General features: G+C 36.0%; 1 protein-coding gene and 1 long non-coding RNA gene across 6 annotated transcripts; both read left to right on the top strand.

Moving 5' to 3' along the window:
- Nucleotides 1-50,781: 50,781 nt before the first annotated feature.
- Nucleotides 50,782-52,805, top strand: LOC122302213. Its single transcript, XR_006240406.1, has 2 exons — nt 50,782-50,941; nt 51,262-52,805. It is a non-coding gene; the product is annotated as an uncharacterized LOC122302213 (long non-coding RNA).
- Nucleotides 52,806-53,309: 504 nt separating this feature from the next.
- LOC122313804 lies at nt 53,310-56,364 on the top strand. 5 transcript variants are annotated; one of them, XM_043129061.1, is made up of 5 exons: nt 53,310-53,606; nt 53,825-53,920; nt 54,054-54,657; nt 54,794-54,978; nt 55,640-56,364. In XM_043129061.1, the coding sequence occupies exons 1-3, from the start codon at nt 53,496-53,498 to the stop codon at nt 54,402-54,404; spliced, it is 558 nt and encodes a 185-aa protein (XP_042984995.1). In that variant the 5' UTR covers nt 53,310-53,495; the 3' UTR covers nt 54,405-54,657; nt 54,794-54,978; nt 55,640-56,364. The 5 variants fall into 5 exon arrangements, 3 of the variants coding, with proteins under 3 accessions (XP_042984995.1, XP_042984989.1, XP_042984983.1); XM_043129055.1 differs by having other exon boundaries at nt 55,582-56,364; XR_006243518.1 differs by having other exon boundaries at nt 53,365-53,425; nt 53,514-53,606; nt 53,822-53,920; nt 54,794-56,364.
- The last annotated feature ends 15,725 nt before the right edge of the window (nt 56,365-72,089 follow it).

The raw sequence follows: 72,089 nt of genomic DNA, 5'->3' as shown, positions 1-72,089 counted from the left end.
ATTTATTTTAATCCTTAAGTTAAATATTTCATGTAAAGATTTTTATTATTTTATTAATTCATTTTATTTTATTTTAAGATGTGTGTGTTTTTATTTTATGTGAATTATTAAAATGAGATGAGAGCATATTTTTATTTCCTTAATATACTTTCTTTTAAGTCCATCACTTTGAATTAATTATGAATTGACCCCTTTGAACTTACTTACACCCTTGGATTGAGGTAGGTGTAAGATTTATCTTCTTAGGCTTAATCTAGGACGTCCAACATAAACCTCATGAAGATAAGCTTTGACCACTTTTCATTTCCTAAGGGACGACCGTCGGTTAAAGGGCCAAAAGACTTGTAAGCTTCTCACTTCTTCAAGCCATCGTATAACATAATTTCCTCTCCTTCTTCCTTCACCTCCTACTTCAAGAGAAGAACCAAGACTTCTTCCATCACCTAAACCGTGTGAGCTCCCAAAAGAAAGAAAGAAAGTTAAAATTTTTCCAAGCCATGCACTATATTTCTTTCCTTACCACTTTGAGGTTTCTTATAGTTGGAATTTCCAAGTGTTTTCATCTTTCAATAAGTGAAGAAATTTGGGGTAAGGGTTCCTAACTCATTTCTTAGTGTAAGTGATATATGGATTTTGAAATACATCAACCATCTTATATATATATGTACATGGTTTTGAGGTGTTGTTAGGGTCAACCAAACCATGTGTTGTATTGTGTCAGTTTTTGTTTTATTTTCATCTCTTTATGTTGTGGTTTGGTATGTATATATGTGCATGTGTTTTGTTTTGCTAACCAAGTGTATACAAAGCTGTTTTGAGGTGGTGTTTCAGGTATATAAATATATAAGGCTATTTGAGAGGTTGCTTTCCGTGTAAATAGATTTGAAAAGCTGTTTTAATGTTCTGTTTTACATATATACATATTTATGTTTTGTTTTAAGCGTAAATAGATATGAGAATCTATTTTAATGTTCTGTTTTGTATATATGCATATTTATGTTCTGTTTTAAGTGTAAATATATATGAGAGGCTGTTTTAATGTTCTGTTTTATATATATATATATATATTTATGTTATGTTTTAAGTGGTTAAATGCATAAATAGGGCTGTTTTGATATTTTGTTTTGTACATACATATATAAACTCTGTTTTAAGTGATTAAATGCATATGTGGAGCTATTTTGATGTTGTGTTTTATAGATATATGTCCTGTTTTGGGTAACCAACTATATAAGAATTGTTGATGTGTTGCTTTTATGTATATTTGAAATAAAGGAGAGTTTTAATAAATGAACTTATTTAAAGTCTTAAATGATTCTTGGAATAAATTGGTATGAGTATTTGTGTAGAGGGTTTATTTTGAAAGTGATGTTATGTTCTCTTCCCTAGGAGATTAAAAGTGTTAGATTATTTGGATTATACGTAATCTTATAAACTTGTTTTAAAAGGGGTGTTAAATGATCTATTTATAAACTTTGAGGTTAAGGATTTGAATTACTTAATGGGTTATTTTAGTTATTTCCTATGTTATGTCTTACTAGATACTATGTGTTAACTAAGTTAATTATCTTCTTATGTTACTCTTGTAAGGATTAGTTGAGAGGGTAGTTATTTGCAATAACGTTAATGGTAGAAAACGACGTTAGATTTATAATATTTTAGTTATCGTTAAAAGGAGGTCTAAAGGATGTCAGATGAGTATTAACACACTTGTTATTTATTGGATTAGGATTTCTGAAGTTAAAGGGATTGCAGCGGATCGAGGTAAGTAGCTATGACCATGCACCCACGCCCAGTTCTCTTGTGGAAGAATATATCTCTATCTCTTTCCAAATGTTCCTGTAATTAAAGAATAAATAAATTTATATTATGTACAAGCCTTTCTTGCTAGTCCCTGTTAAGTATCCTATCGATTATAATTGGTTGTATGTGTATATGGTAATGCATGCATGTAGATTCTAAGTCATGGAATTTTCATACATGCTTCTTGAAATAACTAAGGTTCTATTTATATGTAAGCATGAGATGAAATGCTATTTTCCAAAATAAATGCATATGCATCGGACTAAGGAAGATACTGAAAATGTTTTATTTCAAAGAAAGAAAAGGAATAAATTAATGTATGAAAATATGTAATGGCCATATGAAGGGAAAGGGTACCAAAGAAATGGGCAGATTGCAATGCCGGGTAAGTAGTACTGGTAGTGCACCCAGGGCTGCTCCCTGAGAGAAAGGGGTTCCTAACCTGTGGCCACTGGTGGAATCCAAGTCCAATAGGACCGCTAACCCCAACACACGGGGCGTAATAGTGTGCTGGCCAAAAGAAAATGAAAGATTAAATTAAGTATATGCATGAAGATATGATATATAAGTATGTATGAAAATAAGAAATAAAGATTATGTATGAAAGTATGAAATAAGTATATGCATGGTAGTAAGAAGTAAGTGTATGCATGAAGTTATAAAGAAAGCATAAGCATGGAAGTATTGTTAGAATTAGTATTGGTTTATGGATGCATGTTTTCAAAAGAAAATACTATATGCTTATTAAGTTAACAGCAGTAGACTCATTTTGTGTTTATGTTTTAAACGTCTAGGTACAGACGAATCTGTTGAGGAGCTGAGCAATGCTGAGGAGGGAGGGGCCGACGTTAGTAGTCCCTGGGTAGTTTGGTTTCTTTCTGATGACGATATATGTTTCTTACGTTTTGATACTGGACCCCATGCGGGGATGTTTTATTGAGTTAACTTCTAGATAAGATACCTTCAGGTATAATGTATATTTTATGGTGGGGTGATCGAAACCCTTCCTGCTTTAAGTTAGTTTTCTTGTGTAAGGACTGTAGGGACTGAGTCCCTTCTTGTTTAAAGTAGTTACGTTAAATGAATGGATGATGGACTCTGAGAGTCTTTTATAAATGAATGTAAATGTATGTCTATTAGGTGTTTCTTTTAGTTAGAAATTAGAATTTATGCCTGATGCGTTCGAACCCATCACGCATTATCTTTAAAAAAAAAAAATACTAATAACAATATGGGCATTTATTTATAATATACCAAGATTTGTCACAACCCCACCCTATCAAGAGCGAGACCGTGATCCCGTACCTATTCTTTTTCCTATTAGAACTGTAAATTTTATTATAAATAAATGCCCATATTGTTACTAGTATTTTTTTTTTAAAAGATAATGCGTGACGTCGAACGCATCACGCATAAATTCTAATTTCTAACTAAAAGAAACACCTAATAGACATACATTTACATTCATTTATAAAGGTCTCTCAGAGTCCGTCATCCATTCATTTAACGTAACTACTTTAAACAAAAAGGGACTTTGTCCCTACAGTCCTTACACAAGAAAACTAACTTAAAGCAGGAGGGGTTTCCATCACCTCACCATAAAATATACATTATACCCGAAGGTATCTTGTCTAGAATTTAACTCAATAAAACATCCCTGCATGGGGTCCAATATCAAAATGTAAGAAACATATATCGTCATCAGAAAGAAACCAAACTACCTAGGGACTACTAAATGTCGGCCCCTCCCTCCTCAGCAGTACTCAGCTTTTTAGCAGATTCGTCTGTACCTTGACGTTTAAAACATAAACACAAAGTCAGTCTAATACTCAATAAGCAGTACACCATGCTGTTAATTTAATAAGCATATAGTATTTTATTTTGAAAACATGCATCCATAAACCAATACTAATTCTGACAATACTTCCATGCATACGCTTTCTTTATAACTTCATGCATACGCTTACTTCTTACTACCATGCATATACTTACTTCATACTTTCATGCATAATCTTTATTTCTTATTTTCATACATACTTATAGATCATATCTTCATGCATACACTTAATTTAATCTTTCACTTTCTTTTGGCCAGCACACTATTACGCCTCGTGTATTGGGGTTAGCGGTCCTATTGGACCTGGATTCCACCCGTGGCCATAGGTTAGGAACCCCTTTCTGTCAGGGAGCAGCCTTGGGTGCACTACCAGTACTACTTACCCGGCATTGCAATCTGCCCATTTCTTTGGTAGCCTTTCCCTTCATATGGCCATTACATATTTTCATACATTAATTCATTCCTTTTCTTTCTTTGAAATAAAACATTTTCAGTATCTTCTTTAGTCCGATGCATATGCATTTATTTTGGAAAATAGCATTTCATCTCAAGCTTACATATAAATGGAACCTTAGTTATTTCAAGAAGCATGTATGAAAATTCCATGACTTAGAATCTACATGCATGCATTACCATATACACATACAACCAATTATCGGTAGGATACTTAATAGGGGCTACCAAGAAAGGCTTGTACATAATATAAATTTATTTATTCTTTAATTACAGGAACATTTGGAAAGAGATTAGAGATATATTCTTCCACAAGAGAACTTGGCGTGGGTGCATGGTCATAGCTACTTACCTCGATCCGCTGCAATCCCTTTAACTTTAGAAATCCTAATCCAATAAATAACAAGTGTGTTAATACTCATCCGACATCCTTTAGACCTCCTTTTAACGATAACTAAAATATTATAAATCTAACGTCGTTTTCTACCATTAACGTTATTCCAAATAACTACCCTCTCGACTAATCCTTACAAGAGTAACATAAGAAGATAATTAACTTAGTTAACACATAGTATTTAGTAAGACATAACATAGGAAATAACTAAAATAACCCACTAAGTAATTCAAATCCTTAACCTCAAAGTTTATAAATAGATCATTTAACACCCCTTTTAAAACAAGTTTATAAGATTATGTATAATCCAAATAATCTAACACTTTTAATCTCCTAGGGAAGAGAACATAACATCACTTTCAAAATAAACCCTCTACACAAATACTCATACCAATTTATTCCAAGAATCATTTAAGACTTTAAATAAGTTCATTTATTAAAACTCTCCTTTATTTCAAATATACATAAAAGCAACACATCAACAATTCTTATATAGTTGGTTACCCAAAACAGGACATATATATATAAAACACAACATCAAAATAGCTCCACATATGCATTTAATCACTTAAAACAGAGTTTATATATGTATGTACAAAACAAAATATCAAAACAGCCCTATTTATGCATTTAACCACTTAAAACATAACATAAATATATATATATATATATATAACAGAACATTAAAACAGCCTCTTATATATATTTACACTTAAAACAGAACATAAATATGCATATATACAAAACAGAACATTAAAATAGCCTCTCAAATCTATTTACGCTTAAAACAAAACATAAATATGTATATATGTAAAACAGAACATTAAAACAGCCTTTCAAATCTATTTACACGGAAAGCAACATCTCAAATAGCCTTATATATTTATATACCTGAAACACCACCTCAAAATAGCTTTGTATACACTTGGTTAGCAAAACAGAACACATGCACATATATACATACCAAACCACAACATAAAGAGATGAAAATAAAACAAAAACTGACACAATACAATACATGGTTCGGTTGACCCTAACAACACCTCAAAACCATGTACATATATATATATATATATATAAGATGGTTGATGTATTTCAAAATCCATATATCACTTACACTAAGAAATGAGTTAGGAACCCTTACCCCAAATTTCTCCACTTCTTGAAAGATGAAAACACTTGGAAATTCCAACTATAAGAAACCTCAAAGCGGTAAGGAAAGAAATATAGTGCACGGCTTGGAAAAATTTTAACTTTCTTTCTTTCTTTTGGGAGCTCACACGGTTTAGGTGATGGGAAGTAGTCTTGGTTCTTCTCTTGAACTAGGAGGTGAAGGAAGAAGGAGAGGAAATGATGTTATACGATGGCTTGAAGAAGTGAGAAGACTTACAAGTCTTTTGGCCCTTTAACCGACGGGAGTCCCTTATGAAATGAAAAGTGGTCAAAGCTTATCTTCATGAGGTTTATGTTGGACGTCCTAGATTAAGCCTAAGAAGATAAATCTTACACCTATCTCAATCCAAGGGTGTAAGTTCAAAGGGGCCAATTCATAATTAATTCAAAGTGAAGGATATAAAAATATGCTCTCATCTCATTTTAATAATTCACATAAAATAAAAACACACACATCTTAAAATAAAATAAAATGAATTAATAAAATAATAAAAATCTTTACATGAAATATTTAACTTAAGGATTAAAATAAATTGACGTAAAGACTCACGTAGTAAGACTCGGGTATTACAAGAGTAGACTTCTGTCTATGCTGGAATCTTATGAAACAGCTTCAGGCCAGCGCTTAAACAAAGAGAAAACATCCATTTATTTTAGCAAGAACACCAGGGAGGAAGCTAAAGACTTTATCACAAGCATAGCAGGAATAAGAGGAACCAACTCCTATGAGAAATACTTAGGACTACCAGCCCTTATTGGTAGGTCTCGAACTCAATCTCTCAGAAGTGTAGACCAGAATAAGCAATTGGAAGACCAAGTTTCTTTCCCAAGCAGGGAAGGAGATACTCATTAAAGCTGTCATACAGTCCATCCCCACTTACAGCATGGGCACCTTCAAACTTCCTAATTAAGCAACTCGTCCAAGAGCTCAACAAAATTATGAGGAATTTCTGGTGGGGGCAACAGTCTCAAGAAAACAAAATTCACTGGGTGCACTGGGACAAGATGAAGAGAGCCAAGTGCAATGGTGGCCTGGGACTCAGAGATTTTGAGAATTTTAATTTGGCCATTTTAGCTAAGCAATGTTGGAGGGTTGTGTCTAACCCAAACTCCTTTGCTGCTCAGGTATTAAAGGAAAAGTACTTCCACAGCAATTCTTTCCTCTCAGCTAAAGTAGGACAGAACATCTCCTTCTTATGGCAAAGCTTCATGGCAGCTAGACCACATCTACAAGAGGGCCTGATTTGGAGAGTAGGAGATGGGGAATCAGCAGAAATATGGAATGATAGGTGGCTACCTATGTAATCGACCTTCAAACCCCAAAGCTCTATCAGATTCATGCATGCTGACACAAAGGTCTCATTCCTCATGGACAAAAACACTAAGGAGTAGAACAAAGATCTGATTGAGGCCATTTTCACTAAGGAGGAGGCAGCTATAATACTGAAAATTCCTCTGAGCCCTTATGCCAAACCAGACAGGTTGATATGGAGATGCACAACCTTAGGTGACTTTAGTGTCAAAAGTGCTTTTCACTTGATCACTGAACTAGAAAACCAAAAACTAGGTCAATCCTCTGTACAAGCAAACACGACAAACTCCTGGACTAAAATCTGGAGCTTTGGAATACCAAATGCCTCAAAAACCTTCCTCTGGAGAGCATGCCTAAATGCTCTACCTACTAGAGCTAACCTTGTGCAAAGGAAGGTGTTTGAAGACCCTACCTGCCTAATCTGCAAGCAGCAACCAGAAACAGCAGAGCACATTCTTTGGACATGCCCATCAGCTAGGGACGTGTGGGGACAAAGCACAAGGAAACTGCAAAAGGCCAACCCTCTTTTCAACAGCTTTAAAGATCTAGTAGAAATTATGTTTGACCTACTGGAACAGGATGACATGGTGTCCTTTGCAACCACCTCTTAGTTAATCTGGAAGAGGAGGAATGAGATGATCTTCAAAAAGTCTTTCCTTCACCCAAGCATCATTGTTCAAAACTCAAAACAACTCGTGGAGGAACTGCAACAAATTAAGCAGCAAGGCAAGAGCCTTACAGACAAAGTGTAGCAACAGACTGCCTGGGCTACACCCCCTAGAGGTGGACTTAAATTGAATTGGGATGCTTTGCTTGACAAAACCAGATGCAAGGTGGGTGTGGGTGTTGTCATTAGGGATCATGAAGGATAGGTGTTAGCTACTCTAAGGATGCAACATGACCTTTTCCCAGAACCTCTATTGGCAGAAGCCTATGCGACACTACAAGCCTCCATTTTCTACAAATCCTTTGGCTATCAAGAGATCATAATGGAAGGGGATTCTCTACAAGTGGTTAAGGGCTTAAATTCAGTTTTAGACTCACACACCTACGCAGGCCAACTGATCTCTGATACTAAAACCACACTCAACTCTCTCACCACATGGTCAACTAGGCATACTGTAAAAGCTAACAATTGTGTTGCTCACGCCTTAAGCAAAGATGCCCTTGGCATTAGTGGTTATACCACAACTTTTGATTCTATCCCTCTATGTATTCATGCTTTGATTCCAAACAATGATGAATGAAGTTTACAGTGTTTCTTATAAAAAAGAAAAAAGAAAAAAAGTATTGCGGGTATATATGCATGATTGATCATGTGATATATATATATATATATAATAGCTAGGTGCATGTTAAAGGACTAATTTGTTATATAGCAGTTGACTTTGGGAGCTAGGCAGTGTTAAGTACTGCTATTAGTGCTAATTAGACAAATTAATTTAATTAGTTTCAAATTAGTTTACTGTAGTTGATCAAACTGATATATATATATATATATATGAATGGGCACATTGGCTAGTTTAGACGTTGTGGTCTCCATATATATATATGCATGAGGGTGCACACACATACACAGTTTATTTAAAATGTTAAACGAGATAATTCTATCATGTAGTTTATGATCATCTATCTTTAACTAGACAGAGATCATGTAATCAGCCACTACTTTAGTTAATTTTTTCTATGGGATAGGTTAGATAATATTTTTTTCACATGCCATTAGAAAATGTAGATATATAATCTGTGAGTGTGATCTAATTTTCTTGCTATGTTGGCATCATTCTGAAGCTTGATGTTGGTATATGTAATTTGCTTTATCTCTAATTCCATCTATAATATTCCATGTTCCTAGGCTTCTGAATGGAAACAAATTAATAGGTCCATTACCTAAAGAGCTTGGTCATCTTCCAAACTTGGATAGAATACAAATTGATCAGAATAACATATCAGAACCAATACTAGTATCATTTGCAAATTTGTACAAAACGAAACATTTGTAAGTGTTTTTCAGGTGCTATATCATCTAAAACAGTTCTACAGTAATAACCCTTGTGAGCAGTCACATGAACAACAATTCAATTAGTGGGCAAATATCCTTTCTTCGATCTAATTCAAATGGCATTATTTTTTTTTATAAATAATTCGAGGACAAGTATGTACAGACGAAGAAGGAGGAGGGTGTCTTCCACCTTTACGAGAATATATCGAGAGTGCTATGACTCGGCGGAAGTCTTTACTATTATAACGGACTAGAAGATTCAAAACTCTAATCCTCTCAAAAAGAGCCCCCGGTTGGATTTTATGGCGATGAAAGTGGACTAATCGGTTTTGCTTTGATATTTTCTCTAGGTGTATACAGATACTCATGGTCAAGTCATCAAACATTGAGTGACACTTACAAATAACATAATTGTATTGTTTTCTCGAGAGAAAAAAAAGAAATAATAAATATATAGATTTTAGATGAGGAGTTCAGAGTTTGTTTTGCCGAGAAATTTATTGTTGGCCAAGAAAAATTTTACTTGCTGTAATGAAATCAATAAAATTTCAATTAATTCTTGAGTGATTGTGAGAAAGAAACACATTGTATTTGCTATGAAGAAGAAAAAAAAGCTCATTTGATATGAATGGATAAAAACTAATATAATTAAAAAAATATCGTAAAATAAAATTATGAATTGCGGTCGAGGTGGTTGTGGCTGAGTTTCAATTTTTTTGTGACGACTAAATGTCGCCGGAATTAGTAAATATTTTCCACCTATAGTAAATATTTGTTTTGCCAAGAAATTTTTTGGGGCTAAAAATTGTTGCCCGCTGGTCGCGACAAATTTTGAGTCAATAAAGGTTTTTTCCGGATATTGTTGGGAGAAATATTTTACTATTTGTAGTGACATTTAGTCGCAGAAATAGTATAAGAATTTGCCACAAATATTTGTGGCCACCTCAATTCCGCGTTTTTTGTTTTTTGTTTTTTTGTTTTTTTCTATTTCCAATTATATTGGTTTTTATCCACTTATATCAAATGAACTTCTTTTCCTTCTTCATAGAAAATAAAATGTGTCTTTTTCTCATAAGCACTTAAGAATTAATTAAAATTTAATGGATTTCATTCACAGCAAGTAAAATGTTTCTTGGCCAACAGTAAATTTTTCAGCAAATCAAATGTTGAACTCTTCATTTAAAATTTATATGCACTTCATTTTTTAAGTTTATTAAATTTATAAACGATAAGTACTACTGTTGAAGTTTGCTATTGTCATTAAGAAAAGTAAAAGGCCCAAAAGAACCCACCAAACTATTTCTTTCAATTGTATCTAAGGTACATAATGCCTCATATTTCTGGAAGGTGTTAATTTAACTTCCTTTGCGTTTGCAAAACCAAGACTATTTGATGAATCCAAACCACTATTGTCGCCATTTCCCCATTTGCTAGACCGCAAGCAAATCCTTCACATCCCGAAGCGAAAAATGAACCACATGTACAAGAAAATCTAGGCAAATCCAACAGCTCCACAAACATAAGCATTCCACCACCATGACCACAAACTACAAATAAGAAACATCAATCAAATAAGAGCCGGTAGAGATCCCTTTAAGATATTGATAGACCATGCAATAATCAAAGCATGCTTAAAAGATTATAAAAAAAAAAAAATCTAAATAAAACCAGAGGAGCATCAACCTAGAAGAAACAAGTATACACTTGAACACCATAGCAACAAATTATTGTTGAAATCTCAAGTAGCAGCACCCAACTTACTCATGCCTAAAGAAGCCCTTCACTTCATTCGGAACATTGCAGGGATCAAAATAATGACATGACGCTCCTCTAGCTTCTCCTTTGCCAAAAGAATCAGCAATACTATTGACTTTTCAAAATACATGGTAAACCCAAATAGAAAAGAATGCCACAAAACTTATTATGTCCTCCCAAACATCTAGAATAGACAAATATAAGCCCCTTTTGAAGGTTAGCCAATTCACAATCAGTAAGGAATCAGTTAAAAATAAAGCAGTCATGATCTATTGAAGCAATCATGTCCTAAAAAATAAATGTTACCTAAATTATTAAGCATGCATGTTACCTTACACGTCTGATCTTAGAGCGGCTGCAAATAGTATTGTGTTCACAACCCAACAATACATACAATAAAAAATTAACTAATTTGGTTGAAACAATAGCCTGTATAATTTGATAATTTTTTCAATTCATATCAAATTAATAAAAAATAATATCTACAATCAAAGGAAACGTGTACAAACAAACAATATTCTGTATAATTTTGTCAAATTTGGTTTATCACATGACTTTTTTTTAAGTTAGTTTTTTATTTTGTAATGACATGGAACCCAAATACTGTAGACACAACATCTTTTTTACACAAGAATTGGGTAAATAATTGGCTTTTCAACAATGATAAATTATCATCTTTTTATTGATGAAACGTGAGCTATATAAATTGTTTGCATTCAATGGTTCAAACCTTTGACTTTTTTTTTTTTTAAAAGATCAATACTCTATTGATATCAGATAACAAAGGAGGAAAACAAGATTACAAAACTGGACTGACGCCCAATTCAACCACATCCTCAGCCAGCTCAAGGGATTCCCTGGCTAGACAGTGAGCAACATTTTTGCCACTTCTTCTTACAAAACTCACCGTACATTTATCAAACTCAGCCAATAAAATTCTAATGTCCTATAATATCATACCTACACTATCCCATCTTTCAGTGTGTTTTTGAAGGCTATGGATTACAGTCTGAGAGTCACCTTCCACTATAATTGATTGCCACCCTCTTTCCTTTGCCAATACCACTGCATGAAGGCCACCAAGAGCTTTAGCTAGAAGGGGATCCAATACACTAACTAATGACAGCTTCTTTGTAGACACAATGGAGCCCTTATGATTCTGAGCCACCAGACCAAATCCAGTTCTGTTTTTAGCTGCACTCAAGGCTGCATCCCAATTTATTTTGATGGTATCCATAGGAGGAGGAATCCATATAGAGAATTGATCTTGGAAGTGCTGGGTCCTGTTCTTAGACTCACCCTGTGCAGCTTTAAAGGTTTCCAAAGAGTTGACTGCCTGCCTAGCTACCTAGGAGGGATGTGTGAAGAATTCTCAAAGAGCATACGATTCCTTCTCTGCCATATACCTTTAGTTGTCACAGAGAATAAGGCCAACAAATCCTGGTTGGAAGAAGCATTGAACTTCTCCACCAAGCTTTTAAAATCACCTGCATTATTAGAGCTTTTTTGAAAAACTGTAGGGCCTTGATTCCACACATCCATAGCTGATGGACAGCTCCATAATGCATGGGTGGTTGACTCTTCCGCCTTATCACATATAGGACACAGTGGGGAGTCCACAATATTCTTCTTATATAAATTCAACCTAGTAGGGAGTGACTCTAGGCAAGCTCACCAAATGAAAACTTTTGTGGCATTTGGAATTTGAAGCTTCCAACAGCAGGTCCAGTTCTTAGTACGTACAAGGTGCCTGATGTGAGGATTGCCCCTTCTGTGAATCCACAAGCTCTTTCTGTTTATAGTAAGCACTCCTTACTGAGAACTGCCCATCCTTTGTATCTATCCATATCAGTTTGTCTCTGGCATCAATCACACTTATAGGGATTTTAAAGACAGTTTCAGCTATTTCAAGACCAAGAGTAGAATGAACCAAAGCTCGGTTCATTTGTTTAGTCTCCACATTTACAAGTTCAGCAACTCGAGCTTCTGCACTCAAAACCTGGACTGGAGATTGGACCATGAAGATTGAAGGTCGAGGCAGCCACCTGCAGTTCCAAATTTTGGTATCCTGACCATTGCCTATCCTCCAGATTGACCCTTTTTCTAGGAGACCCCTTGCTGCACAAAGGCTTCTCCATATAAAGGAAGGTCTCCTATTTTGGCCTGAAAGAACTCAGACTTAGAATAGTACTTTGTTTTGAAAACTTTGGCAGCTAGGGAGTTGGGATATTGGATGAGTCTCCAGCCTTGCTTTGCTAACAAGGCTATATTGAAACTTTCAAAGTCTCTAAACCCCAAGCCTCCTGCTCCTTTTGCTTTTCCCATTTGATTCCATGAGACCCAATGCACCTTCTTTTCATGGTTCATATGGCCCCACCAGAACTGATGCATAACTCGATTAAATTCATTAAGCAAGGACTTGGGCAATTTGAATACTCCCATGCAGTATGTTGGCAAGGCTTTTATGACAGCTTTTAATAGGATTTCCTTCCCTGCTTGTGATAAGAGTTTAGTTTTCGAGTTGCTGATCCTACTCCTCATCCTATCCAGAATTCCCTTGAAAGCAGCATGTCTTGATCTTCCTATGAGAGCAGGAAGTCCAAGATACTTCTCATAGGAGGAAGTGGAACGGGTACCAGCCAAGCTCAGAATGTATTCTTTAGTAGCCTTTCTAGAATTGGCACTAAAGAAAGTATAAGTCTTGGCTTTGTTGAGTTGCTGTCTAGAAGCATGTTCATAGATGCCAATAATCCTATTAAGGGCTGTCCACTCCTTAGCATTGGCTCTACAAAAAAGAAGACTATCATCTGCAAAAAATAGGTGGTTAATGCTTAGTTTGCCACATGAGATAGGGAAGCCATGTATGTCCTTAACAGTTTCAGCCTGAAATAGCAAGCTACTGAGCATTTCAGAGACCAGGATAAAAAGGTATGGAGAGAGGGGATCCCCCTGTCGAATACACCTATATGGAAGAAAACTTTCTTGAGGGACTCCATTAATAAGTATAGAGTATGATACTGAGGATATACACTTCATAATCAAAGAGATCCATCTTTGGTGGAACCCCATCTTCTCCATGGCCTGCTTCAAAAAACCCCATTCCACCCTATCATATGCCTTACTCATATCTAACTTGACAGCCATGTAACCTTGCTGCCCCTTCCCTTTTATTTTCATAGAATGCAAGGTCTCGAAGGCAACCATAACATTATCCATGATCATCCTGCCAGGCACAAAGGCACTTTGTGTGGAAGAGATGATGTGGGGGAGGATGGACTTAAGCTTGTTAGACAGCACTTTTGAAACAATCTTATAAAGCACATTACATAGAGAGATGGGCCTAAAATCCAGTACAGTTTGGGAGTTCTTCAGTTTAGGGATTAAAACCACATATGTGTCATTGATTGGCTCTAGGTCCCCTCCATGATTCAGGACCTCTAGGACAGCCTTAGTGACTTCTCCACCTACCACATCCCAATGGGATTGGTAAAAGATGGCTGGAAAACCATCTGGGCCAGGAGAGCCCAGAGGGTTCATCTGAAATAAAGCTTGCTTGACCTCCTCAGGAGTAAAAGGCCTCATAAGGTCCCTGTTCATTTCCTCTGTAACTCTAGGTAGAAGGTGACTTAAGCATCCATCAATACCCATGGGGTTAGAGGAAGTGAAGAGGGTTTGATAGTGCTGACTGAATGCCTCAGCTATACCATCCCTATCTTTAATAATTCTTCCATCCTCCAGTGCTAGCTTAGTAATCTCATTATTGAGTTTTCTTTGATTAGCACATCTGTGGAAAAACTTGGAATTCTTGTCCACATCTCTCAGCCACTTCTGTTTAGCTCTTTGCTGCCATTTAAGACTTTCCTCTTCCAATAGCCTGTCAATATCCTTCTATAGGTTCTTGATCTCTGTGGTGTTTGAGCCAATGTTTGAGTTCTGTAGAGAGGATAGTTGGTTCAACTTAGACTGAGTGTCCTTTATGGTTTTATGAAAAGATAGTTGGCTCCATTGTTTAAGAGACTCCTTGCACTTGCCTAAGTTTTCCTGGACTGAGTTCAACCGAGACCTCTGCTGAGTAGACTCAGAAAGCCAACTGGACTAGATGATAGTCCTGCACTCCTCATGCAGGTTCCAGCTGGCTTCAAATCTGAAAAAATTCTTCCTACCCCCTTCCTCATGAACCAAACCCCTCCACCCACTCTGCCAGTGTATCATGATAGGTCTGTGGTCTGAGGTTTAGGCTGCAAGGCCTTGGGTTCTGCACTGAGCAAATAACTCTATCCCTAACAGGTTACCAAAAACACGATCAAGCCTTTCCTTGGTGAACTGACTTCCCTCACGGTTGTTACTCCAAGTAAATTTAGGCCCTACAAAGCCTAAATCACTTAAGCCACAGCACTCCACAGCCTATCTAAACTGTTCCATCTGGTGATAAGGTCTACAGGCAGCCCCATATTTCTCATGTTGATGTAGAACTTCATTGAAGTCTCTAAAGCAAAACCACGCCTGTTCATTCTTTGGTTGCAGCAGCCTCAAAAGCTTCCAACTATCTGGCCTATTAGCAGTAAAAGGAGAACCATAAAAACTAGAAAACAACACCTCTTTTCCTGAGGCTTCTTGTTTCAAGACCATCGAAATATGGTGCTGTGAATAAGACTCCAGATTGAACTCAGATGTGCCATTCCATAAAAAAGCAAGGCCCCCAGCTAAACCTTTACTATCCACTACAAAACTAGAATCAAAGCCCAACTTATTCCTCACTTCCTCGACCCTTCTCCTACCACACTTTTTTTCCATCAAGAAAACAAACTTGGGCCACTTAGTCTTCACTAGTAAGTGAAGTTCTCGAACTGTACGGGGGTTCCCAAGCCCCCTACAGTTCCAACTAAGGCCTATCATTGTTGTTGGTGGGGCTGCACAGTAGCCTCCACCAACTTTGGGTTAATGCCTTTTGTACCAAGGCCAAGATTGGCTCTCTTTTTCTTGTTGGGTGCCACTTCATCACCCTGGCTTGTTGGGCCTCTTTTCCTTCTGTTTCTAGTTAACATGCCCAAAATAATGGGCTCCTCTTGGTGTGCCTCCCTGGCCCTTCTTTTCCACGTGGCCCTCTTCTTTAGGGGCTCATCAGTCCTTTTCTTTACCATCTCAGAGCCAGCACACACATGCTGCTCTTGTGGGGAAGACTTTAGGGGGAAATTGATATGTTTGGGGATACTAACTGAGGTCGATATGCCAAGATCATGTTTCTTCTGATGCTGGTCCACTATCTCTGCCCTCTTCTCAGGTATATTAGCATGGAACTCTGAATGCATCTCATAGTCTGACAAGACATCTTCTAAAGGTGCTGTCGGGTCCTCCCCCTTTTGGAAATTTCCAAAAGTAAAGTAGGTAGGTTGAGCTTTTGGTTCCTTAGGTTCTGCCTCATCCTTCTTTGGGAAGTCTGTGAAGAGCTCCTGAGCAGACACCTTTCCATGGTTAGGTGCCTCATCCCAGGTCCCTCCATGAACCACCGTATGCTGCTACTGTGGTTGTTGAGAGTCCCCCGTATCTCCACCATACTTCCTAACTTCAAAAATCCTAGAGTTCATCGGTTGAGCTCTCAACCATGGGCCAAACTGGGAAGGTTTGACCTCACCCCCATGATAAACCCCTCGCTGAGCTTGACAACCCTTTGCCTTATGATATAGGATTCCACAATGAAAGCAGAAAGACTGCAATCTTTCATACTTCATGGAAACCCAATGCTTCTGATTATCAAGCTGCAACCATTTTCCTCGAAGCAATGGTTTGGTCAAGTCCACTGCTACACGGACCCTTAGGCACTTGCCCCATGCTCTTCCTTCTGAGTCAGCTTCCACATGGATCACATGACCAATCGATGATGCAAACTTGCTTCCAAAGTCTGCATTCATAACAGCCAGAGGAAGGCCATGCAGTTGGACCCAGAAAGGTTCAAAATGGAATTGCACCGCATTGAGTGGGGTAGATTCTTCTAGTTCTTGAAGGGAGACTAGGTTCCTGTCGAAGAACCACATACGACCACCCAAGACACATTCCTTATCTGCAAGAAACTGGAATTCTATTAAGAAACGGTAGTCTCCAAGTCCTTGAACTTTACCCATCCCTCTAGTCTCCATATTTGGGACATTGTCATTCAGAAAGCTTCAGTGTTGAATCCCTTCTCAGTCAATACACCTCCTACTATGCATAGTTTTCCATGTAAACCTCCCTTCATTGCTTCATCAGGAGAAACCACAAAGACTACATTTTCCTCTTTCGACAGTGAGAGGTTCTCCCAACGTTGTGCTAGCTCCTCTTCCTCCATCTTCATGAACACCACGACCTCTCACTGTACGTGACTCTTACTAGAAGAGACTAACACCCTTGCACCGGCAGGGTACTCTAACCTTACTCTTTCTCTAGAGAGAAAAGAGAAGGACTCGTTGGATGCCTTCAAACCTTTGACTTGGGGAGGATAACAATATTAGATGCATTATATTTGCAGAAGTCCAAAAGAAAAATGTATTCACCCAGGACAAAGAAAAAGAACTTCAAAATCCAAACATCTTTATAATTAGTCCATTTTAAGCAACTTACAATCTCTTCAAATTTTTCAACCCTCCGATATAATCTGGGATTGAAGAATTGATTAAGCAATTCCTAAGCACCCTTTTCATAGTTCCAATGAATAATTCCAGACTTTTCCAATGAAACACCTCCTAGTCTAAGAACAGGTAATGTCACATGTTTTATGAGTGTGACCCAAACATTCCTGAAAAATGGAAAGCACTATGTAAGCACATTTCCTGACATTTCAGGTCATCCTTAAATTCATAATTTTAGCAGATTTTTGGCCCAAAAAGATGGAGCTTGTTCTCTAAGGGAACTGTTTGTAGTCAATGAATTCCTGTATGCTATACAAGGAAACAGTTATGTTCCTACTTTCCTTTTGACAGTTTTGCCATCTTAACTATTTGAACCTTGAATGAATGGTTTGGTAGCAATTCTACTTTACTAAACCTAACTTTTAAATAACATGGTTAGCGATTGGACACTACATGGTGACGGGGTCCTTTTGAATGAACATTAGGTGGCTATCTCATCAACTCTGAAGCATTTATGGAAATAATATTAGAATAAGATTAAAAGTATTAGTTTATCACAATCCAACCCTCTAAAGCTATATATATAGCCACAATTATATTATTATTATTATATATATATATATATTTATATATATAAGTAGAAGCAGCCCTGCCCTCATCATTTACTGTTTTCTGTTTACAATGGTCAAATGGTCCATTATTGATTAAGTACAGCCTGGATACTGTTGGATTTATCCAAAAGAAAAAGAGATCACTCATACATTAAAGATTATTATGAGGGAACACCCATGTAATGAGGCATCATGAACATTTCTTTCATCTAATTTAACTTATATTTTAGTAAAGTTAAATTACTTTCTTTAACTTTCTTTGTTTTCCAAGTCTACTTTTTTTGTAACTACTTTCTATTTTAGTAATTTTATAAATTTTGCAGCTGTTTACAGCAAGATAAAGTAGATGGAGAATATATGAGTGTACAGTTGGAGAAGGAAAGGTTTGGGGTTCAAACCTAGGCTCAATGCAAGACAGGGGAGAGCTGATAGGAGTTGCTTCTCAAACCTTCCATGGAAGTAGCTTTCGGACATGCAAATACATGGCAGCAACCAAGAAGAATTCTAGCTCTACTATAGATATAAAGGAAAATGGTTTAAATGTGGATAAAATTGATCTTTAATTGCAGAGAGAGATTGTTTGCCACATGCAACATAGTTTAAAACCAAAAAATCAAAAAAAAAAAAAAAATCATCAGAGGAAATGGACTTAATTGTAGGTGGAAATTAATGTTACTTAAAAGTAACCACTGGTTAGTCTTCTAAGTAAACCCTTAAGACATCTCAATTTTTTCAAAAGTAAAAGAATATCACAAGAACATCAATAGTAGTTTTTTCCCAACTCTTCAACAATTGGTAGAGCATCAGTGTGGGGAGATGCTTGGTCAAAATCCAAGTTAAGAATTGCGATATGAAGCAAAAATAATTTTATTATGAATACCTATAAAGAAAGGTCAAATATTTAAGTGGATCTCTTTCAATCTAATTATTACAATTATAAATTTGCAGACAATAGCATATTGACTACTTACTAAGTTCCAAAATCTTACTAAGTCTTAAAGAGCTTGATTCACTACTTACTAACTTCCAAAGTCTTCAAATACACATCCAACTTAGCAGCTATTTACTGCATTCAATAAATTCACACACTATGTCAAATTCTAGAGGCAAAAATATAATTAGGATCGAGGATGAATACATTGATCATGAAGGACTATAAATATGATTAAGTTCACAATAAAACATATAATTTCTTGAGAAATATTAAAAGCTTGAATAAGATGAATGCAACATGAAGTTCAATTCAAATTTAGATCATAACTTAGCAGTTGTAAATATGAGTTAATGATGTATTAGACCAATCTTTCCATGATATTATATGTCACCTAAACAGGACATCTACAAGCATTTTGGATGAAGTAATTTAAGGTTTCAACCATTAATTACTTAGATTCGAGGAAGATAGAATATTTCAGAACCTTGTGGTCAAACTTGTACTAATCGCCAACAAGCAGTGTAAATTCTCAATCAGGTTCAGAAAAGATCACACATACCTTAATGCTCTTGAGTGCAGGTTTATTCAGAAGCTTCAGGTTTATTGAGTGCAAGTTAGCAGCTTCAACTTTCACAAGTTCACAAAAATGGCAGGAATTAAACTAATTTGCCAAAAAATTCCGTGAGATAAATCTACCTCTAGTTTACATATTTTAATCACAAGAACAAGACAAGAATACAGATCTAAGAAAAAATTAAAAAAAAAATGAAGGAAAATGGGACTACTCAAAAACAAAGAAAAAGAATAAACATCTAAGAAAAAAACTACACAAATCTAACACCAGATAAATACAAACAGAAAGTTGTAAGCTCACATATAGAGAGAGAACGAGAGAGTAACCTTGGTGATACCCAAGAGAGAGTAACCATTTCTCTCAGAATGTCTCAAATCCAAGCGAGAGAGAGAGAGAGAGAGAGAGAGAGAGAGAGAGAGAGAGAGAGAGAGAGCATGATTGATAAAGTTAGATAAACTGAACGGTGTCGACAAGAAGACGGTGTTGGTGGAACCGATCGGAAATCCCCTTGAGAATGTTAAATTCACAGAGAGAGAGAGAGAGTGGGGAAAGTGATGGAAAATTACGAGCGGGGTGGAAAATTAGTCAAGTTTAAGGGAGAGAGATATTGTGTCAAACTCGTGTCGCTGTAATAAGTTATTAAAGCGACCGTATTTTGGCAAGACTATTTAAGGCAACTAAAACTCGGGGGAAAAAGTCTTTAATTCTGGTCTACTCACAAGATCCCGTGTGAAATGAAAATATGTGTTATTTTCGGCTATATTAGTGTCACCGGAAATAAAAAGAGCCCAATCTGCTGTCTTTTTTTGTAGTGCCTACTCTATCGACACTAACCCAGTGGTAACCATTTTTCTTTGGCGGCTTCACTTATCTATCAATATTCAATAATTTAACACTAAGTCCATAAATAGTATCACGGCATTCTAATCCAACCTATAGGTCGCCCCTTTCATGACATTAATTATTGACGTGGTTCTTGCTGTAATACCAATTGTAGAAAGTATAGGTCGGACTCCAAAAGATAGTGCAACAGGCAGGAAGGAGAGAAAGACTCATTCTCAGCCCATTAAGACTATTCGGGCCTTGATCAGTGTTGTATAGAGGCCCTGGCGGTGGTTCAGTATGACTGTACGGTATATATCCATGCATCCATGATAGTGAACAATAAAAAAATGTAGAAAAAATAATGAGGCAGGGACATGCAGATTTATGTGGTTCGGCGTAATACCTAGGCCCATGGGGCTTTTAGGGAGGGGAGAATCCACTATAATATGATTATTTTATAGCTACTCATAGTCTCTTATCCTCACTGTATAATGGAGATTGCAGCTCTATCTTCTTGCGGAGATCTCATCCCTAAAGTCTCTATCGTGAGGTTGAAGAAGCTAAAGGAGAAGTCAGAGTCCCTCCTGAGAAAGTTGAAATCGGCCTCTTTATCCTCTGCCCCTCCCTTACTTATCTCTCATCTTCTCTTCTTTACCATCACATCTCCACTTTTCCTCCTAACACCATTTTCTTTCCTTAACTTTTTGCCTCCTCCTTCCATTTTTCTTTCTAATCACCTGAAGAGATCCTCCTGCTTGGGTTAGGCCTAGACCCCATTATGGGCATGGGATATTTTATACCCTTTCGTTGCCCGCGATTCTTAAGTTCAATTTTCTCCTAAAGAAGGCCATGAGAAAAGATAAAATATGCAAGAGAGATGCAAAAGTCAGTAGCAATTCGTAGCAAAATAAGCCTTAGAGCATGTCTCTGGTTGTTTGTTTCACTTGTGTTAAGCAATAAATATTTCCAAGCACAAAGCTAGGCAAGAGATTAGCTCTGCCGCATAAAGTGCGAGCGAGGAGCTCAGCTTTGGTGGGAGATGGGCTAGACTGCGTAAGATCCGAGCTCGGAGCTTGGCTACAGCCGGAGATGTACTCTACTGCGTAAGGTGCAAACACATAGCTTGGCTTTTTATGCGTGTGAGGGTGGCGGGTAGTCAAGTGACTCTCCCACCTATTCGGGGTCCAAGGAGGCTGAGCAGTCCCTAACCTTTCCCACTTGTTGACTTGTTATAAAAATGGTGATAAGCTAGGTAGCTAAAAGATTGGACCTGCTTCTTTGCCGTGACGAAGGTTGAGCAGTTCATAAGACTAAAATCCCCTTTTTTCCATGAGGAATGTTGAGCAGTGAGGAAGACTAGACTTGTCTCGTTAACCCTCACAGCCGTGTGGGTGGTCAAGTAGTGTGTAAGACCGAACTCGCATTTTTCTCCTGGCGAAGGTTAAGTAGTGCGTAAGAATGGACTCACCTTGTTGTCCTAGCGGAGATCAAGCAGTGCATAAGATTGGACTTGCCTTGTTGTCGTAGTAGAGGTTGAGCAGTGTGTAAGACTGAACTCACCTAGTTGTAGACATGAGGGAGGCCGAGCAATTCGTAAGACTGGACTCGCCTTATTGTCTTGGCAGAGGTCGAGTAATATGTAAAGCTAGACTTACCTCATTGACCCTCGTAGACTTAAAGGAGGCCGAGCAATTCATAAGACTAGACTTGCATGTCATTTTTGAAAAGCGTATATTTATCCGAAGTTTTTGTTTTCAATGGTGTTGGTGAATTTTTCTTCTCAGATGTAAATTGCTTTTAATGTTAGATTTTGCTTGTTGTAACCCACGCAAAGTGGTCAGGGTGCTTGTCGACCCCTTGGGTCCACCTTAGGTGATTACCGAGCCCCTCGACTCGTTCCTGTAGGTAACTTGCTCAAGGTGGTTGTAGAGCTCGAACGCACATTAGCTGTGAAGTCTCATTCTCAATGGTGACTTGCTGGCAGCGATTATGGCACGAATGTAGACACCTAGCATTTGCTCGTGGAGATGCCATCCTAGGAGTAACATCAGGTAGTACGTACAACTAAACCCACCTTGTTGTTTGTCCTAGTGGAGGTCCAGCAGTAAATTAGACTAAACTCGCCCCATTGACTTGATGGAGGTCCAACAGTGTGTTAGACTAATCTCGGCCCGTTGACCCTCACAAATATGAGGGAGGTAAGTACTTGGGGTGCTTGACCATGCTACAAAAGCCAAAGTGGTTAGAGTAGATAATTCACAATCACAAGTGTGGGATTTGTGAACCTGATCCGTCCTGTAGGAGTACAATGAAGGTTTGAAGCATGCCAGCAGGGCCCATGGGTAGCCTTTTTTCGGTAATGGCGAAGGTCTGGGGTGCCCGTGTGCATGTTAATGTCAAGAAAACCATCCTAATGGAGACATGTTAAGTCATTTGAGCAATACCCATGTGGGGCTATATAACTGGTATTTCACACTAAATGAGTCAATTTTGTTAGTGAAAATGAAATTCACATAAATTTAGAGCGAGACAAACCAAGGCGTTTTAGGAGTTGTAGACAATTTTTGCTTGACTAAAATTGATGGCTTCAGGTTGTTGTTTTCTTCTCTTCCTTGCTCTTCTTTTGTACTCCTTTTTTTCCCCATTCTTCTTCTTCTTCAACTTTTCTTTTCTTTTTTATTCCTTTTTTTGTGTGGTTGAGATGTAAGCCTACCCGCGACTTTTAACTGTGTGGTTGTGGGGGGCAGCTTTGGCAGTAGAAAATTTAGGTAGTGGCGTGGCTATGCCTATTAGCCGAGACGGGTTGGCTTAGTGCATGGCATGATGAAGTAGCAAAGGTGATGCCATGAAGCTACATAGCCATGGCGTTGGTGCATGCAGCTCAGGTAGCCATGATGTTCGTGATGCCCATGCAAGCAAGTGGCTTGGCTGGGACATGTACACCTATCTTCATGGTCGTGGTGCTAGATGAGCTGTGGAGCACCTCGCTGGCAGCAGATGTTGCCGATGGCCCTGGTGCTTACCTCCGATGGGGCCATGGGGCTCATAGTAGTTTGTTGTGAGCTTGCTGTAAGTATGCTACGTGTTCACGTCGTGCGAGGTTGGGGGCCATGGTTTGCCTACCGCAGTGGTCGGGTGGTCACTGCTAAGCCGACAGAAGACACCAGGAATCTAAGTGGTGACTGTAGACAGGAATAAGGGACTCACTATAGTTTGCTTTGAGCCTTCCACAAGGCCCCATGCATTGGACACGGGGCTATGGGCTACCATGGGCCAGCCCTTGAGTTGACAGACGGTCCAAGTGGTGATCGTTGGTGGGAACAAAGGGCCCACGGTGGTTGGCCGCAAGCTTATCGTGACAAGCTACGTGTTCATGTCATATGAGGCCGCAATCCACCATTTGCCAGTTGCAGTGGTTAGGGACCACACCGGTAGGGACAGACAATAATTGTGGGCCACAGGGTGGCAGACGGCGCCCTCCCCTGGTCGAGCCACAGTTGGGCCAAGCTGCTTTCTCGCTTGTAAGGCGAGGTGAACTGTTCACAGTCCCCATGGGGCTATGGCAACAGCCGTCAGAAACTGCCAATGGTCTCGTGGAGACCACCGATAGGTGCATGGTAACATGCAATTGTGGTGCACTTTGCATGCACAATGGGACAGGCATGGTAATGTTTATGCCATAGACGGCCACAACGTTTCACCAATTCATTGTTTGCACTTATTTTTTTTTTTTTATTTGCAATTTTTTTTTTATATACAATGTAAAATAATTCAGTCTTATACACAAAATAAATATTTATACGCCAATAAAAAATTAAAAATAAAATCAAAATATGAAAAAATTGGTTTAAAAATATTTTCAAGATAATTTTTAGAAGAAAATGAAATATATGTGTTTTAAATGATGAACAATAAAAAGAATTTGCTTACATGGTAAAAATCAAAATAAAAGAAAATAAAGAAATAAATTAAATATAAATAATAATAAAATCTTTAGAGGATGAACAGTACCTGCTACATATAGCGGATTACTCTGTCTAAATATATTTTACATAATCGAATGTAATTCTTTTTTAAAGCAATTCTTTAAATAATTTACATTTTTTTATAATACAAAAATCGTTGAGAGTGCTCTTAGTAAAACTCCTTAATCCACTTTCCATGTTGTTTTTTATTCATTTAATTCTTTTTCTTAGGACTAGACTTACCTCGTTAGCAATACAAGTGAACATTCCGGTATTTCAAACCACACATCAATAAAAATATGATGCATAAAAAATTATGCTCAATTTTTTCCTTCCATTTTGTCATGAATTCTTTTTTTTTTTTCTAATTTTTAAATTTGTGAATAAATGTACTGTTTTTTTGGATTACTGTATATATTATTTATATTCCATCTATATATAATTAATATATTTATTTTCTATACATTGGGCGAACGTCCCAACTTGGACGTTACCCAACTACTAGTGTATGTATATATATATATATATATCAATTACTCTTTGATGGTAACTTTTAAGGAACTTATAAATTACTCTGCGCCTATTTTCCTAACGACCCAACGCCGAATAACAAACATAAAAGTAACTATAAGCTGACATTTGGCATTTCATTCAACAATTATAAAAGTAAAATAAATTAAAAAACTATTAAAACATTTTAAAAAGACAAAAATGTAAAATAGAACCCAATCATGGTGCAATCAGGACTATGGGTTAATCGGCGGAATGGCTATAAAATAGAGGGCTGCTAAATCTAGCTTGAGTTCGAATTTGAATATGAATTCACCTTAAATTACTTATATTAACTGCAGCTTGAAAATTCGTTATTCTATAATTGGGTTAAACTTTGATTTGAGGGAGCTTCAGTCATGTCTTGGTCCTGATCATATCCGGTTTCCAGTAAATAGAGTGTTACCATGATCGCATGACAGCACCTGGAACGTCCACACCGCTACCGATGGCTTCAGGCACGCCTCCTATGATAACCACTCATCTACGCTCTTGCAACAAGCTCTTGCCCAGGTTGGGAAGCCACGTCCGGTTGACAACTTACAAAAAACAGTATAATGTATTACCATGTAAGGAGAGGAGTAGTCAAAGGCCTGGTTTTGATAGGGAGGTGCATCTCTCATCCCATTAATTTCATTTCATCTAATCTCATCTTAATATCTAAAAATGATAAATATAAATATTTTTTTAATTTCAAATATTCAACATTTTCATTTAATTATCATCTAATTATTACAATTTTTCCAAACTTCCAAACAAAACACAAAAACCAATTCAACTTTTCAAATCTCGAAACAAAAATATTTTTAAAATAATCTATTTTAACAATATTTTAACTTTAAAATATTTTTATTCAATTTTTTTCTCTCATTTCTTGAAATCCTATAAAATATTTTAACTCAAAATATTTCACTACTATTTACAAATCATCTCACTACTATTCATATACTATCTCAACTCATCTCATCTTAACTTACTATTTAAATCAAACGTAAGGGTGAAGTAGGTAATCTGTTGATAATATGAACTGTAGTGAGGAAAGCATTTGGCCAATGTCTGACTGATAAATGAGAATGGATTATTAGTGTCAAATACGAGTGTAATAAGTCAGGTTTTGAACATTTTTTAGAACCAAACCAATATACATTGATTTTAAAAATTTAAAAACCAATACTAGCCAGATTGATTACTATAGAAACCAGAACTTTCAATTCGTCCTGTTTCAGTCCGGTCCTGTCCGATTTTGCAAATCATCTATATAATTAGTAATAATATGATGTTTATATGTAATAAACTATTGGTCTATTTATATTATAGTATAAGTACATTAGTTTATAATAATTAACTCATATTAATGTTGTATTGAATTTAACTATAGTCTATATGAGTTCTATATTATTTATAGGAGTATATATGATCAAATGTGTAAAAAATGTATTATTTATAAAATATATATATACATATATTATAATTTATTATGCTAAAAATGTATTTATTCGTGATATAAAAATATATATATATATATATATATATGAAAATTAAGTTTATATTAATAACTTAATATTAATCTTATGCTATAAGCTGATTAATAAATTTGATAATAAGATTACAAGTTCATGTTATATTAATTAACAATTTACCATATATTATTTATAATATAATATAATATAAATAATTATAAATATATATATATATATATCGATTCCGTTTATTTAAATTAATTTTTAAACTATGAAAGTGGAAAATGAATCCTTTCATTTGAGCCCAGCTGGAAGAATCAGCTTAAATTACACTTTTATTATAATAAAAGCTAGAAACAGCTAGGGAGTAATTTATTACTGTATCAAAAGATGGATGCTCTAGTCTAATTAAAGTCCCACGTTTAGGAAGATGTTTTAATTCCCTTGGACTTGATTTAAATAATAGGAGGACCGGCCTACAAAATTCAAGAGATGATCAGTTTCGTTTTCATGGGACCTATGGAATTCAATTATGGGGTATGTCAGGAATCAATGACTTTTCAAGGACCATAGTGTCAGATATCAAGAACTCGATCGTAGTCCGTTGTGCATTAATTTTGACATACTCGGCATTGATCTGACGCCATAATACATTGATAATATTTCATAAGTCACGTTAGTTTGTATACACTTTTTTCCCATAAAATACAATTGACACACTACAAGTAAAATGGATACATGTGATCAAATTTTTGTGACGAAAATGACTATTTGTGACTAAAATAAATCTATTTTAATTGTAAATACTCATTTCTCTAAAAATAACTGGTTACAAATAAGTAATTTTCTTGTACTAATGTGAGCAAATTGACATAACCAACCTTTGATAGAAAAGCTAGCACATTTTTTAAGAGGACTCTTGTAATGGGATAACTTGTTGAAGGACCGGGATTTATTGGGCAACCCAATGTTATGAAATTTTCACAATCTTTAAAAAAAAAATTAATTTCTTGATTTCAGGGATTAAATTTTGAAAAATAGTGGGCCGATGGATTTTGGTGACTAGAAATCCCAACGAGGTTTTAAGAATCTTGGTTATTTGTGATCGAAAATATATGAGAGCTTCAATTTATCTCTCACACATAAAACTGGCTCTTAATTCTGTCAATTTTTTAGGAGCGAGACTTACATGGCCTTACATCACATGCTGTGCCCACTGTCCACCCTTAGAAATTTTATATGACATATCTTCCGCAACCGCAACCATCCTAACCTGAAAAATAAATAAATAAATTAAAAGAAAAAAAGAAAGAGAAGAGAGGACAATGTGTCCCATTCCTTCAACGTGCACAGCGATAATCACCATTGACTTGGCATAAAGCGATCGAGTCCTTGCATATTACATCATAGGATCCAACAAAATTCACAACAATAATTCGTTTTCATGGACCCATGCCATTTGTGGAAGATGTCAATCAGTGGAATTTCAAGGTCGATAGTATTCGATATACCAATAGTGGCAGCTCACGTGGGTAGGCAGGTAAGGCCCTTGTCTTAGGCCCCAAACATGAATAGACCCCCAAGCTGGCCAAAATATACAAGCTGTCCAAAATAAGTCATGGTTTATATAGGGAAAGAAAGCTTAAATATTACACCAAAAAATATTGTTACTTAAAATTGGCAAAATTTTCAAACAAACGCGCGGATATAAGAGATCAAAGTGCTAAAATAATTTTGCAGAAAAGTAGCTTATAAGTTCTAATAAAAAATTCATAACAAGATAAAACAAATAAATAGATAAATTGTGTATATATAATACTAAAATATTAATAAATATAAAGTTGCCATTCAATCTCGTATGAATCGATCCGAGTCTTATACGAATTTAGTCATTAAAAGTTCATTATAATTTTGTGTTTAAATAACTTACTTAATATGTCTCATCACGTCAATTTTCACTGTCTTCATCGATCGCCATTGACTTGGCCTATCTAATTAATTTTTGTTTTTTATTTTTATAGAAAAGATCAAACTTCATTGAAGATAAATGATTACATATATTTATCAAACCAATTTGTTTGAAAAAAAAAAAAAAAAAAAAGTCCGAAATACAATCATCTAACATCTCAATAGATTAATTACAGACATTTATGATATACTTTACAAGTGGCAGTTCAACGACCACATGGTTTGATGGTTTGTACATAACTTTTAAGAAATTTATAATTTTAAAGAAATGGTTGAGTAATTAGAGAAGATAAAAACTTTTTGAATATATAATAATAGTAAAATAATTTATAAATAGTAATAAAATAGTTTGAATTAAATAAAATATTTTAATAAATTTTAATAAATGAGAGATAAAAGTTGAATAAAAATATTATAAAATTATAAACTGATTTCAATTTAATTTTTTAATATTTTTTTAAATTTTAAAAAATTTGTATTTTTTTATGTTTTATTTAAAAGTTTGAAAAAATTGTAATGATTAATAGATGAAAAAGTTAATCATTTAAAATTAAAAAATATTTTGTATTTAAATAATAGTTGAGAACTAAATTATAAAAAAAAAATTAAATGAAATGAGATAAAATTATCTCTATTCCCAAATTACATGGCCTTACTCTCCTTGAATATTTTCTGAATATTTTCTTAACGTCGCAACGACTAGTAATACACATTAGAGTAATTATAAGCTCACATTCGGCATTTCATTGAACAAATATAAAAATAAAATAAATGAAAAAACTTTTTAAAATTTAAAATTGCAAAAAACAACAAAATTTAAAATAAAACCCAAACATGGTACAATCAGGACTATGGGACGATCGATCGGCAGAATGACTATAAAAACAGAGGGCTTCTACTCTTATGGACAATGGTTCAATAGTCCTGAAATTTCTTTAAAAAATTTGGCATTTACCAAGTGTTCGACTTCGAATTCGAATATGGATCCACCTTAAATTAGTTGCTGCTGAAAAATGCATTCTATTCTCCAATAGGGTTAAACTCTGACTTGAGGGAGCTACAGCAGCTTCCTATCGTCGAACCCTCTCATATCCGGTTCTTAGTAAATAAAGTACTACTACTATGATTGCACAACAGCACCTGAAGCACACCGCTGCCGCTGCCTTTGCCTTGGAGCACACCTTCTATGCTAAATATGTACTCACCTATGCTCTTGCAACAAGCTCCTGCCAATCGACTTAATTTACGCAATGCTAGATAAGTAATAGGAGGACTACAAAATTCAAGTGATCAGTTTCGTTTTCATGGGACCTATGCAATTTAATTATGGGTTATGTCATGAATCAGGGACATAGCAAGAACTCGATCATCCGTTGTGCATTAACGCACTACAAGAAATTCGGTCTTTTGCAGCGATTTTTATAGTGTTGCAAATAAATTCGCTGCTAAAGGGGATTAATTACAACGAGCTTCTACTTCGCTGCAGCTTTTAACATCAACTTTTCTGAAAATCCTTTTGCAGCAATTGTAACTCCTAATGTGACAGAAAAATGCGCTGCAAAAAGTACAAAACTTGTTGCAACATTTACAATCGCTGTAATTGCATTTAAATCATAGATGATGGCGCGTCAAAACACCCGAAATAAAAATTGCGCCTTCGATTTTACCCGGTACAGACTTCTTCCCCAACTTCTTCCCCATTTTCTCTCCACGTACCTGCACATTAAGCAAAACCCACCCAAAAATGTTGCTACACGGCTGTCCTCTTCTACCGAAAACCACCACTAACAGCAATGCCCCCATCGATTTGGCGCCCGCAGAAGGTATTGTGCTACATTTCCTCTTAGCGCGATAAATACCAATTTCCTGGGAGAAGTAGACGGTAGCAACCTTTTCCAGTTCAAAAATCAATCTTGAAGACATTTCCTAAGCCGCTAGTCGACATCGAGTAAGCCCCTTTTCTTTTCTGATTGCAAACTGTTTTCCAACTGGCCTCCTTGCTGTCCTCTCCCCCACTCGATTGTAGCCGATTAACATTGGTAAGATACGCTGTTTTTTTTTCCTCTTAATGAAACCGTGCAGCATGCATCATTTCAATGCCCCATGTATGTTTAATTTTTTAATTGTTTTTTTGGTGGGAGTTTGTTACGATCCTTGCTATGAGTCACCGTATTGTAACTAAGGAAGGGAATGGAAATGGAATGATGGATATGGCTGTGAAAACAGATAATGAAAGTGAAGTGTGTTGAGGGAAAAATGAGCGTGTTGGCATATTCTTGTGAAAACCTGTGTAAAATAGTGTTGTAACAGGTGTTGTTGCGGAAAGCTTGAAGTGTGCTCATTATTGGTCAAAGGAAGCGACTTCGCTCGACCCTAGCTCGACAGAGCGCTGGAGCGAACTTGGGCAGATTGCACCGCTCGACTCTCGCTCGACATGCAGCTCGAGCGAACTCAGGCAGATTCAATCACTCGACCCTCGCTCGACATACAGCTCGAGCGAACCCAGGCAGAGTGTGTCGCTCGACCCTCGCTCGACACTTAACTCGAGCGAACTTAGGCAGATTTCGGCGCTCGACCTTCGCTCGACACTTCGCTCGAGCCAATGTTCCAGATCACTTACAATGTAGGGTTTTGAACGCCTCATTTTGATGGGAACTATAAATAGAACAGCTTAGCTTCTGTTCTAGTGTGGAGAATCAGAGCAAAAACCCTAAGGGCCTCCAAGAACTTCTTAGAGCAACCTCTCCCCCATTTGGTTGATTCTCTCTTGGATAAACACGTCTCCACCACAACATACACAAGATCAACACTTACTTGAGTCCATTGAAGTGGACATTTTTGTTGGCCGGAAGAGTCCGGAGCTGCCGTTGATGCAGAGATCGAGAGGTTCTCGTGGGAAGCTATAGGAAGGTCGGAGTTCCGACACTACATGCGTGTAGAGATCGAGTGGGTCACTCGTGGTGTTGCAAGCCAAGTTTAGCTACTACAAAGGTTTTGTGAGTGTTTCTAAATTGGTTGTAACAAACTAAAGTTTCTATAGTGGATTTGAGGTGGTGTCTTACACCCGGAGTGGTTTTAGATTTTGAAGAGGTTCTTCAAATGAGTTTCCACTCCGTGAACAAAATCATGTGTTGATTATTTGTGTTATTTGATTCATTTATTAATTGTTTGTTTGATTAATTTTCAAAAGGGCATAAAAATTAGATTACACCTATTCACCCCCCTCTATGTGTAGTGTTGTGTAGAACCACTGCTTTTTCAATTGGTATCAGAGCGGGTTCACTCCGCTAGGATTTATTTCCTGAGTGTGATCCTGATGTAGTGGTTTAAATGGATAGGTCTCAATCACTCATATCTCCACCATTTTTTGATGGAAGTAACTATGCGTATTGGAAGGTTCGAATGAGAGCTTTCCTTAAGTCTGTGGATGAACGAGTGTGGGCTTCCGTAACAAAGGGATGGAAACAACCGGTTGTAGTCATTGAAGGAGTCCAAACCCCCAAGAGTGTGGAAAATTACTCTAGGGATGAAGTCAATGAGTGTAGTTGGAATAGCAAAGGCTTGAATGCAATGTTCATGGCCGTGTCCCAGGAGGAGTTCAAGAGAATCTCCATGTGTGAAAATTGCAAAGAGGCATGGGACATTCTTGAGGTTACCCATAAAGGTACCAAGGCTGTAAAGAATTCTAAACTTCAAATGCTGACCACCAACTTTGAAGAACTTAGGATGAAGGATGATGAAACGTTTGATGGCTTCTATAGCAAACTTAATGATATTGTCAATTCTCGTTTCAATTTAGGGGATAGAATTCCTGAGGACAGAATTGTGAGAAAAGTCCTTAGATCTCTTCCTGAGAGGTTTCGTCCCAAAGTCACTGCAATAGAAGAAAGCAAAGACTTGGACAACATGAGAATTGAAGAATTGGTGGGTTCCTTACAAACCTATGAACATACTCTTCCTATGGATAAGAAAAACAAGTCCATAGCCCTCAATGCTTTTAGAGAAGAGTCTGGTGAATCTTCTGATGAACTTGCCATGAGTGACAAGGAGATAGCATTTTATGCTAAAAAATTCAGGAAGATGTTTGCCCAGAAAAACCCAAGACAGGAGAAGAGAAGGTTCAAGGGTTTCAATGAAGGTTCTAGTTCAGAAAACCGAGAAGGGAGGTATAAGCGAGAAACTAGAGCTGTCAATGACAATATTCAGTGCCATGAATGTCATGGTTTTGGTCACATTCGATTTGAGTGTGCGAATTACAAAAGGGCCAAAGAGAAAGCTAATGTTGCTTCCTTGACTGACAGTGAGTCTGAGTCAAGTGACTCAAAAGAGAGTTCTCCCAGGAAGAAAAATTTCAACTACATGGCTTTCACTTCCTCTGTTGGAGGAAAAAGTCATAGAAGTGAATCTGTGGTTGAAATTGAGAGTGTTTCTGAAAATGAATCCGGGAATGAAGATGACTTGCAGGAAATCTATGAGAAGTTGTATAAGGAATGTGTGAAATTGAGGAAACTCAATAAAGCACATATTGAGGAAATAGATTTATGCAAAAGAGAAAATGAAGGACTTCTAGGGCAAGCTAAGAGAAGCCATTAGTCTAACAGATGAGTTGCAAAAGAGGAATGTGACTTTGGAAGATAAAGTGACAACTCATGAAAATGAGCTAACTTTGTGCAATACTAAGTTGCAGAAATTCTCCATTGAGACAAACCAGCTTGACAAACTCCTAAGTTTAGGAAAGTCTTCTAGTGATAAAAGTGATTTAGGCTATTTTGAAGAAAATCCTGATGCTCCTTCAAGCTCAAAAGCCTTCGGTAAAAATGTGAGAACCACAGTGTTTGTTCCTGAAATGACTGAGAAAAGGAAGGCTCATCCATCTGAAAAGGGTAAGAAGCCTGTGCAAGTGCAAAAGTCTGTTCCTCCTCCCAAAAGACAAGGAACTCGCAACATGAGCCCCATATGTCATCATTGTGGGAAGCTAGGCCATATTAGACCAAACTGTTTTAAATTAGTGAGTCACTTTGTGCATGCTCCTGCATTTGTTAATAGTAGAACTGCTTATCCTTCTGGAAGGGGTAAGAATTACATGAATGACTCTAAGAATGTCTCAACATTCTTGAGACAAAGAGCTCACAAAGCAAGCCCCGTGTGTCATCATTGTGGTAAGATTGGTCACATCCGACTAAACTGTTTTGAGCTTAAGAGGCACACCAAGAGAATTGAAAAGCCCTTCTCAAGAAAATGGATACCAAGGTGGATCATCCAAAAGGGAAAGACGCGAGCCACACATGGTTTTGGTGCTGTAGACTGACAGGTATGCATTACATGCATTACATACATTACATGCATTTTTGTTTTATTTTGTTGTTGTTTGTTTTTTTGTTGTTGTCTAGTTTCTTTGTCGTTGTTTGCTGCTCGTACATGCACTTCATGATTGCGCTATATAATAGTGGGGTTGTTAATTCTAAAATCTAAGTGCATGTGTCTTTTGAGATTTGTATCATTTATCTATATTTTACAAAGGTTTGGAACATGAGTATCTCGTGTAATCTGTGACTGGCATCACACACTTCACTCCAAACTCGGTCAATTGACATTTCACCACTTGTGAGTTTATTGGGGAGGCAATCAAAAGTGGTAGGAAGCTCTATCTTCATACGGAATTGACCACGGGCTAGATGACCTCATCATGGTTCGTTTGTGCAAAAATATGTATCTCAAAAGGAAAAGAAAAAGTGAAGTTGAAATAAAATAAAAAATAAAAAATAAATAAAAAAGGGTGAAAAACAGAATAAGTTTTCTGTTTTCTTGAACATACTGAGACAAGTATTTAAACAGAAAGATTCAGGTCCTAGCAGCATTAGGTTTGACTTTCTGTGTCTTGAATGAGCTTCCCAAGCACTTATGGTTTCATGTTCAGCCCAACCCCGCTCACGCCTTACGGTTGAAATTTCTTGATTGAGCAAGGACCGCTTTAAACACGCATGTCTATATTACTTGTGATACTTTGTTTTAAACTGCGTGTTGTATGGGAATATGATGCTTCTCTACATTTGATATGTACTCTTGGTGTGAAAATTGACATTCCCAGTATTTGTCCAAGTCATGTGAGTGTTGTGTGCTTCAAAACTGGGCAAAATGTAATTTTCTGGAGGTCTCGCTCGACCCTCGCTCGACCCCGCTCGAGCGAAACCCGCTCGACAGCCGCTCGAGGGTTTTAAGTTCGCTCGAGCAAACGTCTGTTATAAAAACCAGCGCCGCTCGAGCCGCTCGAGCAAAGTGCTTTCTCTTCTAGTTTTTTCTCCCTCCCGTGCGATTTTCTTCCTCTTTTTCTCAAACTTCTTCGATTAATCAAGTGGTTTACTTCCGAAATCATCTCCAAACCAAGGTAAATCCCTTTCTCTTTTGTATTTTCGTGATTTGGTGAATTTATTTTGGGTTTTTCCGAATGTTATGCATATAGGTTTCGGATTGGGTGTTTGAGAGTTTTCTTCGATTGTTTTCCATTTATTTTGGTTTGTTGAGGCTATTGTGCAGCCATTGTTGGGTTTTTAGTTGTATTTAGGAGGTTTTTGAAACTCCCATGGGGTTTTAGCCGAGTTTCACACTTGGATGCACTCCAAGTGTTCGATAAAATACCTCAATGAAGTGTATTTTCTCTTTTTCATCATGCATTGGCATAGCATTGTTCACATATCTCTTTCATGTCTATCCTAGGTTTGGGACATCGTTTAACTAAGATTGCATTATGTTTTGAGGGTGTTTTAGTTTAGAAATGGCATTGGCATGCACATGAGTTTGCATTGGCTTGAAAATTGCTTGGAATTGGTTTGCACTTGGATTGGCATTGGCAATGTTGGTCAATGCATGTTGGTCATTCACATGAGTCATGCACATGAATTGGCTTGCAAATGGTTGGCATTGTTTTGAAAAATGAAGAGTGACATCGGGCATGCACCAAGTCCTATATTGTTGGTTGGCATTGTTGTGTCAGCATGCATGCATTCATCATGTCTTTGCATTGCCTTAGCCTTGTCTAACGTCGTTGACTCTGTCTACAGCCGAAACCATGTCTCGACGTGTTCGTCCTCGCCAAAACCCCCCTGCACCCGTTCAAGCTCAATTCCATAGTGCCCGAGCCCAAGAGTTATACTCTCAGAACTTCTCGCATCGTACTCCCATAGTCGAGCGTGAAGTGACATTAGGTGAGCTTACCGAGACTATCATTCCCCGCATTTTTGAGTCTCGTCAGTGGCAGGCATTGACCACTGGTCATCCCACTCCTTCTGTGGAGTTGGTTAGGGAGTTTTACTCCAATATTCATGACATATCTATTGATGACTCGTTTGAAGTCAGTCTCAGGAACGTTGTTTTCCGAGTCACTCCGGGCATGATAGCGTCTCTGCTAAATGCCCCTCGTGAGCCCTATCCCGAGTTTCCTTACTCGCGGACATCACCTCCCAGTGCACAAGTCATTGCTAGTTGTCTTTGTGGTCGGCCTAGTAGTTGGGAAGGGACAACCCCTATTTCAACTGCTCGTTTTACCCCTGATCATCTCATTCTCAGTAGGATTGTTCTTACGAACTTAGATCCTACAGGCCATAATAGTGATGTGGGTCTTGACCGTGCCCTTCTGCTATATGCCTTGATCAATGGTGTCACCATTGATCTAGGAAGTCTTTTATGTCGGGTTATCATTGAGGCGTATCGGTCCTACAAAACACGGACTGGTTTGCCCTTGCCGTGTCTAATCACCCGACTAGCTCTCTCCCAATCTGTTGAGTTCCATCCTCAGGAGCCTAGAATTGCACTTAAGGCCCCTATTGGTCGTAGGACGGTCTAGCTGAGTCGTGCTCACACCACTCCACACCCTCTCCGTGTTGAGCACCCTCCCGCTCCCTCCTCTCAGCCTTCGAGCTCCCGACCATCTAGTTCTCAGCCGTCTACCTCGGCTCCATCCAGCTCTCGGCCATCTTCCTCGGCCCCCGGCTCGTCTGAGCCCATTCAGCAGGTACTTGAGTATCTAGCCCGTCTTGAAGCGCGGTTCGATACTTTCGATGCCACGGTTCACAGCCTTGATGTGAGAGTTGATAACCTGCAGCAGCTTATGACTCAACGCTTCAACGACATCGAGAGGCAGCTTAATGAGGATAATGAGGATGCCGATAGTGATGATTGAGACCCTTGGCCTCTTGTGACAAAAAGGGGGAGATATTGGGGAGTTTGTTGAGGGGGAGTAGTACGGTAGTACTAACTCAGGGGGAGTGTTACTTGTACAAACACTTTTTTGTTTTGGGGGAACAGCAGCTTTTGGTTATTTCTGTTGGTTTATATTTCTTGTTAGCTGCTGATTGTTTGACTAATGTTTCTTGAACTCCTGATGTGTTGCTTAATGAAGTATTTCTTTTCTAATTATGATTTGAGAATTGCAAATACGTTTTTGTGCATATGTGAATGGGTATGTTTAACCGTTTGCTAAGCGTGTGCAGAAATATTTCAACATGTTCAAGAATATGGATCTAGTTGGGTGTGCTAGGATTAGGTCATGTGTATAGGTTAGAGGTTTTGTCACAGAAATGCCAAAGGGGGAGATTGTTGAGGGAAAAATGAGCGTGTTGGCATATTCTTGTGAAAACCTGTGTAAAATAGTATTGTAACAGGTGTTGTTGCGGAAAGCTTGAAGTGTGCTCATTATTGGTCAAAGGAAGCAACTTCGCTCGACCCTCGCTCGACAGAGCGCTCGAGCGAACTTGGGCAGATTGCACCGCTCGACTCTCGCTCGACATGCAGCTCGAGCGAACTCAGGCAGATTCAACCGCTCGACCCTCGCTCGACATACAGCTCAAGCGAACCCAGGCAGAGTGTGTCGCTCGACCCTCGCTCGACACTTAGCTCGAGCGAACTTAGGCAGATTTCGGCGCTCGACCTTCGCTCGACACTTCGCTCGAGCCAATGTTCCAGATCACTTTCAATGTAGGGTTTTGAACGCCTCATTTTGATGGGAACTATAAATAGAACAGCTTAGCTTCTGTTCTAGTGTGGAGAATCAGAGCAAAAACCCTAAGGACCTCCAAGAACTTCTTAGAGCAACCTCTCCCCCATTTGGTTGATTCTCTCTTGGATAAACACGTCTCCACCACAACATACACAAGATCAACACTTACTTGAGTCCATTGAAGTGGACATTTTTGTTGGCCGGAAGAGTCCGGAGCTGCCGTTGATGCAGAGATCGAGAGGTTCTTGTGGGAAGCTATAGGAAGGTCGGAGTTCCGACACTACATGCGTGTAGAGATCGAGTGGGTCACTCGTGGTGTTGCAAGCCAAGTTTAGCTACTACAAAGGTTTTGTGAGTGTTTCTAAATTGGTTGTAACAAACTAAAGTTTCTATAGTGGATTTGAGGTGGTGTCTTACACCCGGAGTGGTTTTAGATTTTGAAGAGGTTCTTCAAATGAGTTTCCACTCCGTGAACAAAATCATATGTTGATTATTTGTGTTATTTGATTCATTTATTAATTGTTTGTTTGATTAATTTTCAAAAGGGCATAAAAATTAGATTACACCTATTCACCCCCCCTCTATGTGTAGTGTTGTGTAGAACCACTGCTTTTTCAAAGTGTTTGTGAAAATGCAAATGAGAACCACAAGTTTCTATTGACCACGGGAATAGATGATAAACTTCCAGTTTTTCCCTTTCTTCTTTGTGTTTTCCTTATATACATGAATACTATCCTGTAACTATGCTTTTGATAGGGTAAAATGACATCACCGATTGTAATTGTGATGACTCTTGGAATTTAGAAATGATTTGTTATGTGATTGTAATGAAGCTCTGTTTTGCTCATCTTTTTGGTCATTTTTTTTGCTTCCGGTTTTTGCCTCATGTTTTGTTCATCTTGTTAGAAATTATTAGCCTCAGGTTTTGCTCATCTTTTTTTGTATGTAAGCTCTGTTTTCAGTTGTAGGATTTATTTAATTGTTAACAGTTGAAGGTATAAAGCTCTATGTTTTTTTTTTTTATATGGGCTGCTATGTTGGTATACTTTCTTGGTCAATATGTTTCATTGTGCCATGCATTGAGGTTTTTTGCTTGTATATATATCTATATAGATATAATGCTGTACTGCTTATATTAGATTAGGATGGACACAAGCAGTATGTTGCATTCCTAAGATGCTCATTGTATTTCTAGCTTTCCATCAACTTAGTTGCAATCTCATCAAAATTATAAGATGCTCATTATCCTTATCTTCAGAGAATTTAGTATAGGAAGTTGACATGAATAAATAGATCATATATATGAAGCTATATTATTAAAGATATTTTTTGGTCTTATATAAAACCTTTTTAATGGAAATTAGTTAAAATTTTTGAAACCCCAAGAATTAATTAGGCATTATTTTATAATTATTTAAGACATTTCATTCTGATTTTTTTTTTCTTTTCACTCATTATCACTTTAATTATTATATATGGGGCACGGAGTGATTTACATGCATCTCTAATCTCTCAAACTACTTTAAAGATGATCACTTGAAAAGTGAGGGGTTAAAGTCATCCAACAAAGGCACATTTTTAGAAGGTTATTTTGACTATGTTTTTTTTCTTCCATGTGTTGTCTTATTTTATATCCTTTTTGTCACTTCTCATGGATGGAATAATAAGTCACTTTATGCTTTAAGCAGAATCCTTCAACAATTGAACGAGTATTCTCATCACTCAGTTTGTTTATCTATTCTTCTTTATTTCTTATAAATTTCACTTTATGCTTTAATGAAATGCTCTTTTATATCAAAATTGGCTTTCCCTACTGTTAACACTTAATTTAAAGGATATGGAAATCTGTGACGCCCCCAAATCCCCACGCACGGACATGGGAAAATCGAGACGTCCGGATGATGACAACACGGGTCACCACCCTAACGACGAGTGCCAAGTGTGTGTAAAAGCAACAAATGTGCAGAGAGAAACACGCAGCGGATAACGAAAGTCATTAAACTAGGTACCAGAATTTTTCTTAACATAATACAAGCTGTTAAAAAGAAATACATAAATAAATATTACAAGATACAACGTAGATTTCAAAGCCACTACAAAGCACAACTCCCACATCAGAAACCCGGTGGAGCCTCATCTTCAGGCTCAGCCTCCTCCTCGTACTCGAAACCTGCACCAAAATCTACAGTACCAAAAATGGTACCGCAGGTAAGTAAAATCCAAACACCACCAGATAAAAGCATATAAAACTCACACAGCATGCACGACATGAAGCAATACACATGACCCATAAAACCATAAATCCACGCACGCAAAAGAAAACATGGGCCCATGTCCAACACACACCAAACATTCCAATTAAGCATGCACCATGATCTCCCCTAGGGACCATCCACACACATGGCTCTGTACCACACCGCAGGTAACGTCTACGCATGTGGCACCTACACGAGTGATGCCCAGACTCACGTCATGCGCGAACCATCTGGGCCATCCTCTAGTCCCCGCCACTCGAAGGACCACGGAGTCGACACGACAGCGTTACCGTATCGTGCGATCCGGTCATCGCTCCGCGACAACCCAGGGGATGTCACTCAGTATTATCCACTCTCGAGTGACCAGAGGAGCTCCACCGAGATAATAACCCATCCCGGCTTGGGCTCGTGAGACATGCATCCGATAACCATACAAACAAACCGATTATGCATACGCCATGATCTCCCCTAGGGATCATCCGCACACATGGCTCTGTACCACACCGCAGGTAACGTCTACGCATGTGGCACCTACACGAGTGATGCCCAGACTCAAGTCATGCGCGAACCATCTGGGCCATCCTCTAGTCCCCACCACTCGAAGGACCACGGAGTCGACACGACAGCGTTACCGTATCGTGCGATCCGGTCATCGCTCCGCGACAACCCAGGGGATGTCACTCAGTATTATCCATTCCCGAGTGACCAGAGGAGCTCCACCGAGATAATAACCCATCCCGGCTTGGGCTCGTGAGACACACGCACCCAACAACCATATACGCCAATAAAACATAACACAAATAAAATAGAAATGCATGTATACACAAAAAAAAATATGCAACTCATGCCACATGGCTCAAATAAATCAAGCAATCACAAATAACCAATCCAAGCAACTCCGTCCTCAATCCATCCGACCCCCGAACTCCTCGGACTCAGTCCGGAATCAACCAACCAACAACAATTAAAAACTGAATGAGCAATATATATTTAAATCTGAAAGTAGGGTTTGGAAAATACTTACAGCGCTATACGGTAATTTTAGAAAACACCCGGCGGAAAAACAGCAACATCACAGTGAAAATTCACTGTGGCCGTGGGTTGTGAAAAACCCACTTTTGAACGGGGACAAACTAGGACACGAAATTGATAGGGAATGGTCAAGGGATGATTGTGAAGCTATTGGAAGTGATGAACGGCCGTGGGTGGCGGCAGAAACGCCGGAAATGGCCGGAAAACCCAAATCGGAAACCAAGCTCGTAGGAGCTGTTCCGGTGGTCGTTGGAGGCCGGAAATGGGTGGGTTAGGACGGCAAGGGACTGGTGATGAAGTGGTGAAGAAATGGTGGCCGGAGGTGGAGCGATGGCGGCGGCGGATCGAGGTGAAAACCGTGCGGGCTTTGAGGAGCTTTTCCGGCCAAACGGCCGGCCGGTTGGGGAAGATATTTGGTGGAAAGGTGCGCCGGAGAGAGGGGGTTCGAACGGTGCCGGCGGTGAGCCAAACGGTGGCCGGACGGCGGCGGTTCGAACGGCTGAAGGTTTCCGGCCGTGGGTGAGGAGAGAGAAGAGAGAGAGATCGGGGGGGGGGGTCGACGCGGGAGGAAAGGAAAAAGAAGAAAAAAAAATAAGAAAAAGAAAAAGAAAAAAAAAAGAAAAAAAAGAAAGAAGAAGAAAAAGAAAAGAGAAGAAGGAAAAAATAAAAAGGGAAAAAAGGGAAAAAAATGTAAAAAGAAATGAGGTCCAATCCTCACTCCGGGAAAACTAAACAAACCGCCGAAAAGATATTAAAAACCACAAAACAACAAAAGGAAATAAAACACAACATCAATTAAATTAAAAACCAATTTTAAAACGCAAATAAATTAAAATAATAAACTACTATATTAATTAAAATAAAAACAACCATTTCAGCGAAAATACACTCAAAAGCGGGTCATCACAAAATCTGTATCTACAAAGGAAGTAACTAGCCTTCCATGGTATGGACATAGATTGAGCTGGCCTGCAATGAGAGATTATCCAAAGGGAATAGCAAAAAAGAACATCAGCAGTTAAAATAGTACTAGATTTCCTTAATTGCTAGAAATCAGGAGACTCATGGCAAAATTATCCTGCTTACTGGAAGAAGATGAATAGATTGATTGTTTGATGGGAATTTTTGTAGTTTATGATCAAATGCATTAGGCACATACATGCTAGTGTCTGGTTCTGCATTAGGCACATTAAGTTTCCATAACTTCCCCCAATTTCCTTATGTTTGAATGCAGCTTGATTGTCCTTTTGCCCTCTGTATAAGCTCATTTTGCAAGTGATATGCAATTTTTACTTAAAAAAAGGCCATTAGTTGTGCATCTCCAAGTAAGCTTGTATGGAGTGTTGTAGAGACTAAGTGGAATTATCTGTATGCCGGCTTCTTCTTCCTTAGAGAATATTTCTTTGATTAATTGGATCTTCCAGCCTTTAGTATCTGTATAAAAAAAGGTTCTGCCACTCTAGCTTCAGCATCTATATATTTGAATTCCACTTTCGACACAATAGGTAGTAGGTATTGTCAGCTTTTGATATCATGCCAGCTTTGAGAAAATCAGCATCTGGATAGTATTTAGCCAAGAGAACTTGGGCAGCCAAGGACTAGAAATTTTGGGTCAGTCGCCAACCTTGTTTTGCTAGCTTAGCAGTGTTTTGGGCAAATAAATTAGAGTGAGATAAATGAGAGAGATATCTAGCCTTGTCTGGTTCTGTCCTTTACTTGGTCTGCCACACATCCTTTTTTTTCCCAAGTTTATCTATTGGTATACTACAGCTAATTTAAGCTCTAATAATGGAACTAGGCTGTCAAAAGACATAAGTACCATAAAAACTAGTGATATCAAAAGACATGGTGCTAAAATATCTGATTATTGAGTTCTACTACTTACAACTTGATGAAATAATTAAATCACTTAATGTAGGACCCATTATTAATATTGGTGCTAAAATAACATGCTTGGTGACACTTGTTATTGGTTTTTAGATCATTTGTAAGTCTGGTTTTATGCTTCCAAATTGTGCAATTGCTTTTTTGAGCAAGAACATATAATTTGGTTCTGTATTATATTTTTTGTGGATTCTGTTTTTGTGCATCTTTTTTAAATTTTCTGAAAAACCTTTTCCGGCTATTATACATTTTTTTCTCTGTCATTTTTTACACATTCTTTTAATGATTGGCTTTTTTTCCCCTCCTTGTTTATGAATACTTAACCGTTTTCTTTTCTGATTTTTCCCTCCCCCTTTATGGCCATCTTGATGGGTCCTTGCTAATTCACTGGAAGAGAAATGCACATATGTAGTGTTAAGTTCATGTGGAGCATTTCTAATTGTTCAAAATAATTAATCTCTGCTTCTAATTAATTGTGCTGATTGTGAAGAAGGGTTGTATATGTAAAGTACAACCACTCCTAACTTTAAGCCTTTGTCATCGTAGCCTCATCTAAACACCCTTGTTGAACCCCAATCGAAGTACCAATAGAAGGCACAAACCAGAAGCACAAGAGATCTAGAAAAAAAATACACAACTCACTGTCAAATTCCTATTGTGAATTCTCTTACTGTTTTCTAAAGTTCTACTAAGAATTTCTTCATTTCTTCTTACACAGCACTCCACCATTTAATCCCCTCATATGCTCATGATTAAACCTGTTCAGTAGCTAGATAATTGATCCCAAATAGAAGCAAAGTAGAAAATAATTTCATTCTGCAATAGAGGAAATAATTCAGTAATAAATCAGTAGATTTAATACCTAAATCACTTAAAATTTCAGCCTCTTGTTTTTCATTTTCTCTTCCTTTATTCCATGGTAAGACCTGGCTAAGCTTCAGATCCTAATGGTAAGACCTTCCTCTCCATTTAGTGGATTGTTCTAGGATCTAAGCACTTGGTTTTATTTGCTTGTGCATGTTTATGCCTTGTATATTAGTCCAATTTTTCCCCAAAAGTTTTTTCTAACTTGGAATTCTCTGGACCATACAATAAGGGTAAGTGTGTGGCTTACAACCTTTTGCTGTTAAATCTTCTTTGTTGTAAGTAGTCTGGGATTTGTAGATGTCCCCAGTATTATTACTCAATATTTATCTATATCATGTTCAATTAGTTGCATAAAGAAATTAAGCAGGTCACATTATTTATTTTTTCTCATTCTATTGTGTTATTTTACAAGATTTGAGATTAAGGCTTTTGCTCGACTATTGTGAAGGAAATGTCAACTGTCTGCAATGATCTTGAAGCTATATTCCACTTACCCTTGCCAAGAGCATAGATCCTATTACTGCCTAGCATCTTTTCTTGAATATGGGAGCAATTACTTTAGTTGAAAGTGATGAAGTGCACTTAGGCTCGACTTGATGTTTATGCTGCAGAAATATGTACTGAACATATTCTTGTTTGTTGTATACTGAATGTACTAAACATATGATTCATGTAAGAGCTCCATTTGACTTGTAAGGAATGGACAGTTGTTAGTTTAAACAGTGTGCAAGTGGATTTGGATGAATGTATGAATGTCTTGCAGATTATATGTAAGTGTGTAAAAACTACTACAGTTTTAGTAGTATTTTTTTTTTTAAATTTTGTAATTGGACTTTTCCAGCGATTTTTAATTGCTGCAAATCGTTCAAAACTCGTCGCAATTCATCTATTCCAGCGATTTTAGTCCTTGCAAAAGAGATTAAATGCAACAAAAAAAGCAAATGCTGCTTCTGATATGGGGTATTTATAGCGCTTTTTGATCATTTGCAGCAATTTTAGTCCTTGCAAAAAATACTAAGTACAACGAAAGAAGCAAGTGTTGCTTTTGATATGGGGTATTTGCAGCGCTTTTTAGCCTTTTGCAGCGATTTTAGTCCTTGCAAAAAATATTAAATACAACGAAGTGGGCAAACGTTGCTTCTGATATGGGGTATTTGCAGCACTATTTTGAGCTTTTGCAAGGATTAAAATCGTTGGAATTGCTCAAAAGCAGCGTTTCTACTGCGAATTTTATAACTCATTTCCAACGTGTTGCAATAGAATTTGCAACGAAAAAAAAACGTTGCAATTGATATCAATTGCAACGTTTTTATGATATCACTGCAATTGATCAAAAAAGACTCTTTTATATCGTCGAATGTGCAAGGAACTAAAAAACGCTGCAATTGAGATATTGCAGCGTTTTTATGTATCATTTGCAACATTTTTGAGCGCTGCAAAAGGCCAAATTTCTTGTAGTGACGTACTTGCCATTTATTTGGCCACAATGAGAGTCCGAGCATCTGGTGCCATAATTCACAAAATTGATCAATTCATGAGAATATTCCATCGGTCACATTAATTTGGAGATATTTTTTTTCCCATGAACTAGAATTCATGCATTAAATGATTTGACAAATCACGTCTATAGCTGGCTATCTTATAATCTTATAGTATTTAATTACTGCATATATAGCGTAAGAGAGCATTTTAGTGCACCTGTAAATTAATTACTATTAATTACAATCACGCCAGTTTTGAACGAGTTCATGTAATATATGGTCAATCGAGGAAGAAGTAAGAACTCCCACTCCTCGATCGACTAGTAGTAGAAGGACCAGGATTTATTGGACAATATTGCAACGTTAAGAAACTTTCACAATTTCTTAAAAAGATTCATCGTTTCAGAAATTAAATTTTGAAAATTCTTGGGGCTAATGGATTTTGGTGAGTATGAATCCCAACAGGGTTTTAAGGTTCTTTAGTTATAATTTGTGGTTGAAAATAATATATGAGAGCTTCAACTTATCTCCATACATGATAAGGACACCTAATTTAATGACAAATACAAGAGATAAATCATAAGATCGATCACAATTTTGTGGACTTAATTCCGATTGAGCATCAAGCTTGACGTGCATGGTCTTACTTCACATGCTGTGCCCTCCCTTACAAGTTTTATATGACGTCTTCCGCCAAAAAAGAAGAAGAGGACAATGTCTCCCATTCCTTCAATGTGAACTGCGATAATAGCCATTGAGTCGGCACAAAGCGAGTATTGCATATATATTACATCATAGGATCCAACAAAATTCATGAGATCATGAATTTGTTTTTATGGATCCATGCAATGAATGGGAGATATCAATCTGTGTTATTTCAAGGACAATAGTATTAGATACCAATAATGGCAGCTCACGTGGGTCGGCAACTAAGGCCCTTGTCATAGGCCCCTAACTTGAAAACACCCCCAACTTGAAAAGACCCCCAATACTCAAACAATATGGGAAAGATGGCATAAATATTAGTCCAAAACTAATAATGTTACCGAGAATTTATAAAATTTTCAAACAAACGGATATATATAAAAGATGAAACTGGCAAAAATATACCTTTGCAAAAAACAGAAACGTTCTAATTAATGAAAAAGTTCATAAAACGGTAAATAAATAATAGTAGTCTTAACTATACACCATCCATAACAATAGTTTTCCTCTCTTCTTTTTACATCATACATGACATACAAGGCCGTCTTTTCGTTCTCTTTTCTTTGAATCAGTCATACTATTTGTTATTAACCAACTGATTAACTTGAGTTGATCGTGGCTAGCTGGCTAGTTCCGAATTACAGTTACTTGTCATCAAATCCCCATGTCATCCAAACATACAAGGGTATATTAGGCCTTGTTTGGTCACACATGAGATTAGATGAGATAAGATGAGATGAATAAAATATTATTAAAATATTATTTTTTAATATTAGTTTTGTTTTGAGATTTAAACAAGTTGAATTGTTTATTATATTTTGTTAGGAAGTTTAGAAAAGTTGTAATAATTAGATGAGATAGTTTGTGTAACCGAACGAGGCTTTGATCATTTTAGGCCTACCATGAAGGGTCTTGATCTAGACATTTAAACATTTTGATTAGTTAAGATAAATGCTTGGTCTACGAAGATATCATATATATAAGAATAAATCTATAAATTGGAGTGGTTTAATGTAGTATCTTAGATTATAAAGACATTTTGTTATGAAAGATCTAACATATTATATCAAAGTTTACTTTCATAAACAATTTTTGCAGACCAATTATTAATCTACTTTGATCAAACTCTCCCTTGAGCTGTAGAGTTTTTAGGTCTAGAACTTAATGCAATTTTGTTTTAGAAATCACTCTTATAGCATGAGTTACTTGGAAAAAACACTGCACCACCCTAAATTTAAGTACCTCTACCCTAAAAGGTGTTTAACCAAAACCTTCAACTTATTATATAGCTGTTTAAAAAAAAACACTTATTATATAGCTGATTTTAGGGGTAAGATTGTCTTTTAGTTGCACTATACAATAATCATTGTACGCGTTTTCCAACAAAATTAACTACATGTTCGGGAAGTTCATGTCAGTTTATCTCATCTCATTTTAAAATTTCTCATAATTTTCTTCTTAAATATCAATAAAACACAAATACTTTTAAATTTTAAATTTTTAGCCTTTTATCTAATCATTATAATTTTTTTAAAATTTCATACAAAGCACAGAAAACGAAACAATATTTTCAAATTTCAAAACAAAAGTAATATTAAAAATAATATTCTAAAAATATTTTAACTTTATCATATAGTATTCAATTTGTGCTCTCTCTTTTCATAAAACCCAATAAAACATTTTAATTGAAACCATTTCATTACTAATCACAGAATTTCTTATCTTATCCCAAACAAGCCATAATTAGACATCATTTTAAATAAGTGGTAAGCATACTTGAATTTTAAATGGAAAAGGATAAACACACAACACTTTTCTCAATATTTTTCACAACTATATTTGAAAATGAGGAGTATTTCTATACAATATCTCATAAAAGTAACATCGCTTTATAAAAATACTCTTATTTTAAAATATAGTTGTGAAATGTACGTGTTGTGAAAAGTATTGTGTAGGTATCATTACCCCCCTGTTCATGAACAGGTTATTTAATATTTATATTACTTTGAACTTATTCATGACGTGATTCATTTAGATAGAGTAAATCATTTATATTTGTGTTGTAACTTTATCTACAAGTTTTGACAAATAAAATTTGATATTTTGCTAATTATATTTTTTAAAGTTTATATATACGTATATAAATAATTATATTGATAAGGGTTCATGTAATATGTTTAGTATTTTTCAAATCATTTGAGGGTTCATGTAATAGTATTAGATAATATGTCACTACAAGAAAATATGCTTTTTGCAGCGTTTTTTTAATTGCTGGAAAAAAATTCGCTGCAGATGGGTATTATATCCAGCGATTTTTACATCGCTACAAATAAGCTTGCTATAATGGAAGGAAACGGAAACAAAATAAATTATACTATCTATTGCAGCGATTATGTGGATAATAGCAGCAACTATCGGCGCTGCTAATTAAAAGTTTTTGTTGCAGCGCCTAGGAACGTTGGAACAAGTGAGGCGCCAAACACCATTTCCCTTTATTTCCCCCCAAGTCTTTTCCCCCCAAACAGTACCAGCGTCCCAAATCATTCCCCCCGTTCCCCCCGACCCAGCTTCTTCGACAAAATCCCCTGCATTTTCCCCCAACCTATCTCCTGCAAATCCCCTGCATTTTCCCACTGATTATCGGCGCTGGTAAGCTAGGTTTCACAACACACACACGTGCACGTTGTTCTGTTCGTTTTCGGAGTCTTCATTTTCCCACCTCCTTCTCCATCCGGTTGGTGTTTCTCGGCGGCTTTCCTGTACATTTCAAGCAACGAAGACCTTATTGCGAGTTTGGGTGTTCAAGTGGCTCTATATTCGGCTAGGAACTCACGGTGTTGGGTTCATTTTTGGGAATTGACCGGCGTTGTGTTTTCGGGGACAGATTTTGAGACCTGAAGGTATAATGTTTTCTTCTCCCCTTAAGTCGCATAAAAGCTCCCCCTTCATGCATGTATTTATGTTGAAGTACCTTGCCTGATTGTTTGCACATTAATTAAATTTTTTTCACTGTCAATCCGATTTCTATCTTCTTCCTCTCGCACCAAGGGCTTCTGTTTGTTGTGTACGGGGTTGTCTAAGTTGTGGGTATGAGCCTAATAGCAAATTCCGGACTGCCTTTCTTGGAAAAACAAAGGCTTTTGTGGGTAACATGCATGACCTTTTTCTGTAGCGATTTTCGATATATATGTTAACAATTGCTTGTGAACGCTGGAAAGTATGGACACAGCATGAATTTTTCCGTGTAGTTAATGGATTGGAAATGGAACATTGCTTGATGTTAATTGCAGGATGAAAATGGAGGGTGAGGCACCCTCTTCATCCATATCTGTTGTGGTTTTTATTTTTTTAGTGCCTCTGTTTTATATATTGGGAACAATATTATTGATAATTTTGTAGTTTTTTGAGAAGAATAAAATGGGAAAATTGAATGGGATAGGAGTGTGAGATCCCTAAGACAATAGTAGTTCCCAGAAGGTCTATGGTCTGCCACTATATCCTTTTAAAAATCTTATTTATCTAATATATTCATCAGTACTTATATATGTAACTTTTAGATAGTGAGAATCTCAGATGGCACCGATATCCAACATACCCTAGTTAAAGAGCATTGACATCCGGTTTTGAACATTATGCAAGTCTCTAAATTTTGTTAAATCAACTTAACTTTTTGACAACAACTACATCTCCATCCCGTTCCTTATTTCCATGGAAACTTTTGGGGATGTGAACAGTATGCATGCCTTATATGCAGGGTATTATTGACATAAATAATTACTGATTAAATTTATGTTTTCTTTCATTAATTTAAATTTATGTTAGGACGACCGTGACGTAGTATTTCGATATTAATATATAAGCATATAGTACACCAAATGGGTGCTCCCAAGTATATTAATAATAGCAATATGTGAGTATATGCCATGACATCTCCCTGAATGTTACCTACTACATTATTGGTTAACTTCAAAAAGAAATATATAGAAATTCTACGTATGTGGGTTGTAGCTTTATATTGTGCTCCACCACCACATGGTGGCTGGCGGCCTGTACATAGTTATATATATAATTGGTGTTAATTGTCTAGTAATATTGAACTTGATTGTCACATCACATGTATATTAGTTAATTAGCAGCAGTACTCAGTCTGTTTTTTTTCTTCCCTATTTTTTAAGATTTTAGTACTTTAATTTGATCATTACAGTGAGTCTGCTAGCTCAATAAGTTTCATATCATAACAGTATAAGCCATGCAGTGAATTTGCTTCGTATTTCAGATCTTTTTAAGCAAGAACATGATGCTGTGGCCATGCATGGTTTAGGATGTATACAGCTCGTTGGTTAGTGTGTTTGAAAAAGGAAATAGTTGAGAATCATGTTGACTTTGTTTTATGAAAAGTTTTGAGATGTTGTTTTTATTGGATTTTGTTAAAATTTTATTGAATAATGCTATAAACTATAATATATAGCATGAAACCACCATTATCATATTTATCCATGTGATAATGCTGTTTAATAGCTTTCAAATGATTAATTAATCCTTGTTTAAAAAATCCAATTAAATGCTGACATATCAGCATTTCATAGATTATTGTGAGATATGAATATATATATATATATATATATTCATAGTGGTGTAGTACTTTCTGGCACTATTATTCTTAGTAAATAATTGTTTTGGCTAGATTATCCTTCAAAAGTATTAAAATCACAGATAAAAGTCTAGTACTTCCATTTTTCTAATTTTCCTAATTAATCTAGCTAGCGTGCTAAGCTCTGCTTTTTGTGTTATAAAAGTTAAAAATGCAAACTAACATTTTTACAGCGGCTCACTGTTGGAAGTCGGCATTTATTTTTTGGATTTGTCTGTTGAAATACTTTAAACATATTGCCGATACAAAAATGAATGCATGATGGATTAATTTCCCTGTAGCTGCTTGCTTTTCTTTTTAAATGGAGAACCATCGATTGACTGTAACGAAACAACTTCGGAAGCGATTTAATGCTTTCCACCATGAATTGCATAGGATATATTTATCATATGCCAGCCATGACGAAGCATTGGCTAACGGCACAGTTTTGGTCAGCCCCCTTGTTTGGGTGAAGCTATGTGGTAGATGGGGTAGCGAGGCCTTCAAGGTATGCATTCTGGGTGGTTAATGATTGAGCTGAAATATTGCATGTTTTAGCTATTTAAAACCAATGTATTTTAAATTCTTCATGACACTATTATTGGTTTTAAATGAAAAAAATAGTTAATAAGCATAAATACGAGTTGCGATTTTTAATTGATTAATATCATGTTTATGCTTAATTTTATAACTATGATTTAATGCGACAATGTTTCCTCACATATATAGTTTATTTGTGATAATCTATTTTTCTTTTAATTTATTTTTGAGTGTTATTTTTATTGTTTGTGAACAAGTGACAACCATATGTGCATGATGCAGTGTAGGTGGTGATATTGAGTTGGAAGAAAGAGAGCTAGAGGATGATGGTGAAGAAGGTATGGGCCCTAAGATTGATGGAGAAGGATTGAGTTGGCTCAAAGCTGGATTGAGAATAGGCAAGGGAACGTGAGTGGGTTCGAGTGGCTCAAAGATGGGCTGAGACAAATGTGCAAAAGGAAAATGTTTTTCATTGTGCTTGATGTCCTTTGAAATGTAAATGTGGGCAGTGGGTACGTGGTAACAAATAGATCCTTTATGGGCTGGACTCAAACCAAAATAAACAAACTAAATGGCCCTATATTCAAACTTGTGCTTATTAAAGGGCCTAGTAAGTGGCCAACAGGCCGAACCAAAACATGAAGTGTTTTGAGGTCAGGTTCGGTTTTATGCAAGGAAACTCACACCATAAAAGACAGCAGCTTTCGGCAAACATGCAAATCACACATGCTTTGGCAGCCATTCACACGATGCAACCACTCACACATGCTGCAGCAAAGAAAAGTGCAAAACCAGAAAAACATTCGGACAACACCATGCATGGGACCCACTCACACGAAGCAAGCACACAGCCACTCACACCATGCAGGACAGCAAGAACTCCACTCACACGATGCAGCACATGGACAACAAGAACTCCACTCACACGATGCAGCACATGGACAGCAAAGAAAAAGAAACTCACACACGCATGACAGCAGACCATTCACACTCGGTTGGGCAGCACGTTACAGCAAACAGCTACCACAGCAGCTCACACATGCAAGAGAGGAAGACTTACACATGCAGAAAAGTGTAAAACCAGCAAACCACTCGGACAGCACTCATGCAGAGCACAATGCACATGCAACCAACATGCACACATGCACATATGCAGCACCGAAGGCAGAAACAGCAGATTTATTTTTTCCCTTCTTTCTTTTTCATTGGGTTAGCTGGAGCAGCTGGATGTGCAGCTATTTATAGCTGGTAGAAGCAGCAGCAGAGTTTCATCTTTCTTTCTCTTTCGTTCGGGTAGCTGGAAGCAGCTTAGCTTTATTTTTTCTCTCTTTTTCGTTTGGTAGCAGGCGGCTAGGCGGCTTCATTTTTATTCTTTGTCTTATTGTATTCTATTTTCGGAGAGTTTTTTTTGGACAGAGTTTTAGTTTTTTTTACTTAAGTTATTTTCTGTTTAGAAGAAGCAGTCGAGAGTTTTTTTTTTTTTTTTTTGACTTTTTTTATTTCCGTTTAGAAGCTGGAGGCAGCAACACATAGCAGTTTAGTTTTTGACTTATTTTCTTTTTGTTTAGAAGCTAGCAGCAGCAGCACGGAGAAAGTTTTTGTTTACTTATTTACTTTTCGTTTAGACTAGAAGGGGGTTGGGGTTGGTTTTATTTTTTTTCTTTCATTTTCATTTTCTGTTTCAGACGCTAGGCTGCAGTTTATCTTCTTGCTGTTTCTTTTGCTTTTTTTTATTCGGCGTTTTGAATGTTCTTCAGTTCAGCATCTGTATATTTTTTTTGAGTTGGTTTTTATCTCTTCTTCTTTCGTTTAGCATTTTTTATTTATTCTTCTTTCCGTTTTTGGCGTCTGAAGTTAAGTTGTATTTCCTAGTTTTTTTTTAGATGGAACTCTCTTTTTTTTTTTTTTTGCTTCATTTTCTTTAGAGAAGCAGAGGAAGTCGGTGGCTGCTTATTTATTTATTTTCGTTCAATCATTTATTTTTTCGTTCAGTTCTATAGTTTTACTTCTCATATTTAGTTTTTATTCTTTTCGGTTGTAGCGTTGAGCATTTCTTTTTCCTTTCTCTCGTTCGTGTTCATCGTTTGGAGTTCTCATTTTATTTTACTTCGGTTCATTCCTTTGTTTATTTGTCTCTTATTTGGTGCTCATTCCTTTTCACGTTGCAGACTGAACTTGATTGTTCTAGGGGAGAGTTGTGTTTGGCAGTTTTTATTTTTGCCTACAATGCTTTGTTGTTTTAAGAATTTTTTATTAAGAATTGTTTTAGAATTTTTAGTTAAGTGTACTAGTTTAATTTATTGCAAGAAGGGTTTGGTAGAGAGTTTTTGTTTTTTTGTTTTAGTTGGGTAATTTAATTGTTGTTTACTTATTTCATGTTATTTATTTTTATTGTTTCATTAAGCTTTCATTTTAATAGTGATTACAATTGTTATGGTTTACTTTGAGAATTTGTGATTTAGATGATAAACCCTAGAATATTGGTTTTATGCATTTTCAATTTTCAATGCATATTTTGATTACTTTCCAATCTAGTTTAATTCTTAATTTAGTTTTATTAATCTCTGAATTTAATCTGTTAGTCATTTACATTCCAATCCGACAATCAAAAATCTAAAAATATGAATCTAGTCCATGACTAGTAACCTCTTCCATCCATTGTACATATCATCCTCTTGTTTTCTCTTTGTGAAGTTTTTCACATTTTTCAACAAGTTTAATTTTAAGTAACTTTCCCTGAGGAGACGATCTAGGAATTTATTCCTAATTATTACACGACATCCTCCTGCACTTGGGATAGCATTAGTGCTACTCATTTTTGAGTGAGTCAGTTAATGTATCACGGCATTGATTGGATGTAACCTAACTTTGTGTGGAAATTGTTTGAATTGAATGGTTATTTCATGGCAGAAATTATCTACTAAAAACTGGGAGAGTAGGAAGAGGCTGGTTATTAACCACACAGCAGGTCGCAAATCCTTTGTGCGGATTCTTGAAGAGAAGGTACTAGGTTTAGGCTATTACACTTGCTTTACTTCTATTCCGTAGTAAATTATGTTCATATAGGGACAAAGCATCTTGTCCCTATTGAAACGATTCAGAGCATTTATTTGTTATTCTAATAAATACCGGGATTAAGCTACCAATCCCGGTGTGGAAATATGTCGACGACTCTTTACTGACTGTGTGTTATACCATGCCACATTCCACACATTTAGTAGAGGGCTGAATCGGCGAATATGGTAGACTTCTTCAAGGAAACCCATTGGTCAAAGAAGAAAAATAACTTTTTAACACCAGCCACCGAAGACAAATATGTGAGTAAATTCGTAGAATTTCTGAATTTGCCTAACATAATTGCTTGTTATTATTGTTTTTTGATTGAGCAAAAAAAATGCTAACTTAACTACACACAATTGTAGTTAATGGATTTATAATGTTGTATTTCAGAAGGACATGGTTTCGAAGTTGGATACTCTAGAACCAGAGCAACGAACTGATGAAAGGTTAGCGGGTGTCTTCAGAGAAGTACTTGGTCATAGACCAGGCTATGCAAGAGGATTGGGAGAGATGATAATCCCAGAGTCTACAAGACAACGCACATTGGCACGAGAGAAAGAGTACCTAGATTTGATTGAGAAACATAAGAAGGAGGCTGAATCATCCAAGAGTGAGATGGAGGCAATGAAGGCAAACATGCAGCTTCTGTTGGAGAGACAAGCGGAAACTGACCGCTTATTGAGGGCTTTCTTCGCTGCTAACCCGACCTCGCTCAGTGAGTCTCAGCGAGAGACTCAATGAGTGGGGACATGTGAGTCTGAAAGGGAAGGTTTTTTGTGGCTTTTTGGGTGCATTTTTTGTTGTGCCGATGGTGTTATATATTGACAAGATATATATATATCCAATGGAAGGCTATATTTTTGTGTTTTGTGGGAAGAAGCTGGGTTGGGTCAAAACAGTTTTTTGTGCCCTGTGAGATATCCTTAAATTTTCATATGCTCAGTTTGGGCAACCAACAATCCATGGGATTATGCAATGTGGTAATATCATAAAGGTAAACCTCTAAGCCACCATTATGTTTATAAATTTAAACATATTGTAGTTGCTAGCTAATAAGTCACTTACTACTTATTTCAGACTTTCAAAACTAATGGTAATATTTCTGTTGGGCTTGACAAACTCATGTACAGGATATGCATTTGACCAACCATGGAAAGGTCTGAATGGGACGGGGAATTTATTGCAATGCCATTGTACTATGATTGGCATGCTTGGATAAGTAGATTGGTAAGGTGTGGGCCTGTGTGATGAACGCTGGAAAATAGAGGATGCCTGAACTGCAAACTACATCAAAAGAGGAAGCATATTTTTTCAGGTGATGTCTTCATTCCCCGTCTTTTCTTCCACGGCCTGATTATGTATCCAACACGTGCACAGATTTGGATGACTCATACTTCAATTGACTTTCTAGCTTTTAGGTGGCAGTGATTATAATACTAGTGGAAAACACTAGTATGATGGATTTTCAATATACGATAATTTCACGTATGAAACAATATAGTAGTTCCCTTCAAAGGTTCATGTAGGGTTAGTATTGTGGTTACTGCATTTATGCACCTATCTCGGAATGTTTTTCAGATTTTTGGGGAAAATTATGGAAGCACAATTGAGGAATTTTGTGTAGAACCTAACTTTTGCTTATAGGACTTATATGCGCAACGGATTTTACCAAAAGATACCATCATGGCATAATAAATGAGGGATAAATAAATAAACACCATGATAACATCATTACTAACAGGCCACATCATTTAAGTTTAAAATGTTAAACCACATGTTGCTACATGTAATGGAAAGGAAAGGAAAAGTTTCATTTCACAAAAGGCTACACTTGTTATTAGCCTCATGTATTGGTCTATGCTATGTTATGAATATACTAGAAAAGATTGCTGATCTAGTTTAAAATCATTGATCTCAGGTCGATTCTTGTAGATGCCGATTATTGGGGCTGAACTTGGTGTTTTCTCACATTTCAGGTCATTAGGGAATTTATTGGGGTGGTTATTTACCCACGCTTATAATGCTGAAACCAAAGGAAGTTGTGCATATAAAATGGGTTGTTTTTATGGAATTTCTTCTCCGGTCAGTTACTAATTATTGTGTTTGATAGGATAAACACAACTAGATATTGTTGATAATAACCATGTTCAAAATCCAATTAAATCAAAAGAGTTGGAATTCAGGAATAAATGGCAAGAAAAGTTAGTTTATCTCAAATTTTTACCCTGCTACAGCCATATGCAAGTAAAACCTACCAAAATTCTACAAAAGACATACAAGAGAATGAGGATACCAAAATTAGGCCCATGCATTAGTTGATTAGGTAATCTTCACGTTCGGTGTAGTTGAGATAGCAGTACTCTAGTATACAAGCTGCTGAGAAGACTCAATTACTTGTTTAACCTATGGTGTCTCACATGGGGGGGTGCTGTAGATGTTCCAGCGGCTCTCGGGGTAGAATCTTCATGATCTCCAGTTCCATGAACACCTAAACTTTGTTGTATTGGGCTGTATTTATGGAGAGAACTTGAAATTTACACATGTATTTCCTGTTAGCTTGACTCCGAAACATAGTAGTTAAAATTCCCTTCCATTAATGCACCAAGCTAATGTATTGATTACTAAAAGATTGTAACAATGTTGTATTGGATTTCTGAATTTGATTATTATATTGAAAATGTTATGGTTGTTAAAATGCAAATATGCTTCTATCTTGGATTGTGGTCTGAGTTGGATTGAATTAGGTACCACACAGTACGTAACAATTACGCACTGGGTATGTCTAAAAACAAGGTCATTCTCGGCGTTGAATGAGGCGCTGGGAAAAAATCTGGCTTAGGAATAGTATTTGCAGCGTTTTACATCCCGCTGGGAATAATATGTTGGCTTCCCTGTTATCAGATTTTGCAGCGTTACAAACGCTGCTAACAAAATATTATCAACGTTATATTAAAACGCCACCAATGATAAACGAATATTTGCAGCGCTCCAATAGTCTTTTACATCGTTTTATAGCGCTGTTAATAAACTTATTTGCAGCGTAATTATTAAAACGCTTTTAATAATGTCCCGATAGTTGCAGCGTTTCTCGATAGCGCTGCAAATTATTCTGTTTATTTGCAGCGAATTTTATGTTATTTGCGACATTAAAGATACGCTGCAGAATGTTTTTCTCAGCGTTGTATGGCCACAGGCAGACTGATATTACCAGCATTTTTTTATTATTCGCAGCATCATAAAACGCTGTAAATAGTGAAGTATTTGCAGCGTTTTTGGCCTTACGCTAGTTTAATTTATAAGTGAGTATACAAATGCGACTAACATCCGGCGTATGAAAAAACGCTGTGAATAAGCATTACCAGCGTTTTTTGGGGTTATTCGCGACTATTAGTGGCGCTGGAAATGACGTATTTTCTTGTAGTGTGTTTAGGTAATCGGTCACATTAATTTGCAGAGATTTTTTTTTCCCATGAACTAGAATTCATGCATTAAAATGATTTGACAAATCATGTCTATAGCTGGCTATCTTATAATCTTATAGTATTTAATTACTGCATATATAGTGTAGGAGAGCGTTTTGGTGCACCTGTAAATTACCTATTATAATCATGCCAGTTTTGAACGAGTTCATGTAATATATGGTCGATCGAAGAAGAACTCCTACGTACTCCTCGACTAGTAGTTGAAGGACTGGGATTTATTGGGCAATATTGCAACGTTAAGACACTTTCACAATTTTTTAAAAAGATTCCTCGTTTTAGGAACACTATAACAAAAATTGGATTTAGTGACAGATGAAAATGTCACAAGAAATGTCACGAAATACATTAGGTGACGGTTATAAACCGTCACCACCACTGTCACGAAATGTGTGTCACAGAATATATATAGTGACAGTTTATTGTTTAAGCGTCACTAAAAATATTTTTAGTGACGTTTTCTGATGTGCCGTTTGGAATAATGTTCGAACATTTACTTTTCTGTGATGGTTAGAGTCTGTCACAGAATATTACGTTCGTTCGAACCTAAACTAGACAAATTGACATCCGAATGAGCGCAGATAACGTTTGTTGATTATAGTTCGTACGTATCATATTTATGTTTGAACGTTTATAAGTTCGAACGTTACGTTCGAAGTTAAATTCCAATGTAAACGAACCAATGTCTAAACATGCATATCATAACGTTCGGACGTTCATTCCAATGTTAAGAAACTAGAGTTCGAACGCAAGAAGTACGTTCGGAGGTTTGGAACGTTAAACGTTTAAACATTCGAACGTTATGTTCATTTGTCGTCGAACGTTATATTATAATTTTGTGTGGTTACGTTCGAATGTGTATTCGAATGTGGAATACTGTTCAAACGTAGTTTATTTACATTCGAACGTACATATCAGAAATACTAAAATCATCCAATTACTAAATATACCAATTATACCAATTGTATCATATTACATAACATATTTCACAACCAACAATATTTGCAACTGTTTTCCAAGTAGATACTAAAAATTTAATACACTAATAAAATTCATTTCTTTTTCTTTCCTCGTCCACTACGATTCTGTTGCAATGACATAACACGCTCTATTTGCAGCATCATCTCCCACTGCACTTGCTCTTGGACCTCACTACGTATTCTTTCCTCCTGGTCTCTTTGTTGGTCCTGCAAACGCATTTCTAAATGAGACTATCTCTCTAAGAGGGACTCCAACTCTTACTTTCTGGACTTCATATACTCATTTTCGTGTCGTGCAGCTTCTAACTCTTTGTTAAAATTATTAATTTGTGAAATCGATGAGGTTGAGGAGAATGAACTGGAATGCCTGAAAGATCATCTCAAACCTCTTGCCATACTAGAGTTGGGCCCGAGCACTTGTGTGAAAATGTCTATGTCACTAGTAGAGAATTCTCTAGAAGCTGACTGCATCTCTATCATTTTTTCCTACAGTTTGAAAGATCAAAATATACAATAAGTAACATATTAAAAGAAATACAAATAAAAATAATTTAACCATATGTTGCATAATTTATTTAACAAAAGGAACACCGCTTACATAATTAATTGCAGCGGTAAGATCCATCCACTCATTATGCTCATTAGTGTGAGCAGCAGTATAAACATGAACGAGGGAAAAGTTTTTAGGATCATCACGTTTCTAACAAAACGACATTAGTAAATTTAAAAAGATAGTGTTAATACTTATATAAAAGAATAACAGGAAAATAAATGAATTTTATAGTTTATTAATTATCATTTTTTCAGCAAGACGATGGAATGATCTTGAACCAGCACGATGGTGAATAGTCAGAATGGATCTATTATGTGCATTTGTAGAACTTAAGTGCTGCATATGCACATTAAGAATATTAATTGTAATATATATATACATATAAGATAAACAAAAAATGTTAATGTAAATAATTAATGGAAATAAATCTAGAATACCTGATATTCTGGAGATGCAAAAAGATCACAATACTTTGTCCAGTCGTCTAACTTCGTCTGTTGGAAAGGTGACTATGCAGCCTCTTCAAACGTCTCAAACTTCTTGAAGAGGTCGTGACATCGTCCCTTGTAACGTCGGAATAGTGTAGCCATTAACACATTCATAGTTCTCAAATCCTCGCTACGACCAAAGTTGAGGTCAAATTCATCCTAATTATAAATTAATTACGTAAAAAATATGATATACTAATCTAGGTAAAAAAAATAAACTGTCAAAGTAAACTCACCAGCACACGACTCCAAATGTGTTCCTTAATCTCATTCGGCACATTTCGCCAGGAGCACACATAAAATGGAGCATAAGCTTAGACTACTGTACCAATATAGGAGAAAAGTGCTGCTGCAATATCATCCACTCCTCCAATGGAATTATTAGAAATTGTGACTTTCAGTTTTCCGTGCCTTCGGTTTTTCTCAAGTGAGATGCCGCGTGTATAGCCACGACCGCGACGAGCGGATGCATCAACTAATAGATAATAGTATAATTTTTATAGTTATATAGTTATTGATATAAAAGTATTAATTATATAATTAATTATCAACGACATTTCCTTACTAGTAGGTGTCGACTAGGCATCGTTCTCTGTAGTATTAACAATTACTGAGACTTCTGGCTCTTCTTCTTTCTCACTTTCTTGAATTGAATGATCATTTAATACAGACGGATCGAGATGGACGAGCGGGACATCATCTCTACATAAGGGGAGCAACTCGAGTGTGCCGAGGTCAACAAATAAGTTAATACCCCCTTCATCTTCCTGGTAGGCCTCTACATTCGAAGTGTCATATTCATCTCCACTAGTATCGTAATCTGCACTCGTTCCTACTTCATATATATTTCGAGAGACAAATTTTTGTATGACTTGTTAAGTTATCTCTCAACTATCTTTATCAGCACTTTTCATTGGATCAATCAAGTACTAGATTTGAGTACCTTGACAAGCCAATATCAATGGATCATTTTTGTACCATTTATATGCAGTATTGACACTCGTAAAATGATTATCCCTATATATCGAAACCCGACCACCTCCTAGATCCCACCAATCACATTTAAAGACATATGTTCTAGACCCACCCAGATATTTCAATCCGATAATATCATGAATGACATCATAATAATCAATATCATCTATTTCATGACTCCCCTCGACCAACACACCACAGTTTTGAGTCTTTCTATTACGTTCACGGTCCAGAGTATGGAATCTATAACCTCGAACTGTGCATGCAGTTTATCGAAGTGCTCTATTGAGGGACCACGAGCCAATGCATACAATTCAAAAGAGACAGATCTGAGATTACGAGCACGTTGTTCCAAAATCTAACAATTGAAATAATGTTATTTATAAATATTACCTAGAGTTAAAACTTTCATAATCTAACATATTATATAGAGTTTAGTTCATACACGTTGTTCAAACCATCCAGAAAATTCATTCTCATGTCTTGCCACTATATTCTCCAAGCCTTCCATCTTAAGTTTGTCCATGTGCTCACTGTATATAAGTGCAAAATCGTATTATTTTATGTCACAAAAGTTATAGTCAACCTCATTGAAACTAGAAGTATTTAAACCTTTTACAACGACATATCTAAGATAGTGATCAATCTCCCGACAATTATTTAGCACGTACCACCGAATTTTACCCAACTCTGTATCAAGTAAATCGTAACCTGTTTGTGCACCCAAGGTCATACATTCTGAAAAAACACTGATAGCTCACGAGAAGGAGGAGTAGCAAGATCAGCATTTCGCTCTTGACGATTAAATCGTGTCTCAACACCACGAAGATATAAAGAGCAAAATGTTAACCATTCATCATGTATTAGGCCTCTGCTATTGAACCTTCAGCTCTGGCTTTATTCCCAAGAGTGCGCTTCAATCCACCCAAATATCTTTCAACTGGATACATCCAACGGAGCTGCACCGGTCCACCCCACATTATCTCCGGGGGTAAATGTATTTCTAAATGCACCATGACATCAAAAAATGATGGTAGAAAGATCTGCTCGAATTTACATAATGTCTTCTTCCAGTTTCTGCAGCATATCTCGCTTTACTACCCGAGTACACAAATCCTTAAAAAACATACACAGTTGGTTATGGCGACCCGTACGGCAAATGTTAGCTTCCCACGAATTCCCACCGGTAATAACTTCTGCAAAAATACATAACAGTCATGACTTTTTAATCCACCAATTTTCTAGTCATCAGGGCTTATGCATCTGCTGATATTTGAAGCATAACTATCTGGCAGCTTCACATCTTGCAACCATTTGCAGAAGTCCATCATCTCCTCCCTTGTCATCGTAAAACATGCATGCGGCATGACCACCCTATCACCTTCCACCCATAAATGCAGATTATGTTTAATTCTCACTCTCTCAAGATCTTTCCTCATCTTAATCGTATCTTTCGTCTTTTTATTAATGCTCATCAATGTACGTAGTATATTATCACAAATATTCTTCTCTATGTGCATTACATCCAAACTATGTCGCAATATGCAAGACGACCAATACAGTAGGTAAAAAAAAATACTACGCTTTGTCCAATTCAATTCTGCTACACCTCGTTTTCTCTTATTCTTTTCCTGACCTTTGCCAAAATTGTTCGCTGCCACATGTACCAAATGTTCCAGTATCTCTTCCCCAGACAACTCATTTGGCGCAATTCTATCCTCTACTCACCCATTAAACTTAGCGGATTCTGTTCTCCATGCATGATTTGTTGGTAGATAATGTCATGACCCATGAAACACAACTTTTGAGAATATTTTAACCACTCACTAGTAGTTTCTTTATTAGACGTCAGACACGCTAACTTCCCTTTGTACTCCAGCCGAAAAGATTCCCATATGCCAGAAAGTCATTTATGGTCCACATTACTGCAGCATGCATTTGAAAAGTTGTTGATGTCGACGCACCATAAGTTCTGACGCCTGTTTCCCATAACTCTTTCAGCTTTTCAATCAACGACTGCATATATACGTCAATGTCATTCTCAGGTGATCTCAGGCTGGGGATAAGGAAAGTTAACAAAAATTTGGGCGGCTTCATGCACCTCTATGGTGGAAGATTGTATGGAATCAACACTATAGGCCAAGTGCTATAACTTGTACTCATATTCCCAAAAGGGTTGAATCCATCGATTGTGAGTCCCAGGCACGCGTTTCGAGCTTTAATCCCAAACTCTGGATACTAATTATCGAAAGATTGCCATGCAAGTGAGTCAGCTGGGTGCCTCATAAATCCGTCATTATTAACTCTTTTCTCCTTGTGCCACTTCATATCGTGAGCTGTTTTCTTACACGTATAATTTTTGCAACCTAGGTCTCAATGGAAAATATTGCAAGACTTTAATCGGCAGGCTTTTCTTACCCTTCCACCTCAACTCTCTGCATACGGGACATGTTTGTTTCTCCTCATTCTCCTTCCAAAATAAAACACAATCATTTTTGCATGCATGTATGGACTTATACTCAAACCCTAATCCTTTTCTCAACTGTTTCGCTTCATAAAAGTTCTTCGGTAATGCAGACCCTTCGGGAAGCACTTCGTTAAATAATTCTAATACCATGTTTATTACTTTGGTTGACATCCCACACAATGACTTAATGTAAAACAACTGCACAATAAATGACATTTTGGAATGTTTTGTACAGTCTGGATAAAGCTCGTGCTTTGCATCTTCCCACATTGCAGTGAAATTTTCAGAATCATTCCCTCGGCCACTTGAGGCATTGTCATCAACCTCATCCATAAACATCTCAGCTCCAATGTCACTCAACATCTCCTCCATCTCATCTCACTCATAATCATCATCCACGTGCCGCAAATAATTCGGATGATCGAATAATCCATCCGCTGATTGTGCATACAGCTCACCTTACAGTACCCATCGAGTATACCCCATATCCATACCATTCACAAATATATGACTTTCAACTTCATCCAACCCTATCGCACACAAATTTTTACAACCTCTACATAGACACTTAATGTAACCACGACTATTAGCAGAGGCCCTTGCAAAATCAATGAAGGTTCTTACTCCATGCGCATAGGGTATGTAATCCTTTCCAAGTCTATTGCCTACCCGCATCCAACTTTTATCCATTTCTAAAAACATCTAATTATTAGTAACACGTAGTATACTATAATACACATGCATGTCATGCTCTCATTCAAACTACTCTTTCTCAAAGTAGTTGGTCCTATCCCATTCGAGATTATATTATCCATATTGCACAATTTCCATCACTCTAGTACTTTCAACGTCAGTAGAAATTTCAGCAGCACCTCCCCATAGTTCTCCAGGTATACATGTTCACATAGAGGGCTTTTGAACCTATGAATATTATACCCAGAGAACAAGAAAGGAAGACACTGAAACTTCATACTAAACGTGTTCAGCAGTAATAACAAGAATGTGCAATACATATAATATAATCTCAAACTGTCCACACTAGACAATTCAGGAATTAGTGTACACCTAAATGTACACTAATTCCCAAACAGGTCTAAGGTTATTTATGCAATGTCATACAATATCTTACAAAAAACACTACAAACAAATTCTCCTGCATGTTGTTTGAATTAACAACTACAAACAAATATTCCCTTGTGTTATATTGTTAAACAAAAGGTTAGATAGAAGAATGTACTCACAAAGTACCTTTCTTGTAAAGAATGATTGAGAATTACCTGAAAGAACATGTCTAATAAGAATGTCCAATTACTTAACTATCACAAACTATCCAACCTTGATAACCCTCAAGGCCGGAGAGACTTTGAGAGTCAAGTAACTTGACAGATATTTTTTCAAGATAATTCTGAACTATTCTCTCCAAGACGAGGAAGCTTATGAGCATATTTACAATATCTCTCTCTAGTTTAACAAAATAACATAACTATTGGCTCACTATATTTATTATAGATAAAAACTATATATATTTTTTATTATACGTAGGGATTCATAACACTTAAATTTTAATTGTTATTTAAATTTTAATTGTTATTATATAATTATATTAATAATTGATACTTATTTATTTCTTATTTAATATAATCTACTATATATTAGATTATAATTTGTATTAGGGATTGATAACACTTAAATTTTAATTGTTATTATATAATTACAATTATAATTTCCATACTTATTTATTTCTTGTTTACTACTACTATACTATATATTAGATTATAATTATACTTAGGGATTGATAACACTTAAATTTTAATCGTTATTATATAATTACTATTATAATTGATACTTATTTATTTCTTATTTAATATAATATACTATATATTAGATTATAATTAGTATTAGGAATTGATAACACTTAAATTTTAATTGTTAATATATCATTATTATTATAATTGATACTTATTTATTTCTTATTTACTACTACAATACTATATTTTAGATTATAACTTATACATAGGGATTGATAACACTTAAATTTTAATTGTTATTATTATTTGTAATAATAATTGATACTTATTTATTTCTTATTTAATACAATATACTATATATTAGATTATAATTAGAATTAGGGATTGATAACATTTAAATTTTAATTGTTATTATATAATTATTATAATAATTTTATCTTATTTATTTCTTAGGGATTGATAATAATATATTTATTATAATTGATACTTAGGGATTGATACTAATATAATATACTATATATTATTAGATAATTTTTATTTTTATTATTTGTAAATTATATTTTTAGTTGTTATTTTTTATAAATAACAATAGTATCTAAATTGTATTCGTAACAATTTAGATACTTATTTATTGATAATTTTGTAAATTTTAATTGTTACTATATAATAATTAGATTAATTGACACTTAGTATATATTATTTATTATATTACTTCAAGATAATTTCCATAATATTATTTGTAAATAATATTATAAATTATAATATTTGTTATTATTCAAATATAATAAATATATTGCATATATTGCACAACAAATAATCACACTATATATATACTATAATATATAAATATATATATATTTATATATATATAACTTCTTTAATCATACATATTACACAAATAATCCACAATAATTCACAAATAATATGCTTCAAAAAAATACACACATCTAAAACATATTAATTTTAAGAATAAACATACACATAACAACAATTTCTCATTTTAATTCATGGTATAATACAATTCATATCACAGATAAAATTAACAACAAAATTTAAGAATTGAGTTTAGTATATATACCTTGTGCTCACAATATCTTCCACTTGCAAATCACAAGTTTTCAACAAGCCACAACAAACAATCCTTCAAAAAATTCACAAAACTAGGTAGTTAAATACATATAAAAAATTTGACAAATATCATATAAATTGTAAATACATTTACAAAAAAAAAAAACTTTACCTTACTTTCTCATTTGGGAGAAAAAAAAATATACACAAAACAAATATACACAAAATCTCTCTCCCTAACTCAATCTAACCCTCTCCACTCTAACTCTCTCTCACTCTAACACTCTATCTAGCCCTCTCTCACTCTAACCCTCCTCTCCTTCCTCTCTCTCAATTCAAGCACAGGATGAAAGCAGAATGAATCTGCTTTCCCGTGCTTGAAAGTTTTATATTCTGCTTGTAATACAATAAATGTTTGGACGTTCATTAATGTACGTTCGAATGTTTAATTCTCTTGCTAACGTAACTAATTTAATCCTCGAACGCTAAGTTATCCCGCCCAAAGTTTGCACAATACGTTCGAACGTATAATTATCCCGCCCACAGAGTTAATTTAACGTTCGAATGTAAAGACAAAATGTTCGAATGTTTTAGAGTTCCAAAGTTAAAGCAGGAAAAATCCCGCAACTTTTTTTAATACGTTCGAACGTATAACATGTATGTTCGAACGTATTGGGACAAAAATATATAGTAATTATATATGATATTATATAATTTCATGTAAACTCAATTTTGATTGATTAAATGAAAAAATAATCAATATTAATTGTAAATTATATATCATGTATATATATAGTTGAAATATATATTATATAATTTAATATATATAATATATATTATAGTATATAATAGTTGAAATATATAATATATAAACTATTATATATATTATAGTAGTAGACTATAATAACTATAATTTACATACTAGTCATTTATATTATATATAATAAACTATATTATATATTATATATTATAATATATATACTATAGTAAATATACTATATTATCTAGTATATATATTAATACTATTATATATACTAGATTATATATAATATAGTATACTATATATATACTGTATACTATATTATAGTACTCTAATATAATATACTACTTTAGTCTATATATAGTATATATACTACATATACTACTATAGTAAATGTAGTAAAACAATCGTAGAAACATTCCCTATAGCCTATAAATATGTTTTATGGTTTGTTTTTGCTTCGAAACACACGTTTCGAAACACACGTTTCGAAACTTTCGAAAATGGCTGAGTTGACTCAGCCATTCTGTCTCGTAACGTTCGAACATCACAAAGAAATGTCCTAATGTGTGACGTTATAATTTATTTACGTCCGAACGTTACGTTGTAACGTGCGAACGTAAATTTTAACATTCAAATGTTTTTATCCAACGTTTTTAAAGTACGTTGGATAAAACATCCGAACGTAAACCATTCGTCTTCTTCCATTAGAAAAAACGTCCGAACGTGTAGAGTTTGAAATTCATTACATCCGAACGTTACGTTTTTACGTTCGGATGTAATCACCCAAATTTATACTAGTTTTTATCGAACGTTTAAAGATGACATTGGATAAAACGTTTGCACGTAAATAAAACATTCAAACTTAAATATAGGACATTCGGATCTGATTTACCTTTGAATTTTTATATAGATACGTTCGAACATATGTCTGGGTAGACGTTACGTTCGAATTTACATTTGGACTTAAATTTGTTCTACCAGTTTAACTATCATCGTTCGAATGTTAATGGTTTACGTTCGAATACCTAAATTTACATTTCAATTGAGTGATGTTTGAACGTATTTTCATTAAATTTATTTTATATTTTCTCGTCTTATTATTATTATTTTGGGTATTTAAATAGTGAAATTGTTTAATATATTTACTGTCGAAATTATGTAAATTTATAATGATGATATTTTAATTGTGTATAATTCATATATGTCGTAATATGTAAATATATGTAATTCTAATGATTTTTTTAATATATTTTAACTTGTATTTATTTTTTCTCAGGATATGGCTCACTATATGACAACCAGGAAATGAGGGAGGGATGAAGGCAATCTGGACATTGCTCGACTGGGGGCACGAACTGTTATGGGTGAACGAGAAATTCTTATTAATGAGTTCGATGAGCTCAGCTGGGAGCGGAAGACGCTAAGAGACGTCTTCGTCACGAGAGGTTGGGGCCCAATATGCACATTGAGGGAAAAGATTGACCCCTCAATGGTTCGAGATTTTTACATTAGGATGACCACCATGCCTAACGATGCATCATCCCATACTCTCACTGTACGCAGTGTACAGTTTGAGTTCTTGGCAGATGTTATCATTGAGTTACTTTAGATTTCGCGTATACTACCTGAGGCGACAGCTGCTCAAGCTGGTAACATAGCAGCTGCATTTGCTCCTGGCACATTTGAGGCAGATCCAGCCACTTCTGCTTCATTTACGGGCCCTATTGACACTATGCCCAGTGAACAGGGAGATCGGCCCGAAGGCGAGAATATTGCTCCTGAGGTTGGTGATGACGAGCGGGATCAGGATTTCTACATTCTCACTAGCAAAGACCACATGAAGCTCGATAGGCCGAATTACTTCAGCCAGAATCAGCCGCTGCCTTTCTTTCGCATGTTGCAAATTTTTGTTGCAACAAATGTAGACCTTGTCGCACATAAGACCATATTTAGTCGAGCTCGTGCACAGTTCCTGATTCGCTTGGTACGTAGAGAGTCCATTGACTTGCCACTCGTTATATTTGAGCAGATCCGTTACGAGGCCAGCATTGTTACAACGGACAATCTCCCATACGAAGTCATCATCAGCTACTTATTACTAGCCTGAGGAGTGCCACTCCAGGCAGAGGAGATGATGCTAAACCAGATGAGCCCCATCGACATGACCACACACTGTCGGAGCATTAGACAGGGGAGAGGTTCAACTCGACGTCAGTCTGGTCCTATATTAGATCCTATTCCTCCGACCGAGTCTAGCGCCGGTATTGCTTGCCCGTTTGCGAGTACTAGTCAGCAGCCGGCGGTTGCATCTGCAGGAGATGTGCGACCTACTTGGGTTGATGCAGTGATGATAGATATGAAGATGCATATAGACTGACAGATCGATAGACAGATTGCACATATAGATCAAGCTGTCGCACATCTTGCACATCATGTAGATGTACTAAGTATAGGTTGAGACATTGACTGAGGAGTTTCGATCTTTTATAAACCAGTAGTTCTGAATGTCATTTGTAAAATTTAATCATATTTTATTTTCTATTTTCGACATATGTAAAGGACAATATTATTTAATGTATGTATTGTAGCTTAATTTATACTCTCAATTTTCTTTAATATTAGCTTATGCAACCTTAATATTAAACAAATATATATTATGATTAATTTATACAAATTAACATATAATGTTTGAACTTTACAACTTTACGTTCGAACATTGGCGCTAATAATTGTTACGTTCGCACGTAAGTACATATAACGTTCGAAAGTTGGCGCTAAAAATTTTTACGTTCGCACGTTAATATACATAACGTTCGAACGTGAAGGTGACGTGCGAACAAAATAACTAAAACGTTTGAACGTTACAAATTTTTTCCCCAACATTTAGTGACAGTTCCCACAAACCGTTACAGAAAAAGCCTTTGAGTGGCGGTTTGGAGACCGTCACTATCTTCAATCCGTCACTAGAAAGCATATTTGTTGTAGTGGAATTAAATATGGAAAATTCTTGGGGCTGATGGATTTTGGTGAGTAGGAATCCCAACAGGGCTTTAAGGTTCTTTAGTTATAATTTGTGGTTGAAAATAATATATGAGGGCTTCAACTTATCTCCATACATGATAAGGACACCTAATTTAATGATAAATACAAGAGATAAATCTTAAGATCAATCACAATTTTGTCGACTTAATTCCGATTGAGGATCAGGCTTGACGTGCATGGTCTTACTTCACATGCTGTGCCCTCCCTTACAAGTTTTATATGACGTACGTCTTCCGCCAAAAAATAGAAGAGGACAATGTCTCCCATTCCTTCAATGTGAGCTGCGATAATAGCCATTGAGTCGGCACAAAGCGAGTATTGCATATTTATTACATCATAGGATCCAACAAAACTCACGAGATCAATTTGTTTTCTTGGACCCATGCAATGAATGGGAGATATCAATCTGTGGCATTTCTAAGGACAATAGTATTAGATACCAATAATGCCAGCCCACGTGGGTCGGCAACTAAGGCCCTTGTCTTAGGCCCCTAACTTGAAAACACCCCCAATGCTCAAACAATATGTTCAGACTTAAAACGTAAATTTCAGGAAAAAAAAAAAGAAAAAAAGGTCGATTAGTATAAAAGATAAGAAGATTTTGCCTAAAATAAAATTAACTTGGAACGATACAAGCTGGCCAAAACAAGATTATTCATGGTTTATATATATGGGAAAGATGGCATAAATTTTAGTCCAAAACTAATGTTACAAAGAATTTATAAAATTTTCAAACAAACGGATATATATAAGAGATGAAACTGGCAAAATACCTTTGCAAAACATAGCAACGTTCCAACGAAAAAGTTCATAAAACGGTAAATAAATAATGGTAGTCTTAATTATACACCATTCATAATTTACATCTATCACAATAGTTTTCCTCTTTCTTTTTACATCAAACATATATAATTAAGGCCCTCTTTTCCTTCTGATCTTTTCTTTGAATCAGTCCTACTAATTAATTTGAGCTGATCGTGGCTAGCTAGCTAGTTCCGAATTACAGTTGCTTATCATCAAATCCCCATATCATCCAAACATACAAGGGCATATTAGGCCTTGTTTGGTTGCATATGAAATTAGATGAAATGAGATGAATAAAGTATTAGTAAAATATTATTTTTGTCTTAGGATTTGAAAAGGTTGAATTCTTTATTATATTTTGTATGAGAGTTCGGAAAAATTATAATGATTAGATGAGATAGTTTGTGTAACCAAACGAGGCTTGAGTCGTTTTACTAAGCCTACCATGAAGGGTCTTGATCTAGACATTTAAACATTTCGATTAGTTAAGATAAATGCTTGGTCTACAAAGATATCATATATATATATATATGAATAAATCTATAAATTGACGTGGTTTAATGTAGTATTTTACATTATAAAGTCATTTTTGTTATATCAAAGTTTAGTTTAGTAAAAAAGTTTTGTAGACCTATATAGGTCTACAAAACTTTTTTAGTTGCACCATACAATAATACGTGTACGCGTTTTTCAATGATATTAGAGGTGCCTACAAATATTGCGGGTAAGAAATAGAGTTTTCTATAGCAATATGTACGGTAGACATGTTTGGTAAATTGTTTAATGTTTGGTGAACTTGTCTCTAAAAGCGCTTTGAAGTTAGTTACGCCATCTTTTTAAAAATGGACTGTTAATGTCTATACGGGCTTTACAGAAAAAACCTCTATTTGGTGCTTTTTTATATTAAAAAATATAGACTTTTAGATTCATCATACATATCATTTTTTTTTCTTTAAATGTACTTTTGGGCTGTTAACTGTAATTTTTAAACTTTCAAACTTAAATCCAAATAGGCAATAAATATAAAGATAATACTGTAAAAATTAATAAATACAAAGTTCTTCAAGTTCGTACGATCTGTTTTTTAATATAAATTGTGTCGTTTAATTATTGATCATGATTTTGTGTTCATAAACAATTAATTTAATTAATGAATCAACCCAAAAATTCTTAATTTCAGTAGGCTTCTTGAATAATATTTTTTTTTTAATTTACCGTCCTACATATTGATGATGCTCACGAAACAACCTCGGCCCAAAACAGAAAATCTCTTTTCATTGGTAGAAAGCTCGCTACTCGCTAATGCTATAATATACAATTTGGATAGAGATGAGATGAAACGTTTTTAAATAAAAATTAAAAATTAAAAAAAATATTTTTTATAATATTATTATTATTGTACAGCATTCCAATTCTCCCTCACTTTAAAACGTGGGCACGTTTTTCCAAACGAAACATTTGTTTTTTGTCCAATTCTTCCGCGATTCACATTTTACAAAAGTCAAGAAATGAAATGGACTTGATGGATCTTTTCATACCACTTAGCGGCGATAAAAGGAGATCCACTCAAGAGTTTCAGAACAATTGTATTCATTCTTGCTTGCTTCTTACACGTATAGGCTTATAGCGAGACTGATTCCACCTTAACAGGTACTTTTCTTTAAAATTTATAATATATTGTTTGACAAATTTATTTAAACTTTAAGTTTCATTTCTTTGTAAATCTTATTAATTTACATCCCAAAAACACTCGCTCACTTTTTTTCTATAAAAAGTTCTAAGTTTTGCTACTAGTAATTATTAATGGAAGAATTATATATATAGTTTGTGGGGTTTGTAATAGTTGTGAGTTTTTACTGTTTATTTTGGACGTTGTATCAGCGACAGGCTTCAAGTATGAGTGCTCAACGCGGTGGGCGTCGGCAGGAGAATCCGGGGAGGTTAGTGTTTACTGATCCTTCATTTCTTGTATAGCTGTAACTATTTTAATTTTGATATGATGATCATCATTTCGTATTGCTAGAAGTCTAGAATTAAGGCATATATTACATAGTACGTA

The sequence above is a fragment of the Carya illinoinensis genome, chromosome 1 (assembly GCF_018687715.1).
Source record: "Carya illinoinensis cultivar Pawnee chromosome 1, C.illinoinensisPawnee_v1, whole genome shotgun sequence".
Classification (NCBI taxonomy): Eukaryota; Viridiplantae; Streptophyta; class Magnoliopsida; order Fagales; family Juglandaceae; genus Carya; species Carya illinoinensis.
This window is presented reverse-complemented; position numbering and strand designations above follow the sequence as displayed.

Coding starts and splice junctions, on each gene's coding strand:
- LOC122313804 (XM_043129061.1), top strand. CDS start 53,496: ATGGTTATTTCATGGCAGAAATTATCTACTAAAAACTGGGAGAGTAGG. Junction 53,607..53,824: donor TGCGGATTCTTGAAGAGAAG/GTACTAGGTTTA, acceptor CACATTTAGTAG/AGGGCTGAATCGGCGAATAT. Junction 53,921..54,053: donor CAGCCACCGAAGACAAATAT/GTGAGTAAATTC, acceptor GTTGTATTTCAG/AAGGACATGGTTTCGAAGTT.